Source organism: Dipteris shenzhenensis, chromosome 7 (genome assembly GCF_047967505.1).
Source record: "Dipteris shenzhenensis isolate YYH24624 ecotype China chromosome 7, Dip_SZ_1.0, whole genome shotgun sequence".
In the NCBI taxonomy this organism is placed as follows: domain Eukaryota; kingdom Viridiplantae; phylum Streptophyta; class Polypodiopsida; order Gleicheniales; family Dipteridaceae; genus Dipteris; species Dipteris shenzhenensis.
Window position 1 is genome coordinate 34,703,243 of NC_141602.1, and position 72,089 is coordinate 34,775,331.

Here is a 72,089-nt window from a genome sequence, read left to right on the forward strand (position 1 = left end):
TTTGGCATACCCCCCGCAAAATCAAGACCCCCATTGCAAAGAAAGGTAAGGAACACAAGTGCTTGTTCTTATGCTCATGAGACAACAAAATGCATGAAATAGGTAACCAACGGGGTCCTAATTTTGCTGTACGTATGTAAGTATGTATATATGTATGTATATACATACATATATATCTATATGTGTGTGTGTGTGTGTGTGTGTGTGTGTGTATGTATATGTTGATGCATATATGTATATATTGATGCATACAATTTTGATATATGGAGAAAATGGACATGAAAACCATCTAAATTGGTTCTTGTCGTTCGATTTGATATATGACATGATCCCATTTGGTTTTAAGTCCAAAGATATGGGGTCCTACTTTTAGGGCCTGAATGCCTAAAATAGGCAGCGCGTACTTTTAGGGCCTGAATGCCTAAAATAGGCAGTGTGTTAACGCGCTGCCTATTTTAGGCATTCAGGCCCTAAAAGTAGGACCCCGTATCTTTGGACTTGCATATCCAAATGGGGTCATGTCATATATCAAATCAAACGGCAAGATCCAATTTAGATGGTTTTCATGTCCATTTTCTCCATCAACTAAAACTATATTCATCAAATAATGTTGTTGATCAATTTTTGGCATACCCCCCCAAAATCAAGACCCCCATTGCAAAGAAAGGTAAAGAACACAAGTGCTTGTTGTTATGCTCAAGAGACAACAAAATGCATGACTTGGGAAACCAATGGGGTCTTACTTTTGATGTTTGTATGTATGTATGTATGTATATATATGCATGTACATACATACATACATACATACATACATACATACATATATATATATATATATATATGTATGTATGTATGTATGTATGTATGTATATGTTGATGCATATTTGTATATATTGATGTATATATTGATGCATACAATTTTGATATATGGAGAAAATGGACATGAAAATCATCTAAATTGGATCTTGCCGTTTGATTTGATATATGACATGACCCCATTTGGATATGCAAGTCCAAAGATACGGGGTCCTACTTTTAGGGCCTGAATGCCTAAAATAGGTAGCGCGTTAACATAGTGGTTAGATGCATTCATTTCTAGTTCCGATAGAACTATCATTCAGACATTGGTCATAATAGAAATATGGAGGGCTAAAATCCTTTTTTGGCTCCCTAAGTTTTTTACAGCATGGTATTGTCCAGATTACATAGGTATTTTCACTAAGCAAAATTAATCCTTATGATGAAAATGTGTTTTTTTTCTTTTGACATAGTTAGTTCTATTTCCATGTTTTTGGATCGAATGTATGGATGATCTTCTGCAAGCATAAAAGACATTATATGTATATGTAGCACATGATCATGTTTACATATTTTCAGTCATATATTCTACATTGTGATCTATCATTATCTTGCTGTGTGGATGTTCAATCTGAGTAGTGTTTGCTTTTTTTATCACAAATTTTATGTATTGTTGTGTCTCTACCTCTCCACAACGACTCAAATTGATAGTATGGGATGAAAGAGAAGTTAATTGTGAGTTTCAGGCATGCCTTCATTGTTGGAATATGTTTAATTTGCTTATGATCACATCAATTGTTCCAATGATATTGAGAGGAATAAGATGCTGGATGAGGTTCTCGCTCACTTGAAACCTATTTAATCTTGCTCGCTTATTTGGGGCTGTTCGCTTTTCTTCGCTCGCTTTTTGGTAATCCTCCCAGAAAGAACACTACTCTTCAAAACAACTCCGAACCAAATTCTTGTGTGTGTCACCTCATGCCTGTAATTCCAACCATAATACGCAATGAGATCTTGTAATGTAATATTATTTCATTCCTACTTTGTATGAACAAATGAGATCTATTCCAAAAATGGGCAAGACTAAGAGACAAAGCTAGGCTACCTTTTGAACAACACATGTGTTGACTCTGTGCCAACATGAACTTATGAAGAAAGAGAAGGTGATACAACTTTGTGATACAACTTTGTGTTACAACGTTGTGTTACAACTTCTAGACACAACTTTATGTTACAACTTTGTGTAACAACTTTGTGACACAACTTTGTGTTACAACTTTGTGTAACAACTTTGTGTTACAACTTCTACATGTAGAGAGAGAAGGTGTTACAACTTTGTGTTACAACTTTGTGATACAACTTTGTGTTACAACTTTGTGATACGACTTTGTGTTACATGCAGAGAGAGAAGCTCTCCAACTTGTATAAATACCCCATAATGGAATGAAGCCCACACTCTTGGGGCATTGTGTTGAGTCTACATTGGTATTCCAAGCATTTGTCTCAAGTGTCCATGCTTCCTTGCACTGCACGTCCAAAAGCATGTCCTAACCTTGCAACCCTTCTCCCCTCTTCTCCAACCCTGCAACCCACCCTCTCCCTCTCCTCCTCCCTCCTCCCTCCTCCTCCTCCTCCTCCTCCTTCCTCCTCCTCCTCCTCCTCCTCCTCCCTCCTCCTCCTCCTCCTCTCTCCTCCCTCTCCCTCCTCCTCTTCCCTCCTCCTCCTTCCTCCTCCTCCTTCCTCCTCTCTTCCTTCACCCATGCTCTTACACCTTCTTCCTCTCCCACTCCTATGCTTTCCTAAACCCTTAAACTCCATGATCTACGAGGGAGACGAGTTCTCCACCATGTACTCTACTCTGAACCTTGGACCCTCCTTCTAACCCTGGACTCCTTCTAAACCTTGGAACCTCCTTCTAAACCCTGGAACTCTTTCTAACCCTGAACTCTTTCTAAACCCTGGATCCTCCTTCTGAACCCTTGAACTCTTTCTAAACCCTGGAACCTCCTTCTGAACCCATAAACTCCTCCTAAACCCTACAACCCCCAATGAAGGCGAAAGCCTTCATTACCCCAACAACAATGGTTTACGTGCCTTTTACACATGCTTGCATTTTGTTTACTCACCACACTTAAGCCTACGTCTCTCACCGGAACATGACTCGAGGTCCTAAGCTACATATATACTACAACGACAATCCCAATATATCTGTAGGTGACAAAAAGCCTCGGAACCCTGCAACATAGAATACCCAGCTCTTCCTACGAAAGAAGTAGGAAAGAGCCAACAACATGGTCTGAGCAACAAGTAAGCAAAGAATAAACAAAAAATAGGGTTGCCACATGGGCATCACATAGGCTGTCATGTAGGTAGCACCCATAGGTATACCTGGCTACTTAGAGTGTACATTAATATGTACAAACTTAAGGCGTGACCAACAAGAGCTACATAGAGCAATCCAGGACATATTTAGAGCAACAAAATTCATGGAAATATACCACAATGTGTTGCAATGACACATGATAGGCTCTAGAAGCTGTTGTGAGTAATTTCTTGGGCATGACCAGGTTTTGAACAAAGGAATTTGGAACAGGGACAGATGGCATAGGCTTGTTGGAATGAGCCTATAAAAGGGCATGGAGTAGGTTGGTATCCTAGATCAACAATAGAAATGGACAAAAATTGGAACAAAAATGATGTAGATCTGGTTGTGGTTCATATCCCAATAAACGCTTTGGTAAGTTGGGAAAGAAAGTGAACCACGATTTGGATCTGAATAGTTGTAAGGCTTGTGGGGAGAGTGAGTCAGCATTCATTATACTTATGGACGTGGTTTGCTCTAATTCCTTACGTCTTGGGGAAATTGTAGACCACCAACATGAGGGCTAGTGGATGTGAGTGTTTGTTGTGTGTTCTTGAGGGTGGTCTATACTTTGACTCCTTGCATTTTGGGGAACTTGTGGACTACGACCATGAGTGTCAATGAATGCAATTGTTAGTGGGGAGTCTTGACTCTTAAGCTAAGGGCCTTAGGTATGGAGAGAAGGGGGAGACAAGATGGCAATGATTTGAGAAGCAATAGGGCACATGTTGCGACTAGGAATGCAAAATCAGAAATGCCTAAAACTAGAAATGCTCCTCCATAATCATAAAGATGAGTTGTGACTAGGCAAACTATGGATGCATCGAGTCATGCCCATGCGAGTATTCATATGCCTGAAAAATTTCTTGAGGTTGAAGAAGGAGTTGTAGAAGAGGATCTCATTGCCAAAATAGGCACTACCCCAATGCTTGATCCACCTGGTGAGGTTGTTGTGCCATGGTTCAAAGAGATTGTTTGTGAGGCTCGAGACATTATGAAGTTAGGACAATTGAAGCAACATATCGAAGCAATCTTTATGTCTCGTGATGTTTCTATGATGTTGCAATTGCCAGCAACCATGAGATGTGCTATGTACTTCTACACTTTGCAATCTATGGTGAAAAATAGGAGTTTTCTTATAGAGACATTTCATTGTGATGCATTTGAATGATGGATGTTAGAGTTGATTCGATAGGGCAATAAAGGAGAAAATGCATGACTTGAAAGAAACATTGGGATCCTCTACATTATGGAAACGGATTGAGGATGCCGCTAATGCTATGAAACCTGTTTTATATTTGCTTAGGGCTTTGGACTCAAAGTCTCCAACAATTGAAAAATCATGGATTCACTTTTGGAGTATTGAGCAAGCTCTTATTGTGAGGAACCCCCCTGCTAGCCCGAGCCAGAGAATGAGAGAAAACCATTTAATGCTACAAAATGCAAGGAATTATGGCAATTGTTTAGGCTGCAATGGGAGAAAACCATTACATAGTGTTGGGTACCTTTTAGACCCCGAGTGGTAGAATATGAATCCTGAAGAGATCCCAATTGTTATGCATGACTTTCATAAGGTGGTGTGTCAATTTTACCCCCACAACCATGAGTTTGCAAAGTGTTGTAGCGAGTTATCCAAGTATCAATGAAAGGAGGAGTTGTTTGCATCGAGCATTGTTCAAGCATTGGCAAAAACTACATCTGCTTGGAAATGGTGGATGATGAATGGTGGCACATGTGAGCTTCTACACCTGATTGCAACAAGGGTTCTTTCTCAGACATGCTCAAACTTGAGATCAAAAAGAAACTGGAGTCATTACAATTACATTCATACAGTAATTTATGAAATAGACTTCTAGAGGATCGGGTTGAGAAGTTAGTGTACATCTATGCCAATCATAAAATATCAGAAACATTAGAAGATGTGGGATATGGGGAGAAAGTTCCAAAATAGACCTACGATATCCCACCTAATGCTATACAACCTGAAAAGTAGTCTCATCATTGTAGATTCCAGAACCCCAAGAAGCCTGGATGAAACATAGACTGATGGTGCGACATCCAAGGAGGATAGCGATGAGGAGGATGAATCTAATGAAAATGAAGGAAATAATATTCCCCTTCCACATGGGTCTAAAGATGAGGGTATTGATGTGACGAACATGATGAGGATAGTGACTCATGATTGGGCAATGATGGAAGTAGGGTTTTGAATGTCTCATTGTATTCTAAATGTGTTCTTGTTTATTGATCGCAAGTTGTGGTTTATGGTTGGATAAGAATTTTGCATTGTATAGTATTGTCTGGTCACATGCTATCGATGGGTGGCATTGTAAATATCTTGTGTTTAGGGTTTGGGCTTTGAAGACTTGATTCTTCCATGTCACTTTTGCATGGGCTTCTAGGTGGTGGTAATGCCAATTGTTGTGTTCTTGACCAAGCTCATTTGATCAAGAGCATGGCAACTGGCATACCAATCTGTCTCATATGCAATAAAAGCCTATGCAAGGACGTGCGAAAGAAGCATGTGCAAAGTTTAATTTTTGGTCTTTGGTAACATTCTATTTTAATGACTTTACAGATAAGTTTTAATTGAGAGAGAGAGAGAGAGAGAGCTTGTGATGAAAGTGCATATAATTATATTTCAATGGCAAATAGAAAATGCCTTTAAACTTTACCTTATATAGTTTATCATGATTAAAGTTTACTTTATATAGCTTGTATTTGGTAACATTCTTTTTTAATGACTTTAGAATTTAATGTGATGGATTTAGGGATTGCATAGTGTTTTAAATTGCAATTGATGCATGGGTTTAGGTTTTAAGTAATAGAATGGATCATGGATGCATTGGTAAAGGTTTAAGTATTAGGATGGATGCAAATGAATATGACCATTGGATTATATTTGCTTTCTATGTTAAGTGTAAATTGACCATAGCCTTCCTTACATTCTTTATTATTATGAAATAATCTATTGACACTATTCCATTTGATGACTTTAGGATTGCATGTGATGGATTTAGGGATTGCATAGTGCAAAATGATTATGAACATTGGATGCATATAATATAATCCCTAAGCATTTAAATAAATGAATTCCACTAGATCATATAATACACCATCATAGAATTTCAATGAACTTAAGACAAAGGCATGTGTTTCCATCATAGAAAATGTAAACATATATTTTTATCATAAAGAGAATGTATAACTTTATTCAATGTCATGATTCTGGGATAAAATTTTTTAAGCCCAACACCATGTACAATGCCATTGATAGTTGGGATTTACAAAGTGGACAAATTGATATAGTTGTTGGCAAGTAATCTACTAGACAATAAAGATGAAATTTATGGCCACAAGGCAGAGATTAATAGCCAATACAATTATCAAACAAACATTGGCATATTGGGCACAAGCAATTGCCTAGGCTATTGAAGGGAAGGGGCTGCATAGCATATGGTTTGTGAGGATGGATGGCGATAAATAGCTAATCATGCCTCCATGCTTGCATCTCTAATTAGTGCTGCATGTGCTTCGTGGGCCTCTTGCCGCAACCATGTGTGAGGTCCTCCAAGCACTTGAATTGGGCATGTAGAGAAATCTCATTTTACAGCTCTGGCTTGATTCTTGGTCTTTGAGTTTCTAGGCATTGGACTTGCTCAAAACCGGGCCATGTTCTCTTTGCAGAGTTGCACCACTCGTTGCTCCAATGGGCCACGTGGACCCTCTAATGCCCTGGACAATTATGATTGGGTGATCATCACTTCTATACGACCACACATACTCTTGTCTTTGTAAGAGGAGAAGTCCACCTATATACCTTTAATGAAGTGTCCGTTTGGCGAAGTACATCGCCAATTCATTATGGTGTGGGGGCTTTCCATATACCTCAATGTAGATTTGCCTGGCATTTTGCCAAATCCATTCTTCTCGGCAATTGGCTATTCTTTACCTCCCATGCTGGTCCAAAGCTTGGGTTGGGGTGCTTCCATCTCCCTCTGTTTTTCTATGTCTCCTCGCCCAGCTACCTGAGGTTGCCTCTTCATCTGCCTTTAAGGGCCAAATTGCTTGGAGCTCTTGTTTGTAGACCAGCTTGCTTAGGGAGGGAGTGGTCAACGCAAGCCTAAAACTAGGTTTCTCCTTTTATTTTATTGACTAACCTATAAAATGAGGAGTTAGACAACTTTAACTACAACACATATAAGCAAGTCCATAACCTTTCTAGTGAAATAATCATTCACCATTGTTATGTACATGATCTATACATGACAATAATGGCACATGTCAATGGTTTAATCTTACTTGCTATCCTGGCAACAATAATGTATAGAGCATAGAAGTGTTAGGTGTGAGGTCTTTCATAAATGACGACAAAAGTTCAGTCCAACAAAAAGTAGTAGTTATCAACCCAACTCCTTATAAGTCCGAGGATTTGTTGCCTGCAAGAATTAAACAAATAGAAAAATGAAGCCAAATGAGAAAAACAAAGAGTGAAAAGAAGAACTAAATAGTTCACCACATGCGGCACAAAATACTTGAAAAATTAATCAGCAAACCTTTTGTTAACATCCACAGAGTACAGTCCAAGGATGATTTTGTCATGCTAGTTTCATTAAGAAGTGAAACTTTTATATTGGCATAGAAAGTTTGTATTCCCTAATAAAAATAAATGTTTGAAACATTCGCTAGGATTTGAAACTTTTATGTGAAAATTTTTGAAGTTTCACCAAGATTTACATATTTTACTTCAAAATTCAAAATAAAACATACAAAATGGTGCTATATTCTATCAATATTGTGAAACTAAAAAAAATAGTGCGATAAACTTTCACCAATATTTTATATTAATATATAAATATACCTTCGATAAAAACATCTATGGTACAGTCGTTGAATGTAGGGTAATCAGTGACTAGAGGTGATTAGGCTTCATGATTTACTTCAATGAAAACAACCATGGAAGGAGTATAGCACAAGCTTAGGGAGTTTGAGCCCCAAATACCCCAAGGCCAAACGTTGTAGGAAACATGCACAAATGGAATGTTCCAACTGCCGAGTTATAGGTTCTAGCTACCATATTGTATGTTCCAGTTGCAAGCTACCGTTAAGTGTCTCACAGAAGTTAAGCCTCATCACTCAAGGTTTTGAGCCTCATGCATGTGGTTCACCACAAACGGCTTAAGGCTTGAGTGCTCAGGGAGTTTGAGCCCCAAATAGCCTAAGCCTTGGAGGCACGAGGCTAACACAAGCACTATTTGGGAGCCAGTTAAGAACACCTCCTAATGTCGGGCTTGTTCCAAGCACTGTTATATGGTTAACACAAGTGCTATTTACGCTAGTAGGGAGAGATGGAAAGAATAGCAATATGCCTTGGCAACCTATGGGCCCAAGAGTCTTTTATTGTAAAAAGAGGGAGAGTGCTAAAAGGAAAAGGATTGGCCCTCCCTTCAAAAGGTGACTTGTATAAAATGCCAAATGGTAGACTTTGGTCGTCATTGTTGATTGCACGCTCCCTCTTCTCTTCCAAGAGTGTTTTGGGCGTTCTCTTATTTCCATTGTAGTGCCCTTCATGGATGTTTTTATTGAAGCTATACTTATATATTAATATAAAATCCTGACGAAAGTTTATGGAGCTAGTTTTTTAAGTTTCACAATATTGAGAGAACAAAGTAGACTTTTATGTATTTTCTTTTGAACTTTGAAGCATTGCACTTGTCTTCCCTCATTATCTACCCATTGCAGAAGGATTCAAGATTAAATTGGAGCTTTGTTAGTGGAGTTGTAGGAGAAGAAAAAGTGAAGAAGTGAGAGCTTTGGATGGAAAAGTTAGGAAAGCTGTCATTTTCTGTTGGAAAGACATTTTGGATCATTTGAAGCTTGTTTTTTGTGCTTTTTAGTGTTTTGACTTAATAGGAACTTAGTTTGTGAGATTGCTAAGGAGTGTGTGATGTCCAAATACATAAAAAAACAACAAAAATGATGATCACACTTGTGTGTGGGGTGTGGCACCGAGCATCTGCTCTAGGACTGTCCCCTAAGAAGACCGACAACCCAATCATCCTGCCACAAAGAGCGCCACAGCCTTAACCTGCTTAGCATCGAACAAGGCCAGGTGGCCATAGTGCCCCTACAAATCATCACAAAGATGCAAGCCAAGGCATTAGGCAAGGCAATGAGGAAGCTGGCAAGGAAATATAAAGGGTCCCCTATCACCAGGCCCAGATATCCCCCCACATCCCCTAACCCGGTCCAAGAAAGCCATTCAGGTAGGTGATGGCTCTAATCAAGTGCTTATCTAGCATGGCTCAGTTGATGAGACAGCCACTCTTGCCACCTCCTTTGCTTCCAAATGTGCTTCCACCCAGGGTGACCCTAACGTGCCTTCGATTCTAGAGGTAAACAAGCTAGTGTAGGCCTAAGGACTAGCACCCTCACACTCCTATAAGGAGACCTATCTTGACTTGATCTTAGAAAGAAAAACCTAAAAGATGCCTAGAACCTGGTACAAGAGTGCCAAGAGAAGTTCGAGCATCGACTCAAGGTGAGTAGAGGGTCAGATACTATTCATCCAGCCCACCTGATGGGCCACCAAGGGGCAAAATTGCTCAAGGTGCCTTAGCTTTGATCAGTAAGAAGCTCTGGATTTGATGCAAAAAATGTTCCAGGAAGACCCAGTGCTGCAAAACCTCCAAGAGGAAGGAGACCTGTATGTCTTTGAGGACTTGTTATTCATGGAAGAAGAGGCTTCACAAGAACCCTGCAATAGTGTTGGTTGGCTGCCTTCCTATCGACAGAGGTAAAAATGCTTATCACTTTCCTACTAAGAGGAAATCCCATCCTATGGCATGATCTATCCAATTGGATGAACAGACTGCTCTTGCCCCCAGTCCCTGCCAGCCCTAAGCCAACCAATCATTGCCAGGAAAGTGGAAGAACCTACCCAAGGTTCCCATCAATAAGCTAGGCCACAATACTTCGAGGGTGATGACATGAATGTCGCTATCTCCATAATCTATCAGCACCAAAAGATTGATGCCATCCTAGATGGGGGAGCAAGAGTAAGTGTTTGTACCAAGGAATGCTAGGTGAAATGGGGAAAACTCGCACTCAAGCAAGCCCATTTGGTAGTAAAGTTAGCTGATGAGAGAACTGCCAAGCCCTTGGGAGTGCTTACTGGCATAAACATTAAGGTATTCAGATTCATGTACCCCGTCAGGTTCGTAGTTATGGATTGGGCCACCATTGAGCCATAGTGTTAGAGGCTTGGCCTTCGGATGTCTTTCTGCCTCGACAAAGTAATAAAATAGAGCTTGGCTAGTTGCTTCATCGACCATCACATATCCAGCATACTGCTTGAAATGAACCTTTGGTTGGCCTGGAAGGTGTTCCACTAGGTCAACCTCTAGAGCACCGACTATAGAACGCAGACTGAAAAACGGTCACAATGCTAGGAGGCAGAGCCAAAGAGTAGTTGCCTGGAATCTCCATAGCTCCATTGCTACTGAAGTTACCTCACTACTCTACATGATAGTTTTGTAGTTGTTCTCAATTCCAAGAATGGTGGCTTACGAGCTGAAGTTTAATAATATTCTGACGTGAAGCACACATGCAGTAGCCTTTCAATGGTACATGTAGAGAAGTAGCGAGAGCCACGTGATGTAGTGGAAATGGGATAGCTACTACCAAGAGTTATTCTATAGCCTAGAGCACAAAATCTAGAAAACCGGGTGGATGGCTCTGAACCTAAAGCACACGAAGCGAGAAGCCAACAAACTAGAGAGCATGCACCATGGAGAGGGTCACTTGGCCAAGATGCACGACAATCCAGGTGGACCTGCTCAATACTGAGAGGTTCAGCTTGGGCACTCTAGAAGGAAACAAAGAGGAGTGGGTAGGCCATAGAGCCTGAAGTACCGGCTATTTATAGCTCAAGGGTTGAGTCCCAATTGCGATATGGAGGAGACGGCTCAAGGAGGATGAACATAGCTCTAATACCACATGTTGGCACTAGGATGTACGAAGGACAGGCGAGCTGGATATGAAGGGTAGAAGTGAGCCATTGCAAGGATGCGTGGGTGACACAAACAACTGAGAGATTGATTATCTTGATAGTGAAAGATACATGCCACATATAAAGGCTAGGAAAGGCCTCTCACCACCTCACAGATGAGGTCATGCTAGAGAATCTAGCCACACCTACCTCACCTAGCTCTAGCACACTCCTAGCATAGGACTCCTAGCCCTTAGGCACACTCACATTTATGCACAAAACATGTTATGTGTGCTACTATTTGGTAAAAAATGCGATTTGGAGTAGTTTTCTTGAGCAAACTAGAATATCGCATTTTCAAGCAAATGGTTATGCAAGAGTCTATGGAATGCATAGAGAAAGACCAGTTTACAAAAAGTACTAACCTTATTAGTATGTAGATAACAAGAGCTTCATGGGTGATAGCTTGACGGTTGTTAGCTTGATGGATCTTGAGCTATAGTGGGTTAGTGTGATAGAGGTGGTGAGGTTGTGGGTGATAGTTTAATGGGTGTCAACTTGATAGGTTAAGATAGAGCTATAGGGGGCCTGGGTTCTGACTAGCTTCTTGACCTTCAAACAACAACTATGGTTAGGTGTACGCTGAGGTTGGAGAGAGCTCAAATACACGTTCCCTCTATGAAAAACTCATCACTTATTCTTGTTGCGCAATAGGAATGCTTATTTAGTATTTGTTCAACATCTACATGACCCCATATTGCCACAACTTCTTAAATGTATCGGAGGGTTACGACCACTTCAAACTACCAATAATGCATGCTTATAGCCTGAGCCTGAGCCCGAGCCCATGCACGAGGAGGCAGGGACACCAAAGGAGCACGAGGAGTCCATGGGATAAGGGAGCTGCTCTAGGAAGCTGTCGAACGGCGGAATACCCCGATTGGTTGTAGTACCTAGATCTTTAGCTACGTTGTCTAGAAAAGAATATTTTGACAGTCGTGGCCCTTGAACTGGATAATGATCATATATGGAAGATAAGGAACAAATTGGTGTGTGTGTGTGTGTGTGTGTGTGAGAGAGAGAGAGAGAGAGAGAAAGAGCTTATGTGTGTGTGTGTGTGTGTGTGTGTGTGTGTGTGTGTATGTGTGTGTGTGTGTGTGTGATTCATCAACAAGACCTTGCATCCAATAACTTGTTAAAGTGACTATATAAGGATATTGGCAAATTAAAAATGGTACTTTAGTACTTATTACAAGATAGAGCATCATTAGAATGTTAGCAAAACTGGAGGGTAATACCAACTACATACATTATTTGTTATCACAACTTTGCATGTATGATTCTGTGTGGGTGTGTGTGTGTGCGCGCGCACACGCACGTGCACATGCATGCATGCATGCTTGTGTGTGTGCATGCATGTGTGTGTGTGTGTGTGTGTGTGTGTGTGTGTGTGTGCGCACTAGTTGTATTGGATCAGACTGTGTCTCTACATGAGGATGATAATGATAGGATGGCTACATAGGTTTACGGTGGACATGTACTATGATATCATTGACTATATCTACACACAGTTTTCTAACATGGGTTAGAGGATGCTCGCTTATCTCTCTCTCTCTCTCTCTCTCTCTCTCTCTCTCTCTATGACAAAAGGATGCCATGATTATGGATGACTGCCACTATGGGAGATTAGAGAGAAAATAAAGAGCTACCACATGGCCACCATCCAAGTTTCCATGTGGAGCAGCAAATCCCGTATCTATGGCTACATGCGAGGGCTGCACATTTAGTGATAATATTAGTGTAATAATTGCAAGCATTGATATATACAAAATTCAATATGATATTCAAAATGATAAAGTTCATAGCACAAGAGAGAGATCGAGATCGAGAGAGAGAGAGAGAGAGATAGAGAGAGAGAGAGAGAGAGACCTTATACTTGAACACCTTTTCAATGCTTAATGTTTACAATTACTTCACACGGCATTATTTTTAAAATACCTTATGTATTAGATGTGTGAATTGAGATATCTGAAATTCAAAATGATACTCCTAATTTTAAATGTTTATGTTAGATTTGAACAAACCATAAACTGAGATAAACAAAGTAAGAACAACATCATGAAAGTACCAAAATGCTCATACATCATAAAAGTAAGAATAGCATCATGAAGGTACCAAAATGAATGTGTACATCATCATCATCATCATGCAGAAGTGCATCCCTAAACAAGATATGTGTGAAGCCTGAATAATCATCCTGAATCGGAATCTGATAACTCCACATATGATCCTCTAGTCATCCTCTAACATGGCTCCTGTATGACCTGCTGCCCAACTGTCCGCCACTGTGTGCCCTCGGGCAAAAGTTGGATCAGATGGGCCAGCCTCATCTCCTGCATCAGATGGGCCAGCCTCATCCTGATGAAGAGGAGGGCATGCTACATGAGCCACCGCTGCCATCTCTGCCTCCCTCGCCTCCTCTATGTATGCATGCCTCAACTCCCAAAGTCATGCATCTGTAAATATTCATGCCTCAAATCCAGCTCGAGTAATCGTCTCTACAGGTAGAAGACACTGGTCTCCGCCCAAGCTGCTACTCCACCCACTGCTGCAATGATATATGAAGCTTTGCCTCTCACTCAATACGATGTGCCTCCTCTGCTCGTGCCTCATCCTTGGCATGAAATCACCATATGAGAAGCGTCGCGAAACACACGCTATAACCACTGAAGTATCAACATGCTCCTACTGCAGCAAAGCTCTCTGTGCCTCCTCCCTGTAGTTCTCTGTCAAGACCATGTGGGCATTTGGACTAATGGCCTGACGATGACTAGGATACAGATCATCCATGCCTAGTCCTCTATATGTGGCCACATCAATGTCAGCAAAGCATACAGGGCACACTGATCATGCCACCATGTGGCGGGTCATGCAATGGAGATGTGCGATGTGGCTGCACCCTAGTCCAAACCACCCTACGATGTCAAAATCCTTGTGACAAAGGATGCAAGTGGTGGTAGGAAGCCTAGCTATGACTGGTGCATCTATGGGTGTCCTAGTTGGCACATTTATAGGAGGAGCATGGTACAGGGCCACACTGGGGTGGATCCTATGGCGAGATGGATCACGACTAATATGTCTCAACTGCAAAATATAGTGCTCTACTCGATGGTAGGCTATGCATGTCTGAATCCTCTGCTCCTCCAAATCTGCCTCCAACTGTCGTAATCAAGACTCCATATCCTATCACAATAGATGTGCCTGCCAAGCAAACATGTCACGTACATGGTGAGAATGAACCAAAAGCTTCAGTTCAAAACACGCAACAAAAAAATAAACTAAAAGAATCAAAATAACTAAACTCGACCCTAGACTCAGCCAACAATGCCTCCAACTCTACAATCCATGCGTCTCGAGTATCCAACTCATGCTGAGGCGGTGTAGATGTGGGAGGTGGTGTAGATGTGGGAGGCTCCATAGATGTGGGAGGTGTAATCGAAAGTGATCTCGATAAGGCAGAGACCATGTCATGCAAGGATGAGGCCACTGAATGAACATCCCCCCTAATCCGTCCTCCAACAACTTGCAATGCCAGTGCAGGGATAGTGTGTAGCTCTGGTGCCTCGCGTCGACGTCGAACACCTGCATTCTGATGCTCCTGATGCCCCATCCTACCATGTCGTGCTCCTGATCTTGGACGGGTACTAAGGTAGTCTACTCGATGACCAAGCACAAACTCAGCATATAGTTGCATGGAAAATGACCTGGCTATCTGACGGTTGTGAGGCAATCGACCACCATTCGCAGCAAGATATCTCGAATAAATGTGCGCTGCTATGATGGGGTGCCTACAACGTAAAATATAAAAGGGCTACCCTGATCGTGGTCGCATCGCCTCAGTGTGACCATCCCAAAACATATCCTATAAGGCCTGCCTGTGAGGTGACTCACGCTAAAACAACTCTCGAATGACTCTCCAATCCAAGCCATGACCATCGATCTCTGCCTCAGCCTGTGCCTAAAAGGTATCCAAAACGTCCTCAACTGATGATTTCTAAAAACAAAATTTAAACGTTTTTATATTTAATTAAAAACTTCACTAATTTTAAAAATAACATAAAAACTATTATAATCTCTCTTTTTTTTAATAGATGATTTTAAAAAACAAAATATATACTTTTTGACATTTAAATAAAAACTTCACTAACTTATATAATATAAAAGCTACTTCAAACTCTTATTTTCTTTTTTTTAAAAGATGATTTTAAAAAATAAAATTAAACATTTTTTTATTTAAATAAAAAATTCACTATTTGAAAAATAGCATAAAAACTACTTTAATCTCTTTTTTTTTAATAGATGATTTTAAAAAACAAAATATATACGTTTTCACATTTTAAATAAAAACTTCACTAATTTGAAAAATAATATAAAAGCTACTTTCAACTCTTGTTTTCTTTTTTTTTAAAGTTTATTTTTAAAAACAAAATTGAAACATATTTATATTTAAATAAAAAATTCACCAGTTTGAAAAATAACATAAAAACTACTTTAATCTCTTTTTTTTTTTAAAGATGATTTTAAAATAAAAATATATACGTTTTGACATTTAATTTAAAATTTCACTAACTGCAGAAATAAGATAAAAACTACTTTAAACTCTTGTTTTCTTTTTTTTTATAGATGATTTCTAAAAACAAAATTAAAACGTTTTTATATTTAATTAAAACTTCATTAATTTAAAAAATAACATAAAAACTACTTTAATCTCTCTTTTTTTTAATAGATGATTTTTAAAAACAAAATATATACGTTTTGACATTTAAATAAAAACTTAAGTAATTAAAAAAATAATTTAAAAAACTTTAAAATGCATTTAAAATTTTTAAATATTTTATAATTAAATTAGATATTCCTATAAACTAAAATTTAAATAAATTTTTGCAAAAAAAATTTGCTACACTTAAAAAACCTTACCTGGAATCTCCCGCTTTGTCCATCTCCGTCGCTTCGTCGTTGTCCGTCAATCTCGATCGGTCCTTCTCCGTCACTCTAGCAATTCCGCCGATTTCAATGAGGAGGAGCTCGATCGAGGTTTGAAGAATGAGGGGGTCCCTCTCTTTATGTATGAAAATTTAGGGTTTCAATACCACGATCGAGGTATGTTGATGCCACGTACCTCGATCGTGGTATTTGACATGCCACATCAGTCTAGCATACCACTTGCGATGCCACATACCTCGATCGTGGTATATGACATGCGACATACCTCGATCATGGTATTTGACATGCCACTTACCTCATCGGTCCAGCATACCACGTACAATGCCACATACATCGATCGTGGTATATCACATGCGACATACCTCGATCGTGGTATTTGACATGCCACATACACATCGGTCCAGCATACCTCGATCGAGGTATGTGGACTTGCCACGATACCTCGATCGAGGTATGTCAGCTGCCACCACAGTACGCTGAATAACATGTCGGATGCCACATATCTCGATCGTGGTATTTGACATGCGGCCATGTCATCGGTCAAGCATACCATGATCGAGGTATGTGGACTTGCCACAGTACCTCGATCGAGGTATGTCAGCTACCATGTCGGATGCTACATACCTCGATCGTGGTATTCGACATGACCCACGTCATCTATCCACGATACCTCAATCGAGGTATGTAGACTTGCCACGATACCTCGATCAAGGTATAGCTGTCTTGCCACAATACCTCAATCGAGGTATAGGTTCAGTTCAGTGGATTAAAATGGAAGACCTCGATCGAGGTATTTGCTTGGTTCAGTTATTCGCGTGTGCCAATTTCATTGGAGATAATACCTCAATCAAGATATTTCACACCGAAGCAAAACCTTTGTATTTTCATTAGAGGGATGTCACACTCCCTCGCAAGTGGTTCGGAAGTGGACACCCTTAGCTTGCTACCTCCCTTGTACACAATAGTGAGATCGAGAAATGCTTGTGGCAAATAATAGTGTCCTCTTTGCAAGGGTGCGGGGTTGTTTTTTTATAGTGAGTTGCATTGGATGGGTTGTATATGGTTTGTTAATGTTGCCCTTGCCCATAAAGGGACCCCTCAAAGGCCATATTGACAAGGACCATGTTGGTATGCTTTTTTTTTGCTCAAGTCCAGCAAATGAGTCACAAAAACCATATACATAGAGGGGTCTATAGAAGGGGGGGGGGATTTTTGACGAGCTTTTTTGTAGCGAGTTTGTGAAATTTTTTGCCTTTTTAGAGTCACACGACATAGATGAAAGCAATTTGATTACAACTATCAAACTATCAATCCATGTAGTCTATTGTAATGAAATGTTCAAAGTTACAAGGGCCTTTCTTTTAAGTGCTTGCAATGCAATGTTCAAACAAAGTCCATGCTTTTTTATACCCTATGATCAATTTCTTTCATCCATAAATATAATAGTTTTGATAGATACAATCCAAAAACTATAGCCACATAGAGTTTCCTATCAAATGCTAAAAACATCCCAAAATTATGTGAACTGTCACTTCAAAGGCATATTTAGCATAACTTAAAAAGCTCCATGATATCAAGCTAGGTCATCATGGATGTCAGATACACCTTTGAAGAGGTCAATAGCTAGAAGAACTCTATTGATGTGAGGTGTGGCTAGTGAACCATCATGATTCCATATTTTGTCCTAACACAGGAGTGATCAGTATGCTCTGCATAGGAGCGATCAGTCCTCTTGAAGATGTATCAATCTTGGTGTGGCAATCGATACAATATTTACTCAAGGAACTTCTTGTCAATAATTTTAGTATGCGATTGGTGATTTACGACATCCTGATAGCATAGGTCATGACTATCTCTTTTTTAGAATCTAGATAACATTTACTTAAGGAACTTTTTGTCAATCAATTAGTTACACAATTATTACTCATTACCATCAGAGAATTTTACAGAATGATTCCAAGTTTCTACGTGAATCAATGGCTTACAGAGAATGATTCACTCCACCAATATAGGATTGTTTTGATGTTGTGTTTCTGTGCAGGGTGCTATACACAATCAAAGGGGGCTAGAATGAGTGCCAAAGTGATTCCCTTGTGTGTGGTAGCACACACATTTGAAGGGCTGGTATATGCTACACTATAGTTGTGGCCAATTCCCATGGTTTGCACCCAAATGAAGTTGCGAGTTTTGTGAGTAGGCCTCAATCCAATGAAATGGGCATTGACATGCATTGAAATGAGTTTTGTGAGTAGGCTTCAATCTCATACCTACCCTTTAATTGTGTGCGGCACCGCACATAGTTGAAGGGGATCCTAAACAATTATAGGTGCTAGCCTTGGCTACGTGTTAGGCACATTTAAGGACCGTGAGAAAAACTTCATGAAGATGCTATAAGCCTAATATAAAGCCATGATTGCTAAAAAAGCCCCAAAACAATAGATGCCAAAAACAACAGCAAAACAAGCTAAAGCAATGAAGCAAAATGTTGAAGCAGCAATGCCAAAGCCGATGTAAAAGTTCAGAAACGTGCCCGTCTCATTGCAATAGAGGATCACATTGCAAAGAAGGTAAAAAGGATCAAGAAGAAGGCCAAGAGGGCCGGCAAGCAAAGGGATGGTTGATCGAGGTGGTTCTCAACAATGTGCTAGCAGCCCACTAAATGTAGAAGATGGTAGGAAGTCCCCGAAAGAAACAAGGCCATGGTGGTGAAGAAAAGTTGGAATCTGACCAACCCATTGACTGTGTGCGACGCCGCACACAATTGAAGGTGCATAACCATGCATCTAAGTTTTATTATGTGGTGAGGGATTCCATTGTGTATGGCGAGGTTAAGTGGAGGGGTTAGTTGAGGGATATGGTTGTCATTGCAAGCTTTGTAGAAATATGTTGTTTATAATTTATCTTCACTTGACGTAGGTTATTGCCTTACTCTCTACGATACTAACTGTAGTAAAAAGGATGCCCTTTATGTGAGGTGGTCAAAGAGTGCTCTATCTCCCTCATGTCTCATACATTGAGATATTTAGTTGAGTATTTATCACAATATTATCATGGTCCTTGATTGCATTATAATGCTCTAGGCTTACATGCTTCATAGATTATCTCAAATGATTAGCAACGCTCGAGCTGAGGAATGTTCCTCTCAATAAGGTTCTGAGTATACATCAATTTAGGAGTCCAAGTGTGTGCGGTGCCGCAAACAGTGGAGCCATTCAAATAAGGTCTTCTTGTGCTCGCTTTCTCTCAAGCTTGGTTTTCAATGTTTCTGCTGGAGCCTATCTGCCGCTCCCCACCAAAGCTTCTATTGGAGCTTATGCACTGCCAGTATTCTTTATTGTCTTCTTCTTCTCCTTGCACTCATCCAAATATTGAAATTATGGTTATGGTGGATTACAACTCCTTCTTCCTCCTAACCATGCATCCGTATAGCAGGATCTCGCCCAAAATATCTCGCTTTTGCCCTCCCCTCCAATACATCGCACTATGCTGCCTCCTCCATCTCCAACACCTCGAAGAGTTTGTTCACGATCTTCCTTGCCATTAGACACCCGGTACTTCTTGTGTTGAACTGAGCTCTACTTCTGTACTGGTCCACAAGCCATTGCCATTCAACTTGTGTTGAATTGAGTTCTACTTCTATGCTGGTCCACAAGTCATTGCCATTCAACTTGTGGCTGTTGTTCTAAGCGAGCCAATGAGCTCGACGGGGCCATCTTCTTCAAGTCTACTTGAGCTCCTTCTTTCTACTTTTTCTATTTGTGGTTGCAAGCTACATGAGCTTCTATGAAGTTTTTCTTTCAAGATTCCTCTATTGCTTCAAGTTTGGAAGGGAGACGAGTTGCTTGAGAGACGATTAAGGGAGACAATGAAGCAGAACAACGAAGAGAATATACAAGGTGTAAGACAAACAAAGCTAACCTTCAAAAGAACCCAGCTTCGATGAGACAGATGGCTCCCACAACCAAATTCTATACTATTGCTAGTCGTCCCTTGATCCTTTATCATTTTTTCATGTGAAAAGTAGGCTGGGTGGATCCTGCGCCAGAACAAATTACGAGGCAAATAAAACAAATGAAGCATGTGTTGAGAGATAATTTGATGACTTGCAAGCAATTGCAAAAAGTAACGAAATGTAATTTTGAGACTTGGCAAGCAATCAATAGAGGGGAAGAATGGCAGTGGTGGGTTGGATGAAATTGCGACGGATTATGTGGGCAGGAATTGTAGTGAAGAGTTTTTTTGAGAAGAGAAGCTCGTTGGGACATAAGTTGAGGCGTGTAGGCTGGCTCAGCTACATGCTCCAATGAGTCATTGAATCTCTTACTCGAATACTACACCAACAATGACACTTTCTTTCCCCCCCTTTTCCTTGTTGTCACAAGCTTAGAGCATCACAATTTCCACACCTCCATGAGGCCAAATGCATGTCTCATATTTTGGTGAAACATCTCCCCTGGATGTAATGTTCTTGTTGAGAGTCGTCAAAGATCAAGCTTTGTTGCTTGTGAGTGGTAACATCTATTGCATTTTTTATCTACATGACAAAAATTAGGGGGTTAAAGGTAGCTCTCTTGTAAAGTAGGTTGGCTATGCCACGTGTGCATGCATAGGAAAGAGATGTTTGATTCAACTCTCCTGAAGATATTCCTTTTGGTAAAATTTATGGAGTGATACTTTTTTCTGCTTGCTTTGATGCTGCCACAAATATGAGTTAGAGTGAATGCACTCTACTTTAGATCTCCATCAAAGTAAGAAGTTCACATGTGTGCTCTTGTTCTAGTGCTTGTGCATATTGAGGGCTTGGGTGTGTGCATATCAAGAGATCAAATGCATTCATGACCTTGTTCTCAAGTTGGGTAAATGGTTGGGAAAAGAGTCTCATGTGAAAGGTGTTCGCTAAAAAAGATCCTCTCCCAAGGTCAATAACTTATACATGTCAAACTTAGCTTAAAAAGAGATAGCCATGTTATTGTATTCCACACAAAGATGATACACAAGCATGTTTCAACAACAACTATGAAGGGCTATGAGCTGGGTATGCATGTATACATTTATTGCAATGAACTTTCAGAAAAGTTAGATTCAGAGAAGAACACCCTTTCGCAAGAAATCTATACTCTAGAAAAACTCGTAAACTCGCTATTAAAACACTCGCTATAAAGTAAACCCCTATAGAAGGGAAGTATCACCAATTGCATCGGTTAGGGGACCTTTCAAGGACATATGACAAGGACCGTGTTGGTATGCTTTTGTGTTGCTCAACTGTAGCCAATGAGTACCAAAAACCATATACATAGAGGGCTCTATAAAAGGAAGGTATCATGAATTGCAAGGGTTAGAGCGAGTTTTTGATCAAGAAGTTGGAAGAGGAGTTTGGGGAATGATAGTGTTTAGTTTGCATTACCATTAGAATGTTGTAATTATTTTCATGGTTTTTTAGAACATTATAATTATAGGATGCATTGGGGAACAAACTAGATGATTTTATGTAGGCATGAGAGAGGAGATAGAATGTAGAGAGTAGAGATAGATACAAAGATTGTAAAGAGTAGAGAGTGATACAAATAAAAATTACTTGCCGTTTCGGAGAATTCGATCATTGGCATTTTCTCACCATATGAGCGCATTCATGTACAATCATCTCCTAAGGCTAGTCGAATAGGCATCGACCTAGGTCCAACTAGCTACACCTACTTAGGGTAGGTCTCTTTCTATTTTACTTCTGTACCAGGCATATACATATGTAAACCCTCTCCCCTTTCAATCATTTTCTAAAGCTCTGAGTAGTACATACCACAATTGATAGAGAGAAGTAGAGGCGTGCATATGAATTTCTCTCATATTTTGGACAACTATCTTTAAAAGTTTTATCATCTACTTTTGCATCCTTCAATTTACTACTTTTTCTCTCTATTTCCCCGTAGCAATTCTTCTCCATTTTTAACAAGTTTCCTTTCCTTCCGTTTAAGTTATTGTTGTCCACACCTTGAGAATTTTTTGATCTTGAGTAGTGCTAAAGTTTTAGGAGCAAACACATACTATTTGCTCCAGTATTCTTCACATACCTCTTCTTACATGGGGCCTTTTGATAAAGAGCCATCATTGTGGCATTTGAGGGATGCTCCTCTTATGGTTCCTTGGGAGTGTTGAGGGCTCCTTTAGTGAGGACATCCCTGATCAAAATGTGTACATATACGAAGCCTACAAATAGTGGTGATCTGTGTTGATGCGCTCTCTCCTCTCAGGATGGATCTATGGTCACGGATGGGAAGAAGTCCTCGAATTGTTGGGAATCCCCACCACTCATTGAGGTAGAGACCAGCCCCTAATCATGTGTTGCCTTCTAGTATTTAATACATCCCCTGAATCTATTCCTCCACTTCTCCTATTGTGTTGCTCTACTTGGCTCAACCCAATGAGCTATGTCCATGGCTGAGATTCATGCGAGGTGGAGCGCGTGTCGGTTACTCTTACTAGGTGCTTCACCATAACTTGAATTGGCATCCTAGAATTTTTTGCATAGGAGTGATGTGTTGCATAAGCAAAAAAGAAGAGTTGTTGCAGAACTAGATTTGAGATTGACTAGGGACAAGGATCAAACAAGGGCAACCTAGGATTGATAGCTTTTATAGTTGCCACATCACCACCATGACAAGGTCGCAAACTTGACCCGATTTTAGATTCAACTGAAGACTGATAGGCGTGCTTCTTCCTCCTAGTAGCTGCATAAAGATATGCTATAAATCTTTCAGCAATTTTGTGAGGTCATCCAATGGCAACATGCCCAGCTAGATGGCTCTAGTTGTGGTGCTAGTCTAGAAGTGCAAGTGGTGACCATAGAACAATAGGAGCAACTGGATTTTTCACTAGATTGGGGAACAAGTCTCCAGCTACTATAGGAACAATGAAACAAGGAATGTCGGCAATGGACACCCACCAAGTGGAGGATTGGAGGCTAGACAGGATAATATGTGCTTTGGCAACACGATCACCTCTAGCAAGAGCTTATTTAGCTTGTGGAGAATGAGAAGGCAAACAGTTGAGCAACCAGACCGTCATTGGAGACAACAAAGGAATTGCCAAGGTGCATATGCATGCAGTAGTTGTGTAGTGGAAGTGACATGTGTTGGTCTAGGAAGATAAGTGTCATCTTTATGTGCCCATATGCACATGTAACCTAGAAGCTTTTTCTTGCCAAACTTGGCCCATAACTTGTCCTAGATCATCATGAGGCATCAAAATGTAACTGGATAATTCCCCCTTTTAGCATGAGCTAGATTCATTCAAGCAAAGAGATCCTTGATCTAGCATTGCTACTTTGGGACATGTTTCCTAATTTTAGGAGAACAGGTATAGCATCTTAGGGTGTAGTGCTTCAAAAAGATCAAAACTTTAGTAAAATTTGGCAAGTTTGTCATTGTATTACATGTACATGCATACCAACATTTCAAGCCATGGCACACATAGCAATGCAATGGATCCAATAGCCTGGCATTGTCAAAGAACTCCTCTCGTATAGATGACACTACAATTTGAAGCTCAATGCAAACATCTTTGAAGCTTTGGGCTTCACAAATCACAAAGATGGTATGTAATGAAAAGCTACGATTGCTTGTCGACAAGCTTACATTCGCGAGCAAATTAGGTAGAATTATTTTGCACGATCCGGAATATGAGTAGCCAGGGAAGCATTCGCAGATTTTGAGGTCTTATGAAAGTTCAACTTGAAAGTTGAAACCTTGATCTCCCCACGTAAGCATGAGTAGCTATACGATTTCTGCATGACTGGCTTTACGATTTCCCACTGTGCAAGAGCATAAGCGTGAAGGATTCGATCAGCGAAATAATAAGGGCCCTGGATTTACCGGCAGAGAGATGCATAACCGCTCATAACCAAAGTACAGGCAAAAATGGCTCATCAACAAAGATTCAGGCTCTCCCTGATCCCACAAGAAAAGAGCCTGCATGCCGCTTTTCTTCTTCCAAGCAAAGTTGAGACACAAGAAAAGACGGACTCCCTCCATCCACAACGTCAAGGTTTTGAGTAATCCGTTTTGCCAGCCGTTTTCCTGCATGCCACTTTTCTTCTTCCAAGCAAAGTTGAGTCGCAAAAAGTTCGTTCAACAGTTCTCTTATTCCATCCTTGGATTGTGCTTCAAAAGCGAGGAGCCTCGGGGGGAACGCCCAAGAACCCTGTGAGTGCTCAGTTCGAGTTCCAGGTTTGTGTGCTTGGGTGCGTGATCTTCCTTTTAAGCAATCACCATGATAGTGCTTTACATGTTGGCTTGCAGGGGTTGCTTTGGTGATTGGAGTGCTCGTGTGGGAAGGGTTGCCACCCCTCGGCCCTGGCTCGGTGTGAGAGTGTGCCACGTTCCTATACAAAGCACTATGAGCTCGTACTAAATCTGCATGTGGGATAGAGCTACAAGTACACAAGTACACGTGTCTTCAAAATCTTTCTCCCATACATTCTCTCTCTCTCCCTCCCTCCCTCCCTCTCTCCCTTTCTTCTAGCAACCCAAATGCTCTCTTATCTTACAATAAACACATGTTCCTTCCATGATTTCATTATCATTAAGAAATTTACCGAAAACGCTCTTGCAAATGTTTAAGTTATGCATAAAAGCTATCGTTATGTCCCCCCATCGAGCCATTATTATCGCTTGTATATAGGCCATCTATTTGGGTGGTCACTTTACCGATCTCCACTCAGTTATATCTCTCAAACCTTTAGTTTATTCTCTACAACTTGGAATTTATATACAATGAGGCCCATCTACATTTGGTGGCCACTCTACTGATCTCCCCTGGGTTATAGCACACAAACATTTTTACTTCGTTCTCTATGAGGAATGTAAAATAAAGGTTGATGCTTTTCACATTTGTTTATAGCGCATCAATGTGGATCTTGCCGTTCTTTTTAGGCACAATCATAATATCGAAGACCTACTCCGTGTGATTAATTTCATGTAAGTTTGTGAATCCTTTTTCAGTCAAGTCTACATATATAGTGTTAAGTTATGTACGGAAAGCTTCAATGCCCAATGGGATCCAGTTCTTGTACTTGAAAGAACAAAAGTGCAGCTTTAATTTCTTTGGCCTCCCACATATTCACGCAAAGTTAATTCTTCTCCTGTTTTGGCACACTCATGAACTTGGAATCTAGCCATACCTTTTCTTGTTCTTATTGAATCATGTGATTCACACACTTTGATTGTAGGTTTTGCATTAGTCTTTTATTGTAGGGTCCATAGTAATTCCTTTTTTCCCCTCACCCATTATTTATTGGTATCACTTGTGCTAGAGGTGGTTCCATTGCCATGGATAGTGCTCTTCATATTGGACAATATGTTTATCAACAACATGAACTAGTGGCCCACATCAACAACCATGGTGTCCACATCAACCATTGTGGTGGTAACTAAATCCATGGTGGCCCAGATCAACCATCGCTCTAAACTTTTTGTGGGATGGGCTATTAAACTAAACTTTTACCTTGACGTTAAAAGCTTCATATCACTATTTACGCTTCATATGATGATCTCATAAAAGATAGTTTGAAACATATAACGTAGCTTGATTAACGTTATTTTTAAAAAGAAAAAATTGACACATTGAAATTCACAAAAAGAACATCGCATTTCCACCCATCACAAGAGTTTTTGTTTTCTTTCATAGTATACTAGAAGCCACTCTTGTTAAAATACATTAGGGAGTCTATAATTATTGGAGCTTGATTAACCTTATTTTTTGAAAGGAAAACATTACATGTGGAAATTTACAAAAAGAACATCATATTGCCTTGCATTACAAAATTAAAAATTGGTTGTTCGCCTTTGTAATTAATCGGGAGCCACTCTTTTTAAATACATTAGTAAATCTATAATTATAGCAGCTCAATTAAACTTAGTTTTTTAAAGAAAAAAACTACACATTGAAATTCACAAAAAGAACAGCATGTTCCTAGCCATCATAAAAGTTGTTATTCACCATTGTAGTATACTAAGAGCCACTCTTGTTGAATACATGATTAGTGAGTATGTACTGAAAATAAGTCACAAGATATAAGGAGTTTTCAAAAATCTTTTGATCGAAAAGATTTTCAAATTGTTTATACTCATTGATAAAAAGTAGGCAAGACCTTTATTGGGATTCAAGCCCAAAACAAAACTTGAAGGGATTCAAGAACTGGATGAAACAAGATGGGAAACTCTATTGAAATCCCCCAAAGAAATACTTATCGACCCTTCATCTATTCACATCTGTAGGAGATCCATGCATAGCTAACAAAAACAAGCCTGTTTGGATCTATAATTTAGCAACCTTGAAGTCGATTGGGAAATTCCTCTGATATTGCATTGAATATAGTGTTATTGCCATGCACATATATTCATAATTCTAAGGTACCATCTAAGTTCTCTCCATTGATAATATTGGGGTTGTGTGGATGTCGTGATCTATGGATGCTTTCAAGCAAGGATAGGCCTAGGCCTATAACAATAGAATACAAAGGAAGGAGATAGCACTACATGCATGCATGCAAGTGCAATGTTTTAATCTTGTACTTACATTATGAGTAGAGGAACTAGAGTCTAGAAGAGAAGGGGTGGAGTCTAGAATACAAGGGTGGGAAGTCAAGGCTAGAGTTAGAAGAGGGTGGGTTGGGAAAGTTGCCTTTAAATCCCATCTAGAGAGTTCCACTTAACGTACCAACCACACTTGAAGTTTGTAGATCATTGAGCTTTTAAATTATACTCAATTCATGAATCTACATGGGAATCCTATCCTCACGTTTATATGTGTGTGTATTTTGAAGGAGCCCAGCCTTAAGGCACCATAGTTGCTGAAATCGAGCGATGGTAGTCATCGATGGTGGGTGGAATTTAGTAGTGTATCTTCATCATAATCATCCTTCAATTTATGTTTCAAGCCATAGATCCTTTCACATTTATGTGTGTGTACATCAGTGGCAGTACAGGTGGCCATCGTAGTTAGTGGCATTTAATTGAATGCACGATCATATTCTTATTGTAGATTCACCATGTGGCATATTGGTTGGTGGAGCTATGTATTGAGGATACCCCAATCCTTAGCGACCTAATCACTATGATGAGCTCTCCCCAAAAGATGGATATGGGGTATTATAAGTCCTCTCCATCCAAGGCTTGTGTACCTTGGTATTTGGACTACCCATATTATATGTGGGATTATGTCCTTGCATATTTGCCATGCATTATCCTTGCAAGGCTAGGTCACTAGTTGTCCTCTCCGTTTTTCCTACTCATACACTCATGATTACACATTTCAATAGTAGCCCAACTTAATCATGAGTTGGGTTCTAACTTTGCCATTGACTTTATCGATACTTCATCCTCACGTGCTCCTTTTGTGATCCGCGGGTTTCAATTTGTCATTGCTTTTCATGTTCTAGCTTTTATTGTCCTTTAGCTTTTTAGTATACAAATCTCCTTGATACACATTGATTAATCTAGAAGAGTTATTGCGAATTCATTTCACGGATTCCTCTTTTTTAGGATGACCTTTCTCAAATATTCTTCACACTTTTAATTTTGTGTGAATGCTCAATATTAGGAGGTAAAGAATTTGAAATCCCTATTCCCCCTTATGATTATCCATCCAATTTTTGTCCATGAATTTCCACATGTTCAATGTGCCACATGTTAACTTATTGCCTACCTTGTGCCATGTCAACACTTCGTTGCCTTCTACATGTATTTTCCTATTTCCAGATTGAGTAGTCTTTGTGTGCGAGCATCCCACATTGGTGGGCTCTAAGCTCTACCAGCTACTCTGCTCTACTTACTTCACTAGGGTTTGCATTATAGTCTACCAACCACCATCTATTTAATCCACATAGTCTATATTATCTATCATGATAGTTTGTCTTATACAGCTTGTAGCTCTTGCCCACGGACACATGTGCAAGTTTCTCTGGTTGTATTGTTCATAGGCATCAACCACCCACCGTTCATCCAAGAAGTCTTTTGTTGGCCTTTTTCTATGCCACTCTACTTTGTCTTGCACGTCACCACCCTTGTTGGCCTTTTATGCTAGCCTTGACTCTTATGCTTTTGCTTCTTTTTGTTGTAGTATTTCTATTGGTCCCATGCAGTCTGCTAGCCAACTTTACACATTTAATACACATAGTCTACATATCTATCATGATAGTTCGGTATTTTCTAACTTGTCTAGTGTAACTCTTGATCGTGGCCACACGTTCAATTTTCTATGGTTGTGTTGTTCACTGGCAGCAACAACCATTAATTGGAGTAATATTTTTCTAGCCTTTTGCTGTGCGAGTTTGCTCCGTCTTGCATGTTGCCACCTTTTTTTGGTCCTTTATGCTAGCTTTGACTCTTCTACTTTTGTTTCTTTTTGTTACAATACTTTTGTTGGTCCCACATAATCTAAGTCAAATGTCAACGCCTAGGCCAATTGTCTTGTCCAAACTCTCTACCCATGTGTCTTTAGCACTTCTCTATGGTGCATAATGCATTGGATTGTCTGTCAATTGAATGTTCCAACTCAATGCTATCAGACTATGTGCTAATATGTATAGTCTTCTTTGATTGACTGTGCCTTTAGCCCATCATTCATGCATCATGTATTCGAGGTTTTTTTCTATGCATCTCTCTTCTAGTCTCTACCAGGACCTACCATGGGGGATTTTTTTGGAATTGCCTTATTTTTTGGGGAATGCTCTTTAAATCATCACTATTTCTGCTACATGGCATAGTTCTTTCCATTTGCACCTCCACACATGGGCAATCAGAGGCTCTTGGAGCTCTGACATGTGGAATTAAGATGGAGTTTGTATTGAGGATCTCTTGAGGATGCCCCAACACTTTAGCCAGCTAGCCACTTGATGGAGCTTGACCCCTCAAAATGTATTCAAGGTATTGGAGGTCATCTCCATCCAAGACTTATGTACCTTGGTATTTGGAGTAACACTTGTAAGTGGGATTATGTCCTTTCATATTTGCCACATATCATCCTTGGGTGAGGTTGCAGTGGCAATTGCTTCTACCCAATACTGATTTGGGAAGATGATTCTCATTGACCATTGCTCTAGCACTGTTTGCTAAAGTACCATTCTTCCTTTTAGCTCTTCCATTTTGCTGAGGAGTATCTACACATGTGAACTGTCTTCAAATGCCATTACTTCTACAAAAGTTTATGAATGTGTTGGCTCTTTCCTACTGCTTTCGTAGGAAGAGCTGGGTATTCTATGTTGCAAGGTTCCGAGGCTTTTTGTCACACCTACAGATATGTTGGGATTGTCGTTGTAGTATATGTGTAGCTTAGGACCTCGAGTCGTGTTCCGGTGAGAGACGTAGGCTTAAGTGTGGTAAGCAAACAAAGTGCAAGCATGTGTAAAAGGCACGTAAACCATCGTTGTTGGGGTAATGAAGGCTTTCGCCTTCATTGGGGGTTGTAGGGTTTAGGAGGAGTTTAAGGGTTCAGAAGGAGGTTCCAGGGTTTAGAAAGAGTTCAAGGGTTTAGGAGAAGTTCCAGGGTTCAGAAGGTGGTTCCAGGGTTCAGAAAGAGTTCCAGGGTTTAGAAAGAGTTCTAGGGTTTAGAAGGAGGTTCCAAGGTTTAGAAGGAGTCCAGGGTTAGAACGAGGATTCAAGGTTCAGAGTAGAATACATGGTGGAGAACTCATCTCCCTCGTAGATCATGGAGTTTAAGGGTTTAGGAAAGCATAGGAGTGGGAGAGGAAGAAGGTGTAAGAGCATGGGTGATAGTAGAGAGAGGAGGAAGGAGGAGGAGGGAGGGGGAGGAGAGAGGAGGAGGAGGAGGAGGGAGGAGGAGGAGGAGGAGGAGGGAGGAGGAGGAGAAGGAGGAAGGAGGAGGAGGGAGGAGGAGAGGGAGAGGGTGGGTTACAGGGTTGGAGGAGAGGGGAGAAGGGTTGCAAGGTTAGGACATGCTTTTCGACATGCAGTGCAAGGAAGCATGGACACTTGAGACAAATGCTTGGAATACCAAAGTAGACTCAAGACAATGCCCCAAAGAGTGTGGGATTCATTCCATTATGGGGTATTTATACAAGTTGGAGAGCTTCTCTCTCTGCATGTAACACAAAGTCGTATCACAAAGTTGTAACACAAAGTTGTATCACAAAGTTGTAACACATTCTCTCTCTTCATGTAGAAGTTGTAACACAAAGTTGTGTCACAAAGTCATAACACATTCTCTCTCTTCATGTAGACAAACTCGTAACACAAAGTTGTTACATAAAGTCGTAACACAAAGTTGTGTCTAGAAGTTGTAACACAAAGTTGTATCACAAAGTTGTAACACCTTCTCTTTCTTCATAAGTTCATGTTGGCACAGAGTCAACATACTCCCGGATCCATTTTATTACCCATCCTCGGGTTATGGCTTATTGCGATCACGTACCTGGGTTGCCATGTTTTTAGTCCAGTGGCTGTGGAACTTGTGTCGTGCCAGTCGATCCTGCTGTAGAGCCTTAGCACCATATAATTTTTGCGCAGCCTGTATCCACCATTTGCTCGAACAGAGATATGTGGCGTGCCTCCAAGAAGATCACTCTTTGATAGAGTCGGCTTGTAATCTGAGCATCAATCTGTTCATTGGGATTAAACCTGAGTGGAGGCAAATGGGAATCAAGGTAACATGGGACCTCCAGAATTAATTCTAATGTTTTACAGAATATGGCACTTTGGCGAAGGAAGCGATCAATGTTGCCACGCATTGTTTGTTTATGATGCTGAAGTGCTCGGATCATGGTGCCTTGGATATTCCATTCTACACCAGAGTAGGGTTCGATCATTGGCGAATTAATGACTCGATGTTCAGCCAAAGTGTGTATGTTGGCTTCCCATTTTTTACGCCGTGGAACTGCATAGAACTTGGGATGGGTTCTGAGACATGGAGGTGCCCGTAAGTACTCCTTTAAGAAGATTACATCAAAGAGCTTGGGACGGTGCCAATCAGGTTGTGGATCCAATTTGCTAATCCAACCTTCACTGATTTGATGCTGACGAAGGTTGGTAGGAAAGTTACCCAGGGTCCATCCACCGCGAGTTTTCATATAAGGATATTTGCTTCAAAATTCCTTGATGGGGTTACTGGGAAGTGGTATCTCATCAAAATCATACCCATCATTGGAACTTGGCATGGGTGTACGAATTGGATTATCCGGATCCTGATATTCAAAATCAAATACTGCATCATTTTCTGCTGATGGAAGCACCAGAAGTGTCGGAGGTGATGACGGGGCCGGGAGAGAATCAGGGGACATGGGGGAGAAATATGGCTGAGTGATAGTGGCGGAAGGGGGAGCAGAGGGGAGGGGGGGAAGAAATGGGCAAATGGTTTGAGCAGCTTGGTAATCCTCAAGGGTAGGAGTAGCAAGGGAGGGGAAAAAGCTAGGTGTGAGGGGCTCGTAAGTTTGTGACTGTTGGGTAAGTTGAAAATGGTGAGAGGCATGAGCAAAGAGGCGATGGAGGGAATAGATGTTAGGATGGAGCTTGGGGAAGGTTAAGAGGGTGGTAGCAGCAAGGGGAAGTGAGGTTATGATGTTGGCAGAAAGAGTGGTTAGATATGGGAAGTTGGATGTGAGATAGGCCTTGTCATCTTCCGACACTTCTTTTTGCTGGTGCGATGGGATGATCAGCTGCATGGGTTGGATGTCGGTTATGTCGTGCCGTGCAAATAATAGGGATGGCCTTTGTAGCAATGGCAACAAACCTGCAATAACCCTGAGGGGAGGACTACCCATGAGGCAGACATATGCAATGAAAACATCCGTCCTGAGTGTTATAAACCCGGCATGTGTAGACAGGCAGAAGATATTCTTCTCATCTTCAGACAAGTCTTGGCAAATTATGCGCAGGGTTTTAATCCCGATTGATCGTTTTGAGTTGATTGTTGGATGAGCAGATATGATCCGGAGTTGGAGTTGCTTCCATTGGATAAGCACGCGTACGTTGAGGTGATCTTCCACTTATAGAGCAACCACAAGCTCTTCGTACACCATGGTTGTGCATTGTAGTGGGGCATCCTTGGTGTTGTCTTTCAATGCCTCATTGTTGTGCACTAGCAATTGGAGTTCAAGCTTGGAGATGGCTATTTTTTGGGAGTGCATCTCATTCATTTTTTCTTTGTACTGATGGTAGATGGTTGTGTATGCCTCCTTAAGCTTTTTCATTTGCAAGGTGACCTTTGCCTATTGAGGAATGTCTTCAGTGGTATTGGACCATTGGTCCAAGACCTGGGCTTGTGAAGTGCTCGCCTCTTGAACAGTAGCAAGTTGGTCTTTTAAGAGTCGGCATTCCCTGGTAAGCTCATCAATGCTAAAGGCACATATTGCCAAAGATTATTTCATGTCTTCAAGCTTGTCTTGGCAATCCTGGAGCTCTTCTTCTTTGTGAATGAGAGTGAGTCGAGCTTGTGCCACTACCTCTGTTTGTTGCGCATGTGCAGATGTCAGGGAGTTATAGGAGGTCTGTAGGATTGCCATTGCTTCTACTGCTGAAGTCAGCTGTGTTTGACTTTGGTGGAGGCTGGAGGTCACATCCCTTACGGCCTTCTCTTGAGCTTGGAGAGCCTGGTTCATGTGCACTTCTTCTACCTCCTTCTCATCTATCTGTGCCCGAAGTGCCTTGACCTCTATGGCGATTGCCTGGAATTGGTCTTCGATTTCTGATGCCGTGGTCTGCCTTTCCAATTCTCTTGCATATGCTTCCTTAGCCAAGCTAGTGAAGAGTTCTGACATTTGGATCGTTTGGCTAGCTTGATGTTGGAGAATGACAGATGGTGATGAGGTCTGGCGATATTGCTGATACAAGTGGTGCCCATGTAGCCATCCCGAGGATTCTGTAGTACTTGGGGGAGGTTGTTCCAATGGCATTTCAGTCCCTTGTGTACAATAGTCATACTGCTGATCTGGCGCTAGCTCTCCTTAGGGCTCATCGACTCGCATGGCGTCGATGGGCGGTTCGAGTGCTGATGTGGTCTCAAGCTCTGGTGCTGATCGTTCCTCAGGTTCGGGTGCCAACCTTGTCTCGAGCTCGGGTTGGTGCTGTTGGTGGAGACTTAATGGTTGCAGTTGTGCACCGAGCTGTAGCATTTCCTGGGGCAATTCCGCAATCCTGCTTTCCAGAATAGGTACTTCTGTTAAGGCATCTGTACTTATCAATGTGATAGCTGGAGTAGTTGATGACAGCTCCCATACTGGTGAGAAGGGTATGTCCAACTCCTCAATTGGCTTTGGAGACTAGGGCAGAGTCATTTCTCTTTCTTGTAGTTCTTTTTTGATGATTATAGCCAATAAGTGCGGAATTTTACATTTCTGGCCTGAAGAACCATCGAGTTTTTTGGTAAAGAAAATGACGAAGTGTTGGACCCAGTCTTGTTTTAGCTTCCTACTCAGCAAAACAAATGTGCGGAGTGGAAGGGAGCGTTCCTTGCCATTCTTTATTCCTAGGATGGTGGATAGAAATCGTGCTGCTTCCTTGAGGTGAGGGTCAAGGATTGTGCGAAGCAAGATGCCATCTCTATGGATCAGGGTACCCTTGGTGAGGAGAGACTGTACTTTGATAAACTTTGCATCAGTAGACCGTTTAGGGTATTGGCCACCTTGTTTTGGCAGTGAGAAAGCCCTTTGAATGATCGTACTGTCGAGGATAATGTTCAGTGGGCTCTGCTGTACAGTGATTGTACCGTACTTGCGATCCGTTGCATTGCTGGAGTAGTAAGAGTGGAGAAAGTCCTTGATGTAGGTGGTCATGATAGGACTGTCCTCCAAGGATTTGAGGCTCTCATGCAAATTGCCTAGACCCCGTTGCTCTAAGTAAGATGTTGCTTCCTGGGAAAGAGCATAAGTCGATGTGGGTGGCCAGACAAGTTCCAATGATTGGGCCTTGTTAACGGTTGTGTAGGCCGGCTGTGACTAGGGTGGCATTTGTTAACGGTTGTGTAGGCCGGCTGTGACTGGGGTGGCATTTGTGCTGTGCTTGGTCATGCACTGAATCTTCTTTGGAGCTATCGCTTTGGACCACGAACGCCTGTGGTCTCCGTGGTTGAGAGGATGTAGAGGGCTGCGAACTCTGGAGGGGGTCCCGTGGTTGAGGCAGTGGGCTCTTTCTGCGCATCCTCTTTCGTGGCGACATCTTTTCTGAACCTGCATCCATGTACATGTAGTGTACCATTGATCATTAAATTGATTGGCATGCCTGTATGACCTTTCTGTGTGTGTGTGGGAGAGAGATCCTTTTTTTTTTTTGGTTATACAACCTTTGAGAGTGTGGAATGAAAGTGTGTGGTACAATTATTCATGCAATCATCTATGTGTCTAAGCAAAAGTGTGTGAGTGCACGTGACCTAGTAGCTAAGTAGGGACTAACTATATGCTTTTTTTTGCTGGGATTTTCATAGGGCAGCTAGAACTCATCATCACTTCTGAGCTCTAGGTTAAATCGATTGAGGCTACCTATATGTGCGAAGACGTACATATGCAAGTGAGTGCTCGTGATACAATCTAATCCTAACTAAGGAAGACTTTGTTTCCCAAATCTTCGTTTTTGTCGGGGATGGCTCGCGTGTTGATGTAGTAGCGCTTCAGTCGGCTCCCATTTATTGTTGTGTTGAATTGTACTCCATCTAGTGTTTCAAGTAGCACAGCTTCGATGGGATTCATCTTTCGTACTCGGTAGGGTCCTTGACCTAGATACTTCAGTTTTCCCTTGTGTACTTTGGCATTATATAACAGGACTAAGTCGCCTTCCTTGATGTCTTTAGCTTTCAGATTCCTGTCAAACCATGCCTTTCTTCGACGTTTTTCTATTGTCATGGCATGATAAGCGACTAGTCTTGTCTCTGTATGCTTTTCCAACTGACAGAGCCTTTCTTTCAAGGACTCATGATCACCCATGCGTTCCTGTACTGCAATGCGTAGACTTGGTATTACAAATTCGAGTGGGACCATGGCTTCAAGGCCGTACACCAATTGAAAAGGTGTGTTCCCTGTACTGACCTTGAATGTGGTTCTGTATGCCCATAAGGCTACATTCAGTTTCTCTGCCTAATCAGAACGCTGTGGTTGTACTGCCTTGGTGAGGATATTGCATATGATTTTGTTTGTGGATTCTGCTAGTCCATTCCCTTGGGGGTAGTAGGGTGTGCTTTTTCTATGAATGACCATGAAGCCAAACAAGAGTTCTTGGATTACCTCATTGACAAAATGTGTGCCTCTATCTGACACAATTTCAATGGGGCATCCGAATCAGGTGATCACATGTTCGTACAAAAATCTTGATGTGCTTTTGGCATCTGCCTTTCTAACTGCTTTAGCTTCAGCCCATTTTGTAAAGTAATCAGTGGCCACAATGGTGTAGCATGCCTGTGTTCCTTTTGCTGCTGGATGTATGGGACCCACATAGTCAATCCCCCATTTTTCAAAGGGTTGTTGTGCAACAATTGTTGTTAGGGGATTGAAGTCTTTGTGTTGTGGTTTAATAGTTCATTGGCATACATCACAGCCTTTTACATATTCATAGGCATCTGCCCACAGTGTGGGCCACCAGTAGCCTGTGAGGAGAACTTTTCTTGCTGTGGCTTCCCCTTGGAAGTGTCCTCCTGCAATGCCTTCATGGACTTCACTCAGGATTGGCAGGATCTCATGAGGCATTACACATCTTCTTAATATCTGGTCCTTGCCCATCTTGTATAGTTGTCCTGCAATGAGTTGATAGGGTGCAGCCTTTAGAATCAATTTTTTGGCATCTACTGCTTTCATGTCAGGGGGTGGTCTTCCTGCCATCAAGTACCCAATGATATCTCCACACCATTCTGGAATAGCATCTATTTGAAATAGTGTGGCATCTAGTAAGTCGTCTTCTACACTCGTGGCTTCTTCTCCTGTCTTGACTCGAGACATGTGATCGGCAATGTAGTGTTGGGCACCTTTGCGGACCACGATTTTGAAGTTGAATTCTTGCAGCAAGAGGAGCCATCTGGTTATTCTTCCTGTGGTACACGGCCGGTTTACAAGATAAAGCAATGCTTGATGGTCAGTGTAGAAGACAAAATCATTTGCGAGTAGATAGTGCCGAAATTTCTTTACACTATACACCATTGCTAGGGCTTCTCTTTCTGTGGTTGTATAGTTGATCTCTGCATCATTGATTTGTCGACTGGCGAAGTAGACGGGGTAGTCTTTCTTATGTTCACCAGGTTGACAAAGCACACTCCCAATTGCATACTTGGCTCCATCAGTATGAACATGAAAATCAATATCCCAATTGGGAGATATAAGGATGGGTGCTGTGATTAGGCGCCACTTTAAAAGCTCAAAGGCTTGGTCGCACTCTTCGGTCCATAAGAACTCCACTAATAATTTGTAAAGTGGTCTAGCTATCATGGCATATCGCAATATAAATCTTCTATAATAGCCGGCATGTCCCATAAAGACCTGTACACCTTTGGAATTTGTAGGAGGAGGCAATTCCATGATGATTTTGATTTTGTACATGTCAGTTGCAATCCCATGTTGAGAGACAATGTGTCCCAAAACAACTCCGTGGGTGACCATGAACTGGCATTTTGTTGGATTTAGGGAGATGCCATACTCCCTGCATTTGATTAGTACTTCTTCCAGGCATTTGAAGTGGTCCTGTTTGGTTGAATGGATGCACAAATCATCCAAGAACACCTGTAAAAACTTAATAAAAAATGACTTGAAAGCTGTGAACATGACTCACTGGAATGTGGCTGGGGCATTACAAAGGCCGAATGGCATGACTCTATATGCAAAAATACCCCATTCTGTAGCAAATGCTATTTTTGATTGGTCTTGAGGAGCAATTTGCACTTGGTTATAGCCACTGAAGCCATCCAAGAAGCTATATATTTCGGATCCTGCCACCTTTTCCAACACTGTTTCTATTAAGAGTAGGGGGTAGTGATCCCTAATTGTGGCGGCATTCACATTTTTCAAGTTTACGCATATTCTGAGCTTCTTGTTGCGTTTAGGCACAATGACAATGGGTGAAACCCAATTAGTGTGCTCTATCTCGTAGATGAATCCGGCATCTAGGAGTTTTCCCAGCTCATCATAAACCCTGGTGCCATATTTAGGATTTGTGCGATAAGGTCCACATACCTTAGGGCGAGCACCTTCCCTTATAGGGATCGTGTGAACTGCCACTTCTGGTGAAATTCCTTTCATCTCTTTGTATGACCATGCTAGGCAGTCACGGTATTCCATTAGGAGGTCTTTGAGTTTGATTTCATCTTCTTGACGGAGCTGTTTCCCAATGAAAACCAATTTTTCTTCCTCCCCTTCAAGGGCGAGGTTTATTGTGCGTGTTTTTGCCGGTCCCTCATAGATTGGAGTTTCTCCAACGCTATCGGTTTCTTCAACTTCAGATTCTCTGATTGGTCTTGGCATTGCTATTGGTGGACTGCCACTTGTATAATTCTTAAAGTATTCCAGCACTTCTCGAAGATCAGCCTCTGATGGGGTTGAACTAGCCTGACATGTGTCATGTGTACTGGGTGGCATAGTTGCATTTAGTAATTTGTTAGGCTCTTCTTTTCTTTCTTTTTCTGAAGTCTCTTGATCGAGCTTCATCCGCACATGTGGCTTATATTTCCGAAACTTCTTACGTTGGGAACTGTGGGGTAACTTTTCCACCGGTAAGGTGTTTCCAAGTAAGGGGTCATGTGCTGCACATACTCCTTCCAGTCCCTCAGGGGACCATTCAAGAGGTGGTGGTTTTGATTTTGAGGGAACTACCTTTGCAAGGTACAATTCGACAATCCTTGTTTGGACTCGTTCGAATTCATTGAAGTGCTCGGCCTTGGCTTTTCTGCGATTTCCTCCTGCAGCTTTCTTGCGGGATCTTCTGCTGTTATGCAACTGTGGAGGTTCAACTTTTGGGAGCTCAACTGCCATTAGGGCATGGAGAATGGCTAGGTCATTATCAAAGATTTGATCTTCAATTTCAGCATTTGCAGCCTCTGTTTCAAGATCCCAAGGAAAATCTGAGTCATCATTGGTAGGGGTACCTTTTTCAGGTTCATTATCCCATTCGAGGTCAGCCATAAATAATGGCATCTCTAGATCGATTGGTTCTTCATGTGTTGGTGGAGGATCGACCTGTAGTGCGTTAACATCTATCTGTGAGAAGATGGGGTCTAATGAATGGCAGTTGTTGATGGTTGCCAATGTTTGTATCCAGTTATTGACATTGCTTTGTGAGTCACCTGCTATGGCATGCTATTGCAAGGGAGCTGATTTGCTCGAGATTGTCGTGGAAGATGTGTCATCCAATGCTCTAGGAACAATTGGTTTAATAGCTCCTGTCCCCACATTCACCCTGACTGCAGTATCTCGATTCTGGATTGTCAATCTATCCGTTCCCCAATCATGGAGGACTGATGCTTCCTATAACCAAGGACGTCCCAGTAAGATTTGATAGGATTTTTTGGGGAGATCCAAGATTGTGAATTGAAGGAAAAAGCGGACTCCTGCGATCTTTGTGGACACGCCATTCACTATTCCCAAGGGTTTAGCCTGTGAATCATCGGCAAGGCGTATGTTGAAATTAGCCTTTTGCATTGGTGGGAGACCCCATTCTTCGTAGAGCTCCTTTGATAGGACATTGACACCTGCTCCACCATCCACTATGGCTTGGACTTCATTATATGCCTTGTGGATCAAAGGCACAGTGATGTTGCATATGTCATCTCTCTCACCCATCCGCACAGGGATATCTTCAATATCGTTCATAGGGGGAGGGGGATTTGCGTGTTCAATCCATCCTTTGAAACTCTCCCAGAGATTGGGACAATTCCGTAAGAGGATTCCGATGGGAATTGACACAGGGCAACTCAGGATGCTAGAGAGTGCAGCTCCTTCAAGTTGACGTGGCGGTACATTCTGTTGTGGAGTCTGTTGTTGGAACAAAGGCTCGAGTACAGTATCAATACTTTGTGGGGCCAAGTCATGGATTGGGTCTTGAGCTTGTTTCTGAGCCTCAAATTGAGCTTATTCATTTTGGACCCATTGCTGAAGTACCATAAAACGAGCCTTCTCCACCTCTGCATTCAGGAATGGAGCTTCTTTTATTCGAGGCTCGGGAGTTGATGTGGATGAGCTCGGCTGCTCATTGCTTGGCGGAGGTGGAGGCACTTGTGCTTTCTTTCTCAGAAGTCGCTTCGGTTGGATTGGAATGATAGGGTCCTTCGTGGCCTCTTTCTATTGGCGTGTAATTACATTGATAGGTTGTGACCTTAGACTTGCCAGACCCAGACTTTGATGGTCCACCCCAATGATGCCGATGGGGATGTCAGGCTTAACCTCTGTTTGTTCTGGGACCTTATTTTTCATGGGACAATCCATACAGGCATGTCCTATGCCAGAATCTCTGCAGAGTGGTTGGAAAGTGGCTGGGCTACCACGATGAGGGCATTCTGCGATCCTATGATTTTCTCCACAACCGTAACACTTGATTGGTGCTCGAAATGTGTTGGGTCGCACTTGATTTGCATAGACTGGTATTAGACCCTCTGCACCTTCTACATAGTACACTGGGTGCTCTGCTTCATACTCAAATAGCGAGTCTACTTCCTCGGCTTGTAATTGATGTATGGGAACTGCCTGAGGAGCTGGATTTGGTGCTCTTGGATACGGTCGTGGATTCGGATTCCTGAGTAGTTGTGGGACTTGTGTCCGAACGGGAACATGATTTAGCCTCGGAGCTGGTGGCGCTTGTGCAAGTGCCGGTTGCCTGTATACTGGCATGGGTGCCGCTTGGTATTGTGGTGGTCGAGGTGGATTGTTGCGCATGTTGAAGATGCAACTGTTCTCATCATGGCCACCGACGACGCAGATATGGCACCACAACCATGGCGGTGGATTTGCTTGTGCAGTGATCCTTGCTCTTAGGACTAGGCATTCATTTGCTGTATGATTTGCGAAGCAGTGTGGGCACCAGACATTTTCTCGCCGTGGATATGTTTGAGTGGGCGGGTGAGACAAGTGGAGTTTTTGATCCATGGCCTGCATCATATCTTCTTTCAGCTTCAAGGTCATGGCCTCTAGGCAATCTTCAGTGGATGTTTCGGTAGTGTCCTTTGATTTACCTTTTTTCGAGCGTTTATCTCGTGTATTTGATCTGGCATCATCACTGCTAGTGTCTGAATCTGTCATGCCATCTTCGATGTCAATGGCTGCCGCATGAGTAGCACTGAATGTTTCATAGCTACTTATCTTTTTCATATCCTTGCGGATTTTCTTTCGTAGACCTGCTATGAACCATGCCGTGAGGTACTTTGCATCTGGGCATGGGTCATATTTGGCGATCAATCTCTTCATCTTTCCCAGGTATGTGCGTACATCTTCCCTCCGGCCTTGTTCGATCTTGCTGAGTTGGAGAGCGGGATCATCTTGTAGCCTCTCCGTTTGAAAGCGACATTTGAATTCGGTTTGAAGTAGGTCCCATGTGGCACGTTCTTCCACGAGAAGGTCGAGGTACCATTCTGACGCCTCATCAGTTAAGGCCATTGGAAACCAAGCCACCTTGGTTTCATGGGATTGATCACCACCTGCTCGACATGCGGCATCAAAATGCTGGAGGAAGTGAGCTGGGTCTCCCCTACCATTATATTTGGGAAGTTCTAGTTTTCCCAAGGGGCGTCGGCCTTGATTGTTGTGATTTCGTCGATTGAAGAAGTTGTCAGCCTCGGCATCGAGCTCGATATCCCCATCATGCTCATGACGGCATCCAGCCATGTTGGGGCGTGGAGGAGTTAAAGGAAGTTGTTGAATCTCAGGGGGGGATTCGGGGTAGAGGATTGGCGGGGGCGGTTGTTGCAGTGGAGTTAGTTGCGGATGGGGCGAGCATTGGAGTCGAAGTCGTTGGCCGGAACGTAACTGCATGCAGATGGTGCATGATTTGCCAAGGGTGTCACTACCCCAAGGGCGGTTGTGGATGTGGTGTTGTTAGGAGAGTTAGAGTGGTGTTAGTTTATGTAGGGACTGTCATGTTAATAATGTGCCTAAGATTGTCCTACGTGTGTAGGGAAATGTGCCGGTGCAAACGGATCGTTAATCGGAGGTCACGGTGTGAAAATACGAGTGAATTTGTGCAAAATAAGGTCCACACGGGGGCACGAATGAACGTGTGCTACGGATGCCGAAATGGTGTGCAATGGGCTGGAAAAATACCTCATAACGTGGTGTTTCCGTGTGTGAAATTTGGGTTCAAACGGGGTTCAATTTGGGTCCCAAACGGATGAGTTTCGAGGGGTTAAAGGAGGGGTAAATTTTGCGTTTGGGGGGTCCTAATGGTGGTGTGAATGGACTTTAAGTCCAACCGAGGGGTTGAAACCAAGTTGAGCTAGTTAGACTAACTAATCAGTTAGTCTAACCTAGCCTAGTGAGGGTTAGACTAACCTTAGTCTAACTTAGTTAGTGTAACTAACTACAGTTAAGTTAACTGAGGATGGTGAAACTAACCTAGTCTAGTTAGCCTAACCTAACTAACCTAACCTAACTGTAGTTAAGACTAACTAGCCTAGGGTTAACCGACTAACCTAACCGTAGTTAGTAACTAACCTGAGGTTAGTTTTAGGTTAGTTTTTTTTTTTTTTTTTTTGGTGCTGTGGGGGCTTCCCGACGGCGACGCCCGGGGGGGGGGGGGGGGGGGTTTGCGCAGGGGGGTTGACGCGGGGGGTGAGGGGGGTTTGCGCAGGGGGGGTTGGCGCGAGGGGTGAGGGGGGGGGGAGGCGGGGCGTGGCATGGGGGGGGGCGAGGGGGGTGCGCGGGGGCGGCGACGGGGGAGGGCGGGGGGTGGCACAGGGGAGGGCGGGAGGTGGTGCACGGGGGGGGTGAGGGGGGTACGCGGGGGGCTAGGGGGGTGCGCGGGGGAGGGCGGGGGGTGGCGCGGGGGGGCGGCGAGGGAGGGCGAGGGGGGGTGGCGCACGGGGGGGCGAGGGGGGTGCGCGGGGGTGGCGGGGGAGGGCAGGGGGTGGCGCGAGGGTCGGCGGGGGAGGGCGCGCGGGGGCGGCGGCGGCGCTGTGTGCACCGCCGCGGGGGGGTGAGCGGGCGACGGCACTGCGGAGAGCCGCCGCGGGGGGGGGTGGGGTGGGGCGAGGGGTGTGGGGTTAGAGAGAGGGGGCAGGCGGCGCTGCGTGCACCGCCGCGGGGCGGGGGGTGGGGGGCGGGGGAGGTGGGGGTTTACAGAGAGGGGGGGTAAGGGGGAGAGAGAGGAGAGGGGGGGGGGTGGGGGGTGGAGGGGGTGAGCGTAAGGGGGGAGAGAATGAGGGGGAGAGAGGAGAGAGTGAGAGAGAGAGGGGGTGGGAGAGAGAACGAGGGGGAGAGAGGAGAGAGTGAGAGAGAGAGGGGGTGGGAGAGAGAATGAGGGGGAGAGAGGAGAGAGTGAGAGAGAGAGGGGGTGGGAGAGAGAACGAGGGGGAGAGAGGAGAGAGTGAGGGGGGGAGGTGGAGAGAGAGAAGAGAGAGAGAGAGGGGAAAAAGGGGAGAGAGGAGAGAGAAGGTGGAGGGAGAGAGAGAGAAAGAGAGAGAAAGGGGGAGGGAGGAGGGGGAGGTGGAGATGAAGGGGGAGGGGGGGAGGGGGGAGGTGGTGATGAAGGGGGAGGGGGAGGGGGGAGGTGGTGGTGGAGGGGGAGGGGGAGAGGGGGAGGTGGAGATGAATGGGGAGGGGGAGGGGGGAGGTGGAGATGAAGGGGGAGGGGGGGAGGGGGGAGGTGGTGATGAAGGGGGAGGGGGAGGGGGGAGGTGGTGGTGGAGGGGGAGGGGGAGAGGGGGAGGTGGAGATGAATGGGGAGGGGGAGGGGGGAGGTGGAGATGAAGGGGGAGGGGGGGAGGGGGGAGGTGGTGATGAAGGGGGAGGGGGAGGGGGAGGTGGTGGTGGAGGGGGAGGGGGAGATGGTGGTGAAGGGGGAGGGGGAAGGGGGAGGTGGTGGTGGTGGTGGAGATGGAGGGGGAGGGGGGAGGTGGTGGTGGAGATGGAGGGGGAGGGGGGAGGTGTAAAAAAGAGCAAAAAACCTGAAAGACGGAAATCAAAAAGCAGGGAGAAGTGGTCACTTGAACGCTCTCCAAGTCTTTCTCGATGTAACGGGATTGTTGCGGAACAATGGACGGTGGGTGGAAGGCTAGGTCATCGCTACGAGAAGGGCTCGATGTCACTTACATGGCGAGGATAGGAGTAAGGGGGTGGTCGATGGAGAGGGAGGAGTATCATGCGTGGGGTTCAGAATGAAGAAGAGAATGGAGGCAAAAAGTGAAAGATGAAGAATGAGGGGGGTGGAGTAGGTTTTTATAGGATTGGATTTTAGGTTTAGGGTTTAGGTTTAGGGTTTAACCCTAAACTCTGCCCGAGCCATAACTCTTTATGGAGAGCTCGGTTTGCTTTTCTGTAAAAAGATAAAATGATCGAAATTGAAAGCTCTACGCATCCGTGTCCACTACCTAGCCGGATTGTATATCATGTGGCTTCTATTTAAGAAATTAAGAATTCTTAAGGTAGTAACCCAAAGTGGATGTTTGGGGTTGATATGTTTGGCTAGAATTGAAAAAAAAAAATTTACTCTCCTTGCCCTTGAGTGTTATGTTCGTGAAAGTTCAAAGTAGTGTCTTGTTTTACACATATCTACGTATGTTTACTCGCTACTTGAGATGCTAGTCTCCCCGGCAGCGACGCCAAATGTTGGCTCTCTCCTACTGCTTTCGTAGGAAGAGCTAGGTATTCTATGTTGCAGGGTTCCGAGGCTTTTTGTCACCTACAGATATGTTGGGATTGTCGTTGTAGTATATGTGTAGCTTAGGACCTCGAGTCGTGTTCTGGTGAGAGACGTAGGCTTAAGTGTGGTAAGCAAACAAAGTGCAAGCATGTGTAAAAGGCACGTAAACCATCGTTGTTGGGGTAATGAAAGCTTTCTCCTTCATTGGGGGTTGTAGGGTTTAGGAGGAGTTTAAGGGTTCAAAAGGAGGTTCCAGGGTTTAGAAAGAGTTCAAGGGTTTAGGAGAAGTTCCAGGGTTTAGAAGGTGGTTCCAGGGTTCAGAAAGAGTTCCAGGGTTTCAAAAGAGTTCCAGGGTTTAGAAGGAGGTTCCAAGGTTTAGAAGGAGTCCAGGGTTAGAAGGAGGATTCAAGGTTCAGAGTAGAATACATGGTGGAGAACTCATCTCCCTCATAGATCATGGAGTTTAAGGGTTTAGGAAAGCATAGGAATGGGAGAGGAAGAAGGTGTAAGAGCATGGGTGATAGTAGAGAGAGGAGGAAGGAGGAGGAGGGAGGGGGAGGAGAGAGGAGGAGGAGGAGGAGGGAGGAGGAGGAGGGAGGAGGAGGAGAAGGAGGAAGGAGGAGGAGGGAGGAGGAGAGGGAGAGGGTGGGTTGCAAGGTTGGAGGAGAGGGGAGAAGGGTTGCAAGGTTAGGACATGCTTTTGGACGTGCAGTGCAAGGAAGCATCGACACTTGAGACAAATGCTTGGAATACCAAATTAGACTCAACACAATGCCCCAAAGAGTGTGGGCTTCATTCCATTATGGGGTACTTATACAAGTTGGAGAGCTTCTCTCTCTGCATGTAATACAAAGTCGTATCACAAAGTTGTAACACAAAGTTGTATCACAAAGTTGTAACACATTCTCTCTCTTCATGTAGAAGTTGTAACACAAAGTTGTAACACAAAGTTGTTACACAAAGTTGTTACACAAAGTTGTGTCACAAAGTCGTAACACATTCTCTCTCTTCATGTAGACAAACTCGTAACACAAAGTTGTTACACAAAGTCGTAACACAAAGTTGTGTCTAGAAGTTGTAACACAAAGTTGTAACACAAAGTTATATCACAAAGTTGTATCAGAAAGTTGTAACACCTTCTCTTTCTTCATAAGTTCATGTTGGCACAGAGTCAACAGAATGCTGAAGACACGTATTCACCTCCTCTGTCTAATCTCATGACTTTGATATTTCTTCATGTCTGGTTCTCTACCATGGCTTTGAATTCTTGAAATCTAGAAAAGAGTATTTCTCTTTGAAAAAGTAGACCCAACAATATTTGTTGTAATTGTTGACGATGAAAGTCAACTAGTAAAGTGAACCATTGATGTTGCGGGTCTATGCATAACCCCATACATATGTGTGAATTAAATCAAGAATATCTCATGCTCGAGAGGTGCTTCTACCAAAGTTGGTTTGCATTTGTTTACCGAAGCAACATGCTTTACAAACCTTTCCAAGAAACTGTAGTTTCAGAATTCCAATTACCATATTATGATTTCTTAGCTTCATCAAACTTTTGAAATTGACATGACCATATCTCTTGTGCCATATTGTGTAAAGTGGGATCTATTTTGGTTGAACTGGCATGGAATGCAAATCTGGAACTGATGTTAGCATTCTGAATAAGTGTCCTTCCTTGACTACTTTTCCTACTAGCTAGTATCCTCTGGATTTGTTTATGATAGTGCATTCATCTCCATCGAAGATGACTCGATACCAATTGATATGAGGTTCTTGCTAAGCTTTGGATTATAAAGTACATCTTTCACCAATCCTTTTGTACTAATGAAATTGTTCATAGGGACAATGCCTTTCCTTTGAACTGGATTCCATGGGAAAATGCCTTTCCTTTGAATTGGATCCGCGATGTGTTATCTGTAGTGTAGATAACGTTCTTCTATCCTTCTAATGGTTTCATCTATGTGAACCATTCCTAATGTTTTGGCATATGAGATGGTACCAAGGATCTTGATCTGCTTCATCAACTTGATAACTGTATTCCCCCTTTGAATTGCAATCAATGTCAAGATACAATGTATCAGTCTTCTCCATATCCTCACTCGCAAGAAACATATTGGCATAATGACCATGACCTAAATATCCATTGCAATGATTTCCTCTTCCTCGAGAATTCCCTCGATTGTTGCTGGATTGTCAGCCTTGGTCGTACTACTTCTTGTAGCAATCTCTTTCATAGTGTCCAAACTTTTGACAATACTTGCATTGAATGTTTGACATGTTGGTGGATGCATTCCCTCATCCTTGGACTCTTCCTCTGTTGGAATGATTTCCTCTCGGTTACTGATGCTAATGTTATTGAGGATGATGTTGATGCTCATTTTGACTTTAATGATGACTTTGTTGTTGATGATGACCACTTCACTGAAATGCTCTACCTTTTTCTCTTCCTCTTTGTCTCCTTCTATCTGAACCTGTGAATGCTTAATAATTGTAATGACCTTTGCATGGATGAATGGCATGAGTCCTGAGTTCTTCACCAAGTAACACTGACACTGTAGCTCTTCCAATGTTGGAATTTGTTGTAGTTGTCGTCTCCCTTTTTCCCACTCATGCACTCATGATTGCACATTTCAAGCATGCAACATGAACCAAGAAAGACATAGACAAACACTTGGAACCAAATTTTAAATAATAGATGGAATAACCATGATGAGTTTATTGTATTCCATGAAAGTTTACATCAAAATAGGCTGAAGGATAAATAAATACATGAGAAATTCTATAACCTAAAGGGTTCTAATTGGAGGCACCACACTAGTGCTATGTCCTACTCCATCTACTCCATGACAATAGCACACAAATTGGAGTCCTCTAGAACCACAATTAACATCTATTTTGAGACATTATATATTGCCCTTGAAGCACTAAGTGTCGTACTAAAGAGCACATCACTTTTGCATTCTTGTGCAATCTCATGGACCACATGCTAGAAGGAGGTGTGAGGGAAGAGGTTCTCCATGGTTGTTTGGTACTTTCTAATCTCTTAGAAAGAAATTGGGCTTAAACACCTCACATCAAGCAGAGCTTGTTCAAGCATAGCCAATTAGACAAAGGACTTGGAAAAACCAAACAATGATCAAACTCCACCCCAAGAAGCATATGATTTCAGAGCAGAATGACACATCAAAGGAGGAAGCACAAGATATTCAAAGGAAAAATATCAAAGCGGATGATAAGCCATGGAACAATATTTATATATGCCAAGAAGCTCCTAGGGTAAAGAGGAGGAGGTTCTGCATACTTAACTATCTCCAACCCTAATGTTGGTTGAGAAGATGGTTCCAAGGAACCACCATATATTGGTACTATGGTGGACAAGGAGGGAAATTTATAAGTACATTCTCAACATTGACCAACCCCACAAAAGTATTGTCACTAGGGGCTATGAGAGGTGGATTGGTCCAAGGACTGCTTGGTTGCTCACTATCCTATCTTTTAGGTATAAGAGTATTTTATGGATTATCGACATCACGTTTTGTTCATGTTTTTCTTACACGTGCAAAAATCTCTCAGAGAAAACTTTAGTCCATGCTCTATTCATAATTGAGAGAAACAATACGAAAAGTTGAAAGTACATTCGACAAATACAATGAAAAAAAGTGACAAAATGCCTCCTTGCACCACCCACTAAGCACTCCATTAGTAGGATAGTCATACACCTCTACTTGTAACCAAGAGGCGTGCTCTTAAATTTGCATATCTTTGAATTAAATGCATCAATTCATTGCCTTTGCAACTCCTTCAACAAGTCATGGTTGTCATTTTCCAAATTTTAAACTATTTGGTCTACCCTTTGCTTACTAGTTATATGCTTTTGGATATCACTTTGAGTGGGTGAAAGTTGCATGCAAAGAGATGTACAAAAAAATTACTACTCTACTACCCTTTGTTTTTAATTATGAAGAGTACCTTGAAGCTTTCCAAAATTTTCTTGCAACAGAGGTAATTCCAATCTTGAGAACTGCACGTGGACATCCTTTCCACTAATGTTTTTGTAATAACCAAGCAAAACTTGATGAACATCTCCAACATATTCAATCAAACTTGGAAATTTTTAAAATTTTGGGAGGTGCACAAGTAAGAAGACCCAATGGATAGAGTATACCATTGCTCCAAAGGTAGATGTGGTTGCATCTTGCCTCACATGGCTGGCTCAATGTCTGTCCTTCTATGCTCTTTTTGTCATTGCACTGATGAGTTATGGCACACTTAGGTGCAACGCCAATGTGCAAGTTGCCTTTACACTTCATGTTGGCGATATCTTGCAATGGAGCCATGATATGATATGAAATTTGCAAGAATATAAACAAGGTTAGACGAAAATGGATTTGGGAATGAAGATGATTGGGTGAATGGATATGGGGATGAAGATTTGTTTCTATGGGTTAGGGAAAGGTTTGGGAGGATTTTTACTCAATTTGGGGGATGAAAAATGGTTTATGTCAATAGGTATGTAGTTTTGGGATGATATCAATCAATCCATAAGGTGAGAGAAAAATGGTATTGGGAGTTGAAAAATGGTTTTGATCAATAGCTCTTCAATAGGTATGGTTTGTGAAAAGGTTGGGAGGTTTCCAAGCTATTTTGACGTTTTTCAAAACAAAAAAAAAATTTGGGTAATGTGGCATATGCGACACTTTTTGGGGATAGACACCCTACAAGAGAGACTTAAGGGAGGCATGCTTTGGGAAATGTAAACTTGCAATTTTTGGGAGACAATGGCCCATCCCCATGCCTAGGGAAGTGCACTTTGTAAGAGACTTGGGACCCATCCTAGGCTTCCTTAGTCCATTTTCCTAATCCATTCCTTATGAGTCCCTTTTTGACTCCAAATCACCCCTAATGGAAAATGATAAAACACCTTTTTTTCTTACTCCTTCCAAGAAGAGTCAGGTCACACCTTTGGTTTCTAAGAGAGAGAGTAGCAATGTATGAATGAATGAAAGTGATAACGGAATAGGAGAGGAGAGGACGGTACTGTCAAAAAACTTTACATGCATTTCAGTACACTGAGTACTACAATGTGTTCTTGGATGTACATAAAGTGCAAGCTACAATGGTCTAGTTCTGCAACATGAATGGAAGAGGTGAATGTAGTAATTTGGATCTTCATTTCATGTTTCCTTCACGGCATCATGTTAATAACAACGTGTGTATAGGCTTGATGGATTTAATACTATTATGCTTTTGCAGATTGCAATGGAAAACTAGTGTTTGTTATCAAGTTGGATGAGTATGGAGTAGTGAAAGGACACAAGTTAGAGCGATTCAGTATTGTACTTATTATGCACAAGATAGAAAAGTTATTGAAGATTTTAGTGTGCAATCAGAAAAACATATTTTGTGGCTTGCAGCATTTGAAGTCCCTAAAGAGACCCAATCTTATATGAATTGGTTCTCTAAACAGTCTCCAATTCCAAACATTATAAATGCTCAAACCAAGGGAGAGTTGCTTCATGTTGAAGGGTTTGGATTTTTCAACATTGAGTGGCATATGTTTGGAGACTTGAAAACATCAAAGTGCATGTTCAGAGTCTAGCCTAAGTGCAAATGCAATAGACCCATGTGTCTTTTGCATGCACTCACAAGTTGGAACGAACATGAAAAATAGTAAACACAATGTATATGATGGCAATTACCAATGGAGCAACAGTTTCATGAATTTGTGATAAAGAGAGTACCTCGAGAGTACAATGGATTAAGATGCGCTTGATTGCAACAAGTTGCTATACTTACATATAGTGTATGTATGGAATATGAAACTTGAAGAAAGAGCTACAGCTTCTATTGCAAAGCTCAAAGATCTTTTGTCTAGCATGGTTTGCATGGAGGCAACATCACACAATCAAAAAGATGCAAATTGGTGCATGTTCAAATTAATACATAATTGAGCATCCATTAATACAATTGATGGTGTCCTTGAACATAATTGAGCATCCATTAATACAATTGATGGTGTCCATCCAGATCATTTTGATACAAGTTGCTCCTCAAAGTAAACATACTTTTGAAGATAGAGATGTGGATACAGAGATGCCACCAATGGGTCTAGTTGATCCTGATGTATCTATGTGTAGTCAATACCTTATTTTAAGTTATGATGTAGTAGCGAGTGCATTGCAAAGTCACAATGCTTCCCGTATTTTGTTCTTCATATGTGGTATTCAATGTGACCCAAGCTTCATGTGTGGTACGGAATATTGAACTTGACCTATAGCAGAGGTAGATCGCCTAGCGTTAAGCTATGATGACTTTTGCTTGCCGTTCCTTTGTTCTAAATTCCATGATCTTTGGTATACATGAAATGGTCATGGAATCCACATCCAGTGCTAGTGGTGCAGCTACACAAGTCCAACCATGGTGGGACAGTTTGAGCTATTATTGGAACATTGACATAATCACAGTAGTCTGTGTGGGTACTAGGGTGGTGTATGAAGAAATTTGATGTTTTGGAGTGAGTTGATGGATCTTTTATGTGAAAAGATAAAAATCAAGCACAGGCATTCCACTCCTAAATGTAATGGGATAAATGATAATTTCAATGGTGAAATAATGATCCTGCTTAGCAAGATGACTCAAACTCATGTAATAACATGGGACTTTGAACTTCCTTATGCACTATGGCCATATAGGATTGTAGTGAAAGGAAGCATCCAGTTCTCTCCTTTTATGTATACACAATTGTCATGCATAAGGAAAATATAAGCTATACCTAAACCAAAAAGAGCTCATAAAAAATTATAAGTACCATTAAAAAGAATACATAGGTTAAGAAAATTACTTAGGAAGCCACTTTACCTAAATTAACTAAGAAGTCTCCGCACCTAAGATAAACTAATTAAAGAATGAAATGAAAAGAAGAAAAAAACAAAAAGGGGACTAAATGATTAAATAAGTTGTAAGCATAAAAAATAAAAAAGTAATTAAATAGTTGTATATATTTAGCTTTGTAATCAAAACACATTAAAAAAGTAAGAAGGTACTTTTCAAATTATAAGTCATAAAATACATATGAATCAAATGAAAGTTTTAACTTTATATAACAAAAAAATCAATTAAAATGTATATTTTAAATAGTTGTATATATACAACTTTCTAATAAAAAAGCATTAAAACAATAAGAAAGTACTTTTAAGATTATAAGTCATAAAATAAAAATATAAAAAAAAGTTCAACAATTATATCTCTATATAGAAACATACATAACTATAGTTATAAATACAAAAAGGGTTAAAAGATATTTTTAAACGCAAGAAGCTCTAACCCTTGGAATGAGAATCGATAAATATAGATATAAATAAATAAGGAACAACACATACAAAGAGCAACCCATACATATATAAAGCATGACAATTTGCAAGAGCAAGCGCGAATCATGTCGACTGTAGTGCTTAGCTAAGGGAATGTGTGGAATACCACCAACGACAAGCTAGTAATGAAAAGTGATCTACATGACAGAAACAATTATGCATAAAGCAGCGAGACCACTAACAAAGTCGCATTGCTAGCCAACCCATAATTCATGAAGCATACATGTAATAGAGTGATGTAAGAACTTGAGTGGATAATCATAGAGCAAGTACAACCCCATACCTGAGAAGCTGCCATAAGCAAGTGGTGGGATGGAGAGCTTGTGCCAGTCATCACCACGAATGCCAAAGGAGTCAAAGCAAAGACCAGTGAGCAAAGGCTACAATAGAGTAAATGAAAGTGCAATGCTAGGACCCAGGGGCATGAGGTAGGACTGGGGATGCTTGCATAAGTAGCAAGCTGCAGTAAGCATGAAGAGCAAGGGATGCGTGAAGAGCAATGAAGCATGCAAATTCTTGCTAGAATCAAAGTAGGAGATGAATGAGGTAGGAGTAGAATGCAAGATGAGAGACACCATCACCACCATGAGATACCACCAAATCTAACATTACTCCATTGTTTTCCAACTGGAGCCAATCGGGGTATTTTGCCGTTCAATAGCTTCCTAGCAGCTCTCTTATCCCATCGACTTCTCGTGCTCCTTTGGTGTCCCTGTCTCCTCGTGCACGGGCTCGGGCTTGGGCTATAAGCATGGATCATCAGTAGTGTGAAGTGGTCATAACCCTCTGATCCATTTAAGAAGTTGTGGCAATATGGGGTCATGTAATAGACCTTAGATGTTGAACAAACACTAAGTAGGCATTCCTATTGAGCAACAAGAATAAGTGAGGAGTTTTTCATAAAGAGGGAACGTGTATTTGAGCTCTCTCTGACCTCAGCATACACCTAACCCAAGTTTCTATTTGAAGGTCAAGCAGCTAGTTAGACATCGACTACATAAGTTTTAGGTATCATGGAATAGATGTTGCTAAGTAGCGACCCAGTAAGGTAGTAGCAGGGTGAATGAATGAGGGGTTGTCAACTCTTTGACAAACCCATGGAGGTTCTTCGTGGTGCTCTATTGAAGTTACCAATAGACCATAGATTTGCATGAATCCTCCCACACATAGACTTAGCTATCCAAGGGGATGGAATCCTATAAGCAAGTACTCTCTATGCCTCCTAGTGTTCACCAGCTTTTCCCTTCATGAGGGATTCCTAGTGGGGCACCCACATAGCCCATGTAAAGGAGATTTTAGAACCATAATGTTGGGAGAGATACCCGCTTTGGCATCCATAGTGGCGTAGCCTTGACCTATATTATGTGAAGGATATGGAATGCACGTCAAATAAGTTACCAAGATTGGCCGTTGTGGGTGAAGAAACAACATAGATCAAACACAAGGGGAGGGGTATAATTCATAAACCAGTTACTTCATGCATGACTGTGACTTCGAGGAGATGGCGTTGTTTGCCATCCCTGCTTCTTCAACTGGACCTTCCTGCTCTCCTTCAGTAGGGGGTCCTCATAAAGTGCTTGGTGGAGGGATCTTGTTAGATTTCTTGTTGTATACCCATCCTGGGTGTTGCCTAGTTAAAGGGGTTGCACAACTTTTTACGCGTAAGATCTACTATCTAATCAAAACGATCAGACGAATGGGGTAATATAAGGGTTTGCAGTCAGAACATGGAGTGCAAAATACAATGTACTCCTTGTTGTGGTAAGGGGATGTTTGTCTCTTGGGATCGGGGCTCTCGTGTAGCTCCCAACACAATTCTCGATCCTCCTTGTGCAAGGCGAGCACTTAGACCCCTCCTCATGTAGAAAGGAGATAACATAGGAAACAATTGTTGACAGGCAACGACGGAAGAAAATCAATGAGCTTCTATTCAAAGTGAGGGAGGAGGAGGTAGTATACTATGAAAGTGCCATATCCTCCACCGGGTCTCCGCCTGCTTTTCTCAAGTCCTCCTCATGCTCAATGACATTGGGGGGGACCTCTCAAATGGAGGGGGTACAAGAATAGTGTTTGAGTCAACATAGCCAAACTTATTGCTTATAGAAGTGGTCTAACATACCTAGGTCGTGTAGTCTCATTAGTTGCTCCTCCCATGGCTTTAGAGTCCTTTGGAGTAAATCTGACTAGTGCAGACGTTGGCAAACTTGAGGGTGGGAAGGGCAAGAGAATCCAAGGTGGCTAATAACACATGTGGACATTGGGGAAGGGGATTCGGTGAGTTCTCATAAATGTGTCCTTTTTCCCATGGTGGTCCATGGGCTCCTTTTCAGGGCCTCGAGGTTATGTGCTTTAAGAGCACGCACATTCCTTTTCCTTTTCTTTCTCCACCTTACATGGGGTACTGTAGTATATGAATTTTCCAAGATCTTCTTGGGTTTCACGTTTATCCTCCCTCTATTAATAACACTCTAGTGGACAATAGGCAACCCTTTATCCCGAGCGTAAAAGTGTTTAGTGTCCATCAAAGTTGGGGGCATATAAATTGCTCATTTTCTCATCTTAATTCTTTTTTTTTCAATTACTAAATTTCTAAGGTACTATAGTCCCCTTTCCAAATTCTTTAAGGTATAGCATAGTCCAATCGACATAATGCACAAGGTTGTAGCACACTTTGAGTAATTGAGAATAGCTCAAGAAGCTCTCTTCCACTATTCCTCATGCTTGTTATATGAGTATGCTTGTTATATGAGTGTGCAAGTTACCTCTCTCTTCCATTCTTGTGACATGGTATCAGAGCTTCTAGGTTCTACATTGTCTCCCTCACCTATCCACATTGACTTCTTGCGTCAGTGGAGACTTCATCTAGGCATTTGGAGCAATCACTTGGTGAGAGGAAGCTTCCACAGATAGTGTTGGTGGAGACACTTCATGCTACACCTTCTATAGCAGTTTCGTTAGGAGATATGTGCAGCTTATGAAAACTCTTCTCTATAAGAGCAGGTTTTTTTTCATTATAGTAGGTCTAGGAAGACTCCAGAGCTTCTAATCCTTCACTCCACAAGCTCATTCAGTGGCTTCTATGTTACCATAACCCTTGGGGTAGAAAAATGAGCTATATGGAGGAAGCATCCTCACCACCACTACTTCAAAAGCATAGATTTCTTCGAATTCGTCCTTTGAGGAGAGAGTAATACGGTAGCTTCAACTCAATATTGGTGGTCGCTCTCCTTTTGTGATCACATGGAAGCAATAGAATCAAGATACAGAAGGCAACACTAGACAACTTGACAATAGTACATTGTTTTCTTCATAGCTTTTGCACTCGATGTCTATTTGGGGAGTTCTAGTGATCAAATCAAAGATTAGAACAAGATCTACAAGTTCATGTGACTATAGATCTAACTTTTGAAGTGTAACAGGTCTCTGTAGAGTCCACGAAAGAGGCGATGAAATGAACCTAATTTCTATTTCTCATGCCTATCCACAAAACCCACAACTCCCTAGATGGTTGCCTCTGCCACATGTCCTCATTTTAGACCTTTTTACTTGGTACACCAATTACCCCTCTCTTGGGGCACAATTTAGAACATTTGCCCCTTGGCATTATTACACATTTAGGTGCACCTAGGCCTTAGCACTCAGAACCACCTAGTCAATGCCATTACACCCTCACCTAGGACCTTGTCAGTTACTTCTCTTGACCATTTTTTTTACGCACATTAAATATTACACAAGTCGATCATCTAAGAGAAAATGCCCACCGATCTTTCCGAGGTCATGCTATCTTGGCTAGAGCATAACATTCCTTCCCTCTTCAAGCATTAGCGACCTCGATGATGAAATTTGGAAACACTCTCCGTAACTGGTATATGGATTCCCAAGTAGCTTCCAATAGAGGTAGACCATGCCATGCAACCAACACTGTGGGGATCTTCCGATTGCGCACTTGCATTGTTCCTCGGTCTAGGATTCTTGTTGGTTTGCATCTTGCATTATCCTCTATCTCTTGAAACAAAACAACACCTTCGATTAGTGAGTCACCAATATGCAAAAATTTCTTTAAACGAGAAACATGAAACACTGGGTGCACCTTACACCCTTGTGGCAAGTCTAATTTATAGGCTACCTTGCCTATTCTTTTTAGAATTAACCACGGCCCACAGTATCGAGGTGATAACTTAGCACACTCTCCTAAAGTCAATGACTTCGAGTGCAAAGGAACTCTGAGAAAAACTTTTTCTCCTTCCTTAAGTACTCTCATAGACTGGTTTTCATCCGCATACACCTTGGCTCTATCCATAGCCTGGTGGATATTAGCTCTCGCAAGTGCTAGCATCTCCCGCATCTAAACCACAAAGTTCACAGCACTAGGCACTCTCTGAGGTACTCCAACTATAGTTGGATTTGCTGGTCTATCACCATAGTTTAGTTCAAATGGACTGAACCCTGTAGAGAAATGTTTTCTATCATTGTAGGTATACTCCAACAATGGCAACCACTTGTCCCATGTATGTTGCCTCAATGACACATATGCCCTCAGCATATCCTCGAAAGTCTAGTTGACTCTCTCCGTCTGACCATCCGTCTCAGGATGATCCCCACTACTCATTCCCAACTCAGTCCTTAGTGTCTCAAATACCGCTATCCAAAAATGACCGATAAATCTGACATCTCTGTCTGACACTATGGATCTAGGCAATCCATGTAGACCAAATATATGTCTAATAAACAAATCTGCCACTTGCGGGGCACTAAAAGACTCTCTAGTCAGAATGAAGTGAGCCATCTTGGTTAGACGATCAACCACCACAAGGATAGAATCATACCCTCCTTGTGTCGTAGGTAGCCCTACTTAGTGGTATCTCCAAGGGCTATAAAAGTCCGGGTGGCTTCACCCGCTCGGCCTTGCTTACCTGACACGAGAAACACCATGTCACATATTCATGAATATGCTTTTTCATCTTTGGCCAAAAGAAATCTCGCTTCACGAGATCATATGTCTTCTCGACCCCTAAATGTCCCGCACATGGGCTATCATGGCACTGTCGAATGACTCTCTGCCTGAGATCATTCTGACTAGGTACTACAACCTTGCCATTTCTTTCTAGCATACCACCCCTTATGGTATATCTTGCATATGTTTGGCCTTTTCAAGATGCCAGTCATCCTTTTCATTTTCCTCGAGTTTAAACACATGAGCTTTAGGCCATAAGCTCTGGACAAACTCGTCCACCTTTTGAGTTTCTCTAATCTCGGTCATTAGAGCACTCTCTAATACCGTGAAACTCATATTGTGCATAATGCGAGACAACGCATCAGCAACCTTATTATCTTTTCCTCTTTGGTACCGAATCGATAAATTAAACTCCTGCATGAGCTCTGCCGACCTAGCTTGGCGGCCCCTCAAGTCAGGCTATTTACAAAAATGTTTCAGAGTATCATGATCCACATCCACATAAAACTCTAAACCATACAAATAATGCCTCCATGTTTTCAAAGCATGGATAACAGCATACAACTCCAATTCATGAGTTGGCCAATTCCTCTGAGAGGAAGAAAGATTCTTGCTTTCAAAGGCTACTGGCCTTCCCTCTTGAAGGAGAACTGCTCCTACCGCAATGCCACTTGCATCGGTTTCCAAAAACAATGGTTTCTAGGGATCAACTATTTTTAACACCGGTCCTGTGACCACAGCTTGTTTTATGGTGTTAAAAATTTCTTGTTGATTTTGTCCCCATATAAAAGGTACTTTATTTGAGGTCAGATTTGTCGATGGCGATACTATTTCGAAATATCCTTTGATATGCCTTCTATAAAATTGGACAAACCCCAAGAATGATCGCAACACGGCCAGACTCTGAGGGATTGGCCAAGTTAGTATCGCAACTACTTTCTTTGGATCCATTTCTACCCCCTATGGAGTAATTATGAACCCTAAATATTCAAGCCTAACCATACATAGTATAGTTTTCTTTTTATTTACATAAAGACTGGCTTTCCTCAAAGTACTGAACACTACTTTCAAGTGTTCATGATGCTCAGTAATACTTTTACTGAACACTAGAATATCGTCAATAAAATGTACTACAAACCTTCCGATATACAGACGTAGTAAATTGTTCATAAGCATGACGAATGTAGCCGGAGCATTGGTAAGTCCGAAGGGCATTACCAAAAACTCATAATGATCAAACCTGCTTTTAAAAGCGGTTTTATGCACATCCTCAGCTCTTCTGATGGTAGCCACACTTAAGATCTATCTTGCTGAAAATCACAGCTCCATGTAATGCATCTAGCAAATCATCAATCCGAGCCATCGGATACCTGTGCTTAGCAGTGATATTATTCAATGCTCTGTAATCTATACAGAGGCAAAACGTATCATCCTTTTTCTTCTTTAATATCACTGGCAAAGCAAAAGGTGAGAAACTCGGTTGAATCTGCCCCAACTTGAGGTATTCTTCCAGCTGTCTATGCACCTCTGCCTCTTCAATGAAGCTCATTCTATAGGGAGGTCTATTTACAGGTTCTGCCCCCGGGATCAGTTCCATCTTATGCTGAACTTTCCGCTCTGGAGGTAACCCATAAGGTAGTTCATCCCTAAAACATTCAAAGAACTTCTCTGATATTTCTTTAGCCAACTCGGCCATTTTTCCATCTTGGGTAGACAGTGCTAGTCGATGCATCATCAATCCACTCTACCGATGCTATACACAGACACAAAAACTCTTTCGGAGTCCTCCGAATTTCCATGGCTGAAATCAATGGTCCTCGAGGTAAATCCTTTTCACCTCGCAAAACATATTCTACCCCGTTCATCTTAAACTAGTAAATATGCTTTTTCCAATCAATGACTGGATTTTTCCAAAAATGCCAAGCCATGCCTAGGGCTATATCTGGGTGAGCAAGTCTGGTCAATTCAAAGTCTAGCTTCTCAACATAGTCCTGAATTCAAAGTTCCAACTGGGTAACCCTTTGGTCCCATACTTCAGTTGAACTTCCGTCTGCCATCCTGACCGTATAAGCATAGTTAGACGGACTAGTTTTCAACTTGAGCCTCTTAATAAGCTTCGAGTTGATTACATTGTGTGTTGACGCTGAGTCAAACAACACAATCACATCATGACTGGCTACTTGCCCTTTTATTTTAATCAACTCGGGCTCATCAAAAACCATATACCCTGTTGCTGCGGGTTTTGAAAGGATGTTATCAGGTGCACCAGTTACTAACTTAGTAATAGACACACTTAAAAACATAGGTACTAACCTCTGAGAAGGTCCCGCCAATTGCATCTGCATATGTTCCGCATTGGGACTCTCCTCTGCATTTCCGCGTCGCATTTAGATATTATCATATTGGCCGTGCGACGGTCTTTATTCAATGGACAATATTTCCACTGATGTCGCTGAAGGCAACCGAAGCACAATCCTTCTTTTCTAGCTTTCTCTTTTTATTCAGGGGTCAACGAGGACTTTGACCAAGCCTGGGCTGCCATTGGAGTTATTTTCCTTTTCACCCCAATGGTGGTACTTGTTTTTGCTGGTCCCTCAACCGGCTTCACCTGCTTGGTTTGGCCACTTGCTGTGAGACACTTGCCTTTGAAGTCCATTTCCTCTGAAATCCCCCTTTTCTCGGGTACTCATACTGAGTCCCTGCCTGCACAAATCCACTAGATCTATGTCTGGCATCCTCATAGTTCAGGGCTATTGCAATAGATTTACCTAATGTAGTCACATATTTAGCCCGAACTTCCATTTTAATCTTGTCGTTCAGTCCATAGATATAGTCTTTCAACTGAACCGACATAGGGAGAGGGTTTGTTATTTTCATGACACATTCCCTGAACTTGTCAGTGTACTCTACCACCGACAGACTCCTCTGATGAAGGTTTCTATAGGCATCCCAAGCTCAGGACTCTTCATCAGGTGGAAGAAAGTGTTTCTTAAATTCAACTTTAAACCCTTCCCAGGTGGTAGGGGCAACTTGATCTTTCTGTTGCTTTATCCACCATCTATCCACTACCTCAATAAACAGGTGAGTGGCCTCACGGATTTTCTTTATATCAGATCTGATTTCACAAATGGCGAAGGCTTCTTCCCACTTGTGTAACCAAACCTCGATCACATCAGAACTGCGCTCCGGCCATCCGACCAACATACTTCTTTGGTCTATAGTTGGCAATATTAGGCACCTTGACCCTCGCATGCTCTGATGAGTGTATATAATGGGCTCTGGCTCTGCTGGAGCTTTGCCCTTATCAATTCTAGATGGATCTTGTGTAGTAGTGTGAGCTACTGTGTTGGCTCTAGAGTCACTTGTCCATATTATGATAACAACAAGGTGTACAATACATCTTTTTTTAAGGGATATCTACAAAGAAATGTGTTATTGGCCTAATGATAGAAGAGGATAAGAATAAGATTGTATGTCATTATTGTAGAAAGCATGCCTTTTGTGTTGCCACATGTAATAGTCAAGTGTACTATGTCATGCCTCACATGCTAGCCATGACAAGGTTAATGGTTCATGTTGGTGACCATAAGCATCAAGTGCAACCTAGCACTTCCAAGAGTCAAATAGAGAGGGCGAGACAACTAGTTGCAAATGTTCTCAAAGTTGATAGAACTGCTGGACCAAGAAAGGTGCAAATGTGCATTGCAAAGGTCCTATTGGCTACCTCTCTAATCAAACCAGATGTGGAAGAGGATACAACAGAGGATCATTCTCCAATTGGGGAAATTGAACTTTCAAATTTCCTTGAGGAGCTTTGCCCACTTGTTGAAAATCAAAGGTACAATAGTGCTTTATTTGTATAAAACTTCTAATCTTTGTTGAATATAGTATACTAAACTATTGTTTTGCTATGACAGGTTAAGAAGAATTGTTACAAAGGGAAAAAAAGCAATGATGCCATTGGGTGAAGGCTATGATAGCTTGTTGTCACTCAAAAAAAGATTCATGTATGCCTTCTTTCATGGGTCTCGTTTTCCAGGGCAAGGTACACTTGAGGACCGATGTTTTGTGTTCAAGATCTCCACAAAAGGGTCCGCTTCGGGTGTGGATTTGGTAAATAGAATGAGAAGGGATCGTAATGGAGACTTGAAATGGTCATGGATCCAATTTGACCATGCTCATAAGGTATTGCAATGGAACACAATGGCTTGTCATGTATATGACTCTAGGATAGTCCTTTATGTGTACATCTCCAAAGCTGATTAATAGTTTTACCTTGGGTGAAGGCCACTTTACTAAGCATCATACTTTCTTTTCATGTGTCTTTCATAGTGTGCAAGAGCTCATGACTATTGCAACATGCGAGATGAAAGAAGAAGATGAAAGAAGCGAGATTCTTTTTTGGGACATGCTGAACAATACAATGTGACAATGTGGATTTGAAAATGCAAATTTCTATGGGTTCATGGTAGATGAAGCAAAAGCAAATTGGAGAGCCGTGAGAGCTATTTACAATGGGGGACCCAAAAATAGAATGGTCGATCGAGAAAGGCCTTGTATATTTCATTGGGCTCAAAGCTTGCAACAGCACACTAGGAAACACATCAAGAAGGTCCATTTGGGTAATGAGCATGTTTCCATGTGTGAGCAGTGGAGAACATGCAAGACAAGGGGAGATGCTATCATTAGAAGTCATAAGATACACAATTTGTGGCGAGCAAGTGGTGCAACAAAAGAAGAAAAGGATATTGTAGCCTTGGATAGCTAGTTTTGTTGGTGGGAGGTCCGAATAGCACATTGGGGAAATCTTATGGCCTTTGTAAGTATTACATAATGTCAATAGATAACAATTGGATTTGGTTAATAACCAATGCACTTCCTTTGTGTGTAGGTGCAAAAAAGTCCAACTGAGGAGGCTTGCACTCCAAGAACTAATTTGGCTGAAAGTATGCATGGTAGTTGGGTTGTAGGGGAAGGCTACAAGTCGAAGATCAACTTAAATATGATGCATGTGTGACAGATATGGCAAATGCCTTGTTGCAAAGTGCAAAGCAACATGCTTACTGGACTGGTAAGCATGTGGGAGATGCACCAACTCCAAGGATAGGAACACACCAACTCCACCACAAGTGAGTCATGTTGTCCACAATTTAGTTGCTGGGACTCCCATGTGCCGGCTGGATTTTCTTTTTGTTGAGATTATACAGCCAAGAAATGTTGTTTCGAGTCTTCAAAATAACAACATGATATTTTTAAAAACCTTCTCCACCTAGGAAAATTTGCATGGCTTATAAGATATTATGTGTAATTGTTCTTGGTGATGGAATAGATATAGATATCTCCCCATACTAATTTTGTCCAAAGATTCATTCAATGGTGTTACTTGGAAAATTTAGTGCAAAAAGATATTTACAATATAAATTTGCACCTACATTCTACAAGAAAGCTCACAAATTAAACAAGAAAGCGTGCACTCAAAGCTCGCAAATAAATATCCCCCGCCCTCTTGCACACCATCATCTCCAAGCTCGATTGATGAAGTGTTCGCCTTAATTACAGATGCTATTGGAGCATCAAAAGCTATGCTCTGTCTTGCATTTTGGTTATGCCACTGCAAAAATAGATGTCTCTCTTTCTCACAACCTTTCTCTCTTTTAGAATACTATGAAACAGAAGACTAAGACCACTCCCTATCTCTCTCTCTCTCTCTCTCTCTCTCTCAAATGAATGAAACAAGTGAAATCTCTCTCTCTTTCAATAGATCACTCATGAACTCTCGAAAGGGATGAATGGAAATCATATGGATGAAAATTCCTCTCAAAGTGGATGGAAATTTTCTCTTTATCACTCAACGAAAGTGAAAGAACACTCAATCTCTCGATCGCTCAATCACTCTCACTCTCAAGGGTCGCAATGCCTCAGCAGAAGGCAAGGGAGCTCTGATATGATGACAAAATATGAAGAGGGGAGAGGAGAAGAGTGGAGATGAGGAGAGAGGGCATAGCTACAGAGCACACCACAAATGACTAACTGTACACTACATTTAGTTGAAAATGTAGAATATATACAAACCCATTTAGGGTTAGGGCTAGGGTATCTTTCCCTTTATAGCACTCTATTGGGTTAGTGCTATGCACATATGATCACATGATGTTGACTGTGATCTCTCAACAATGGGGCCCCAAAGCTTAGTTGATTAACTGAGTGTACTAGATGAGATTAAGAAATTTTTAGCCAATGATCAATTTTCATCATCTCTACCCAATCTCCCAATAAAGCATGTCCGGACACAAGGTCTTTCTCCTATCTATCAGTTACCTCTAGACTCGAGCATGCGTGCTCCACCTCCAGCATCTGTAGACTTTCCATCCAAAATGATCTTCTCAACCTTGCTTCCTTGAGTGCAAGCCTAGGTAGGTAGCCCTCTGTGAGCTAAGTTTGCAGCTCCTTAGCCCAGTTCACCTGTTGGTCATAGGCCCAACTGGTGCTTCTCTGCTGCTCTTTCTTGCTCCCTGAAGTGCTACTCCAGAAGATGAGAAATGAGGGCTTGGAAGCCCTCCTTTTATAGCCCCTAAGGGCTACTATAGAACCAACCAGCCATGACTATTCTGGCCAATAGACTGACCAGCCAGTCAACATGCTGGTCGACTTGGTTGGCTGGTCCAACCAGCCCTAGAAAAGGGCCTTTAGCATGCCCTTTTGGGCTAGGGCCTTTGTGTCAGATGTAGGCCCCAAGCTGGCCCATGTTCTCTGCTAGATACCCTGCCATGTAGGTGCATCTAGCCTACTCATATGATGTAGCATATCCACCTTTGTTCAAGGCTCTTCCAGCCCACTATTTTGTACAAATAGCTCCAAAGCTCTGTGCTATTACAAGTCCCTTTGTGGAAGATCCATGTAGATCTACGCCTCCAAAGCCCCTCCAACCTTCCAGGTATGTTATGAGGTGTGCTACCCACATGGTAGCCCATGTGGCAGCCCTCCTCTCCTTTTCTTTTGGGCACATGTCCTAGGTCTCACTCCCCCACACTCTTCTCATATGGGGGCTTACAGATGGGGAGGTGAACTTTCCAACATAGCATGTGGGAGGTAGACTAGGGAATATTGGGGCTACCACATAGAGCTACACATGAGTTGCCATGTGGGCAGCACATAGAAAAGGTAGAGGCTACCACATGGGCATCATACAAGTTGCCATCTGGGAAGCTATTAAGGCAGGGCGTCCCAAGACATAGGCGCCTATGGTGTAGGGCCTGTGGGTAGGTGTATGACTTGCAACAAAGCACTAGATAGATGGGGGCAGCATAAGGGACCTACTGGATAGGTAGGCACACATGTGGAAGTAGGGATAGGTCCTACAAGAGTGTCGTACAAAGGTGGAGATGCTATGGGGTAGGTAGCCACCTTCATAAGACACATGGTGGGGCAGGATTGGGGACTAAAATAGGGCCTCTTGGTGGTGGAACAATTGCAGTAGGTCAGGGCATATGTGGCAAGGGATGGGGGCCATGGATAGCCAGCCATCTAGCCCTAGAAGAACCCAATGATAGCTCCCTATATGGGCTACCCTTACTGGTAGTAGCCCAAGAGAGATGTCCCAAGTTGGCCAATCAAGGGCTGCCTAGGGGTCGTTTTACAGACCACAAAATCAGGTAGGGGGCATTGAGGAGGAAATATGGTTGGCCCATATTCACCTACCAGGTGGGTTCTTTGGAGCCAAGGCCCTGGGACTATAAAAGGGGCCCACCATTTAGCCCTCACAAACCATCTTTGGGAGTAGCAAGTCCACCAGCAAAAGAAGCAGCAATAGGGCTATCTTTGGTTCTATGTACAAGAGGAGGAAGAGACCTTGAAGCTGTAGACCTAGCTCACAAGAGGCTTCCCATCTAGGCTATACCCAAGCAATAAGGTAGAGAAGATTTTTCTGGAGAGAGAGTCTACTATGCTCGAGGTGGAGCATGTGAACTCATGGTTCTAGAAGAGACTAGCAGATAAAGAAGGACCTTTGTTAAGATTAGACAACCACATCATTGGTGGGACTCTGAATCTATCTCTTTTTTTGTGTCCATAGTTTTGGACAGAAATATATTATTTTGATGGATTCTATATTTGGCTATGTCTACTATCTATTTCTTGATCTGGTAAAAAACTTTATGATTCCACACCCACACACACTATGTGAGCTCTTGGGCTATTCTATCAGCCTTCCACTTTGCGTACCCTCTGTTGGTCTATTTCTAGCACATGGATTATATTTCCATTTCTTTGGATCCAAGATATAGATCTCACTCACATTTTGGGATAACCCCATCAATTTTAGTTTCATGGACAATTTTTTTGGCAATGTCCTAGCATGCATTGAGCAACTCTGTTGATATCCCATCAAGAACTTGAGCCTAACCATTTTAAAGGCTTGGCAATCAAAATTTGTGACCAAAATGTATTAGCTTTTCCCATAAAGTCGCTTACAAATAGCATAAGTAGCTCCAAATTCCTCCAATACAATTCCCATATCTGCACTCAAACCTCCAAAGAGAACCACACCACAAATGTTGCTACTCACTATGTCAAGACCAGCTATGAGAGCGTGCAGAAAGCATTAGCTAGAATCTGGGAGCATGGCCCAAATGCTAACTAAGAGTCTGAACGAAATAGTTGCCCATAGGTGCACCCAACCAGTGAGCTAGAAGAGCCAAGCGCGGGTGAACAGAAGGACTAGGAGTTATTGCAACCTATGCCAGCATGCTCACATCCATGGACTTCTTGGGCAGCCAACAAGTATTGACTGCAGTGGTTCCTGGTAATAGAAAGCTGTGCAATAGATTTTGAGAAGAGCTTCACCTACAAATATTCTAAAAACTATAGCTGCATAGCTAGAAGTTTTAAATATGTATTATGACTTTATGACCACCATCTATCGACATAGGTGTAGGCCTTTATCCATAGCCAATTAAAGCTCTTCCTTTTCATCAAATGCCCTTCAATTGTCTCCATATCTATCAAATCTTGTTCATGCCTTCCACCTACATGTCTGCCCTTCTATTACCCATGTGGCAGAACTTGATGCTGAACCTTGTTGCCCTACACACAACCTCATAATCACATGCTTACAAGTGATGGTCATACACATTTGATCGCCACCCTATTAGTATACTTTTTCAAACACAAGCATCACAGGCAATCCAAAAGGGAAATGGATCAACCCTAGGAAAGACTCCCATATGCCAGGCCAGTGGGGGGGCATCACTTCCACCTGGTCTTGTGAATGGCGGGGGCATCACTTCCCCCACTCATTGACGTCTAGGGATCTAGACCCTAATGCATAAAGAAACATGCATACACAAGAAAATAAAGAGGGTAAGAAGGTCTTACATATCTCCTTGATACAAAAACTAAAGAACAAAGGATGTTATTAAAAAATTGTGCATGTAACACACTATTCAAAATTTTTGGACTTTCTCTCCTAGTTTGGACTTTTTTTGGAAGCATATTCTCTCCACTCAATTTCACTTAGTGAACTAAAAAATTGGGTTTTTTAGAGCATTAAATGGGTCATTTATATAAAATATGGCCTTATTAAGCTAAAAAGTCAAGTGGTGACCTCTAATAAAAAAAATATGGCTCAGTGAAGCTATAATTCCCAAACTTGTGCATGGTGCCCCCATCCAATAACTATAATAATAATAATAGTAGTCTCTTAACTCTAGTTCAATTTTAACACTATGCTGATAAAGTGAAAATATGACACCATATGAAAAGAGTTTGTTGAATTCAACATATAAAAAGTGTGTAGATACACCATTTTTTTGAAAAAAAGAGTGTTGAATTCAATATATAAGTGGTGTATAGGTACACCCTTTTTTTGAAAAACAAAGCATACAATACATTATCTTATTGGTGGTGTATAGATACACCATTTGTATGGAAAAAAGCATACAAAACATTATCTTATGCATATGAATCTCGTTCAGAGTCATCAGATTCATGTAATGTATTTGCGCTTGATGAGTTAAGTCTTGCCAAATGATGTTTAATATGGACACGACTTGGATTAAGGATTGTGATACATTTTTCAACATTGTATCCATGCTTCTTTTTAAGACTTTGTGTCCTCGATTTCTAGCAATGAATAATGCTACTGACTTCCACCTCTGTTAATCCCTCATTATTTGGAACCCATTCATGTTTCTTTTGCAAGCGTCCCTCAGAGTTATTTTATTGTATATCTTGTCGAGAGATTTTTCAATGACTTTGGTTCATACCATAAAGTTGTGAATGTAATAGGAGTTCCCTTGTCATCCCTTTCTATCTTAGCAACCTTTGCAACCCAAATTTGGCCACCTTGGTCATCCAACTCTGAACCTAGATCAGATGCCCAAACTGCAACAAATAGACCCTCTTCAGTCTCATTAGATGGTATAGACTCTGGTAAGGTTTTGTCTCCCTTCCTGCCATAATATTTTTGAGGTAAAAGGCATTCCTCTGCTTCCTCCATATCTACTGACATATTTATATCCAAAGGAATACTTGGTGACCTAGCTTGTTTCGGCCAAAAGGATTCATAGTATTCAATGCTCATTAAGTTTTCTTGTCTTTCTAAAGATTGGATAAGTGCTTCAGTTGATTTAATTGTCTCCAAATTCTTAGCTGATTGCTCAGGATATTTTTACATCATACTTTGAAGATGTTTAATGAAGGCTTTCAAGCCTTTCATTTCATCTATGTGAAGTGATTTGTTTTTTGCAAGAACAAATCTAGTTTCCTCCAATGGAATTATTTGTTGTAATAAGGCATATGACTCACTCCACAAATGATCTCCATCTACTGTAGTGCTTCCATTGCATCATTGGAATATTGTTATGCATGTGAAACCAAAAGTAGTGTGGATTTGTGTGTCCTAATAGGGCATCATCTCTTGCTTGTAAATGTGGCTCTATGAATGCTCTCCAATCTACCATCCTCTCTAAGATAGCCTCTTCTGATTCTTCCTTGCAAGACCCTCTAATTTTTTTCCCAATTTGAAATAGCATATCCTCCATTGTCAAAACATCCATTGACTTCAACTCACCAGAGATAACCCTGAAGATTTGATCTGTCTTCATGTGTAGCTGACAAGAAGAAAGCAACTTCCACTTCTTCAAATATTTTCAAACCAACCAGCATAGAGCATAAAGCAAATATATATTTATTCTTGTTCTCTCTCAAAAAATTATCAGCTTGTATTCACAACATGTTAGTAGGTAAACATCTGCGAGCATCTCTGACCTTTCTTGTTGCTTTCATGATTGATGTAACAACCTGATTACTATCATGGTCATGCAAACTATCAATCCATACATCACAAAATATTCGGTATGCATGTACTAATACTCCACAAAAGTGTGTTTTTAGTCCATGTTTGCCCTCCAATGCCAGTGGGATACGTCTATATCATGGCAAAGTTGCATTCTAGTCCATGCCATCAATGGTGATGCACATGGACTTATCGACATGTGAAATAGCTTCCTCTCTCCAAGAAGCATACAACTTTCAAGCATCTTGCACATGACATAAATGGATTGATTGCCATTTAATATATCTTCCTCACTACTGCTGCTCACATTTACTATGTTCAATGGCATTTTTTAATTCATCACATGCCTTACATTTTGACATCCTTTGCTTTGATGGTGTCTTGACATGGCAAAAATCTCTATGCTAAATTTTGTACAAGGTTGACCGTGAAATCATGCTCGAGCATCTCTGTCTTGTAAAGTATTATTGGCAATTTCTAGGATGACCTTCTTTGTCATTCCCAAAGGAAGATGTTGTTGACATTTGACACGTCCATCTAGCATTGTTTGTTAAAGGTGAGGCTATGGTAATGCATGGTCTTCGAGAACTTCTTTAATGTTGCAGTTGCATTTATAGTGCTTCCATGGCATTTAAGCTTGTAGGTATTCCATGAATTGTATGAATCACTTTTGCTTTCACCTCTACCCAGATGGTCTAGTCTGTGCCATGTGATAGTCCAGTTAACCATTGATATCCTTGATTGCAAATGGGTCTCCCATTAACCATGGGTTTCAATCTAGGTTTATAGTACCTTGATGAAGAAAGTATGAAAACTCTTGAAGAAGATAGTTATGTCTATTAAATGCATTGTCTTACTCCAAATACAAAGGCATATGGTTGCACAATCATCTTTCCCAACTTTTCTAATTCAAAGTCTCTTGTAACAAACTCGCATAAGCATCCTTTCCATATTCTCCTTGGATAACATTACATGTCTCTTTGGTTCTGGAATTGATGCCATGATTCTTCGCCTCTTCACACTCACATACTTTTTTTTTGTAAATAGTGTCTTGCGTTTTCTAGTTGTAAGACCATCAAACCTCGAATCCATTTCCCTTGAATCTTCATCTCCATAATTAAATGCTGTGTGGGCTTGAGAATTATTTGATGTCTTATAATATCTTGGAGATGGCAATCTAGTAGACATGTTCATTGATGTCAATTTGTTGCCAATGCCTCTTGAATTTTGTGGTTGAACTCTTTCTCCTTCGTAACTCAAGATTCTCCCATCTATATTTTCTGACATGCTAGCAACAATATTACGAACAACATGACAAGTCTCAGATTCTCTGCCCCCTTTGCCCTGCATTCGAGTGGTAACATCATGATCATTGTCACTAATATCATCAATTCCTGTTATTGAATCACTTATCCCATCGATCTTTGCATGTATTTTTCTTTGTGGTCCCATCTTATTATTCTCAACACAAGACAAGTCTTGTATATCAGTAAGCATGTTTGAGTCACTTGCAACACAAGACAAGTCTTCTATATCAGTGAGCCTATTCGAGCCACTTGCAACATAGGACAAGTCTTCTATACTAGTGAGCTTGTTCGAGTCACTTGCAACACAAGACAAGTCTTCTATACTAGTGAGCCTGTTCAAGTCACTTGCAACACAAGACAAGTCTTCTATGCCAGTGAGTATATTTGAGTCACTTGCAACACAAGATACGTTTTCTGCATCAAAATCTGTTACTATAATGTCCTCAATACCTGTGAGCATGCCACTATAATACTCTTGATCACTACTATAGCTTCCTATCAATTTGGATCCCAGTTGTGTTATAGTCCTTTTCTTTTGATGTCTTCCATGACATTGAAGGAAACTGTCTTGGGAAAACTTGATTTCAAAAAAGCTAACTCCCACTTACAAGTACTATGAACTTGTAGATGAGACGTAGTATTATGGACATCTAGATGTGAAGTACTATCCATTGCATTTTGAATGACACTTGCACTAGTCAACTTAACTATCTCCACTATACAGAGAAAACTTTGAGCATAGCCCTTAAAGTTGCCAATTGCTAAAACTCTGGAGCAAGATAACATCTCTACTTTTCCCCCTTTAAAATAAGTTTTCTTGATATCTTGAAAGTATGCCTTTGGAACAATTTCGTCTTGGTCCTAGAGCATTCTGTGTGCTTGCATATCAAATATGTCACATTGTAAGATATCTCCCAATGTTTCAAAGTCTCCATGTGGATATTTTAAATGTACTTCTGGATTTACAACATTGGTGATTATCACTACACATCTTCTCTCACCACAACGTTTGAAATGACACATATTCATAGGATCAAGACTATGAATTCATCCAAAAGCCACCACTTCATTCTTCTTATATAACACCACATCCATACCCTCTGTTAGGGTGAATATCTATTTAATGTACAAAAATAGATTAGCAACTCAAAAAAAGACACAATAAATAATCATTGAGCTTATTATTACTTAATAACTTATATATCAAAACTAGCAGAGAAGGCATTAAACCTAAACCCTAGATCCTAAACTTTAAACAATTAATACCAAAACATCTTAACCACCGTAAATCCTAAACTTTAAACATTTAATCCCTAAACCCTAAACCCTAAATGCTAAACTCCTAAACACTAAATCCTAAACCCTAAACCCTAAACTCAATCTTAAACCCTAAATCTGAAATCCTTAACCCTAAATACTAAACCCTAAACCCTAAATCCTAACCCTAAAATACAACCAAAATTTAATGAATTTTTTTGATTTGTGCAATATGTTTGATATATCCCCCAACCTATTGCACGTGCAACAGGTTAAAGGTGCACCCAACCTTTTGTAAAAATCAAGGAATTTTCTTGATTTGTGCAACAGATTGGATATACTCCCCAACTTGTTGCTCAAGCAATAGGTTGGGGAGTATATCCAACCTGTTCCATAAGTCAAGAAATTTCTTAACTTGTGGAACAGGTTGGATATAATTTCTTGACTTGTGGAACAGGTTGGATATATCCCCTAACCTGTTGCTTAAGCAATAGGTTGAGGGATATATCCAACTTGTTACACAAATCAAGAAAATTCCTAGGTTTTTGCAATAGGTTGGGTGCACCATTAACCTGTTCCACTTGTAACAAGTTGAGGGATATATCCAACCTATTGCACAAATCAAGAAAATTCCTTGATTTTTGCAATAGATTGGGTGCACCATTAACCTATTCCACTTGCAACAGGTTGGGGGGTATATCAAACCTATTGCACAAATTGAAAAAAATCATTAAATTTTGGTTGTATTTTAGGGTTAGGTTTTAGGGTTTAGGGTTTAGTATCTAGGGTTAAGGATTTAGGGATTAGGGTTTAAGATTTAGAATTTAGGGTTTTGGGTTTATGAATATGGTTTTAGGATTTAGGGTTTAGGGTTTAGGATTTAGGGTTTAGGATTTAGGATCTAGGGTTTAGGGTTTAGGGTTAAGGATTTAGGATTTAGCATTTAGGGTTTAGGGTCTATGATTATTATTTTAGGGTTTAGGGATCAGTATATAAGTTCATGAGCTTAGAGTCTAGAATCTAGGGTTTAGGATCTAGAAATTAGGTTTTAGAATTTAAGGTATAGGGGTTAGGGCTTAAGGTTTAGGGATTAAAACTGTTATATAAGTTTAAGAGCATAGATTGTATAACCTAAGATTAGGAAACTTTAGGATTTAGGATTGAGGGTGTAAGATTTAAGGTATATAGACTATATAAAATATGCATTCCAAAGTACTTAGTTTAGATATATATATAGTGTAAAATTTAATATTTTCTTATTTTTTAAATTAATTCAATTCTTTGATTGACTACCTTTTGAAAATTTAAAGGTTATTAGTATATAATATACATAACTTCAAGTGTTATTAATGTATAATATTAATAATTGATATATTGATTTAAATTTATATAATAATTACATTATATTTATATTAGTTTTTCAGTTAATAATGTATATTTTTATTAAAACTAAAATTAGGACAAAATATGGAATCATGATGATTCACTAGCCACGCCTCACATCAATAGAGTTCTTCTAGCTATTGACCTCTTCAAAGGTGTATCTGACATCCATGATGACCTAGCTTGATATCATGGAGCTTTTTAAGTTATGCTAAATATGCCTTTGAAGTGACAGTTCACATAATTTTGGGATGTTTTTAGCATTTGATAGGAAACTCTATGTGGCTATAGTTTTTGGATTGTATCTATCAAAACTATTATATTTATGGATGAAAGAAATTGATCATAGGGTATAAAAAAGCATGGACTTTGTTTGAACATTGCATTGCAAGCACTTAAAAGAAAGGCCCTTGTAACTTTGAACATTTCATTACAATAGACTACATGGATTGATAGTTTGATAGTTGCAATCAAATTGCTTTCATCTATGTCGTGTGACTCTAAAAAGGCAAAAAATTTCACAAACTCGCTACAAAAAAGCTCGTCAAAAATCCACCCCCCCTTCTATAGACCCCTCTATGTATATGGTTTTTGTGACTCATTTGCTGGACTT